The following is a 72,089-nucleotide window of genomic DNA, read 5'->3' as shown; positions in this document are numbered from 1 at the left end:
AGGAGGCAAAATATGAACCTGTCAAATATCCCAAAACACACAGCTTCCACCCTCCACAACTGGATGAATTCTTCACATCTCATTCACATTCAACTTCCTGAATCTTAGAGTCAAACAGGCCCTCGAGGTTGCTTGTCTTTAGGAAAGTGCACTATGATTATCTTCATGAATCAAATGAAGCTCAGAGACTTTCCAGAGTTCTCTAGTTAGGAAGAGGTGCAGAGATTAGAATTCAAGTCACCTGTCTCTCAGCTCAAGGAAACAAGCACAAAGACTACAAAGTAGGCAGGCATCATTTTGTACAAATGGACAAATAAAACATTTGAAGTTTATCATCCTATTAAAGAATGAAAATTCAACTGAGAAATTTGAAGATCTAATTGTCTTTATTAAACAATTCATAAATCAGGTAGCATCCCATCCAGTAGAGGGATGCTCAAAGGAATTGTACGAAGTGGAAGGTTTTTACAGGAAGGAGGGTGGAACAAGAGTTATTAGGAAAAGAAAATAGGGGCGCCTGGGTGGCTCAGTGGGTTAAAGCCTCTGCCTTCGGCTCGGGTCATGATCCCAGGGTCCTGGGATCAAGCCCCGCATTGGGCTCTCTGCTCAGCGGGGAGCTTGTTCCCTCCTCTCTCTCTGTCTTCCTCTCTGCCTACTTGTGATCTCTGTCTGTCAATAAATAAATAAAATATTTTTTAAAAAAAGGAACAGAAAATAGAGGATTGTTCCAGTCAAGGTCACCTTTCATTAGGGATGAGGGCAGAGAGTCATATCATGCAGATTATGTCGCCTTCCTATGGGGGATGGACAGCCCATGTGAGAGATTACCTCTCTGGTGCTGACCAGAAAATTCCTGACTGACACGTTGAGACTACATTTCTGGGGGAGGTTGAAACTGTACTTAGGTTAGGTATTAAACTCAGGTTTGGGGACATGGCCTAGCATAAGTGACTACATCTTGGGCCTGTGGTTTTCTTTTTGACAATTCCTTCACAATCTTTTCCTTCTATCTTCCCCTTCTTTCTCTCTTTTTTCCATGGAATATAATCATGCTGTGGATTTTCTATTCTTTTTTTTTAAACAATTTTATTCATAGCTGAACATGAGACTCGAGACTCAAAAGATCTTCTTTTCAATGCACAAAAAAATTGATGATCACGTTACCATTAATCATTATAACCAATCTTGTTTGGCAGAATTCTAAGATGACCTTGAAATGACATTTGCTCTGATATACATTCTCCCCTTTGTGAGTGGAAGGAGCCTGTGAATATGATGAGAAATTGTTCTTATGATTAGATTATGTTATATGGCATAGTTAATTTTAAGAAAGGGAGATGGGCCAGATGGGCCTCACTTAACTACATGAGTTCTTTAAAAGCAGAGAGTTTTCTCTGGCTGATGGCAAAAGAAGTCAGTGATTCAAACATCTGGAGGATCCAACATGCCACTCTTGGCTTGAAGATGAGGAAGGCTATGTGAAAAGAACCCACAAGCTGCCTCTAGTTGCTGAGAGTGAGCTCCAGCCAACAGCCAGCAAGAAAATAAGACCTTAGTCCTATAAGCACAATGAACTAGATTCTACCAATGACCTGAATAAACTTGGAGACTGATTCTTTCCTGAGAGATTCCAGGTAAGAATGTACCTTTGAGCCCTGGAGGAGAGAATCCAACCATACCTTACTGAACTTCTAACATACAGACCTGTAAGCTAATAAGTAGGTATTGCTTTAACCTTCTAGGTGTGTGGCAATCTGTTATGCAAACGATCAATACCCCAGTCTTGGATTTAAAATAACTATATTCTCACAAAGAGAATAAAATCAAGGGAAAATTTTTTAAGAACCGCTGTTTTTCCTGGTAATCCAATGACTGCACATGGATTTATATACCCTGGATGTACTAGAATTGGCTTTGAGTTGGAGTTATCTATTGAGAAAACATGATTTCTTTCAAATAGTATGTGTAATTAACAGTCATCCCTTCTGATACTTGAAGTTACAAATGTTGAACTCTTTTTTTTTTAATATTTTATTTATTTATCAGAGAGAGAGAGAGAGGGAAAGAGAGCGAGCACAGGCAGACAGAGAGGCAGGCAGAGGCAGAGGGAGAAGGAGGCTCCCTGCCGAGCAAGGAGCCCGATGTGGGACTCGATCCCAGGACGCTGGGATCATGACCTGAGCCGAAGGCAGCTGCTTAACCAACTGAGCCACCCAGGTGCCCCAAATGTTGAACTCTTGAAGGGAAAAGAAACGCTTCAAAAAGGAGTAGTAATTGTTTCTAGAGCTAAAGAGGACAGAGGAACAGGTTTTTTCTGTATCTCATATTTGTATTTGAAACACAGGGGTCACTAGAATTCATGGTGGTCATGCTTATATCCAAAATTAATATACTATCTCCTCTAAAGGTACTATTACCAAAAAAGAAAGTTAAACATGTAAAGACCAAGGAGGGGGGAAGATGCCAGATATAAATATACAGTTTGAGCAGTTGGGCAGCAAATAACAGAGGAAAGGGTGAATATCTCCGAAAAATATCTTTAACTATCATTACTGGGATAGTAAATTCAACTAACTGTAAAAACGTGCCTCTTATAGAAATGGCTTTGTGAAATTATTCTCCAGGAAATGTGAAACTTTATACATTCATTCCATCAAAAGAGAATTTAAAACCACTCATTCATTACCAGTTTACAGATAATAAGAGATGAAGTTTCTGTATCAATACTAACAGATATACTGCTAAGGTTAAGACACTTTCACAATAGCAGTACAAAAAAGGAGCCCTATAGCAGCTTCCCTGATCCTGAAACAGCCTAACAACAGTGAGGTTGCTGGCCTACCCCAGCTGTACCTGCCTAAGAGGCAGGGAAGACGAAATTTATCAGTGAGACTGTAGAATTCTCTAAAACCTTCATTCCAATCGTTATTGGTCTTCACTTCCTTACACTGGAGCTATCTAGTTACAAAATACCTGCAGAGATGTATGTCTTTATACCACAGTTGTTATGTTTATCTTTGAATTTGGTTCAAGAGCCAAAATTTATCTTGGTACATTGAATTAATAGAATCAATACATCATGTACATTGAATCAATATAATAAGTTAAACTTTTGTAAATATAACATGTCCCCTCATCAGTAAGCCAGTTCCTCTGCCTGCACCAAATCGATTATACCTGAAAAGAAAGCAGGGAAAGTATTGTATCAGCAAAGAGGATGACATGATGGAGGGTATCCCATACCCAAGAAGAGAGAAAGGAAGCCCACCCAATTAGCTCTGGAAGACCCAGGCACTTCATGGTATCTAGAAGGTGAGGAGTCTCTCGTAGGAAATCTTGAGCTATAACAAGAGAAATAAAGAAATGAGAGTTTCTTTATACATTTGAAGATGATGTAAGTAAATCTGGAACCCTTTCATACAAAGATTTGACAGTAGATTCAACAGAGGGAAGTGGGGGAAGATTGGAGTCACCAATGGCCCGCAGCTATAGAGTCAGAATGAACTCAGAAACTTGCATCTTAGGATAGGGGTTGGTGCTGGGTTCACATTACATGTTAAGGTGTTGAATGATTCAGCTTGACCAACTAGTCCTGGCTTGCCTGGCTATTTCATGGTTTTATCACGGAAGTCCCGTGTCTCAGGAACCCCTCAGTCCTGCTTGAAACCTGTCTCTGCATCTATCAGCTTGCAACTATGCATTATGAGTACATGTAGCGGAAATGTAAGACAGAGAAATTTAATTAGATTAGGTACCTAATTAACACAGATTTTAATAATGTGGCATTGCTAACCTTATCTTCAAGGGAATGCAGAAACCTAATATTCCTCAATGGATTCTCATTTAAACTGCCCTTTGAGAAGTGCTTACTGGAGAGTTTTCGCATGAGGTCTGATTTCTTAAAACGAAACAAGTCTTAAACTGACCTATATTTTCCCGACAAACCCTTAATACAATAATCATTCTTTACACTAATTGTGCCAGGATAACATACACATATGTTAATTTGTTTTTTTTAATAGCTAACTTTTATTTTATTTTATTTTATTTTATTTTTTTATTTTTTCCAATTAATTTGTTTTTGCTTTAGGTGCTGCAGGATGCCTGAAACATCCAGAATGGCGGGGACCAGCCAGCTGTAATGGCACAAAGGGAGTGGCCACAGATGCATCATTGACATGAACTATATTGGGCAGGAGAGGCATGTGGGATGGAAGAGTCAGCCCACCACCTCTGTCAATGTCCTGTCTACATGCAGGTAGGAAGAGCAGATGGAAGGTAAGAATGCAAGAAGGTTTAAAGGTCCCACCTCATCTTTACTCTCACTCCAGACAGAAGAGTCATATGTCCACAGCCTTCTGCTACTAATTTTAGCTTCTAGAAATGATCAATGAAATGCTTTTTTTTCATCATCCAAAATCAATAATAAGCTTACCAAAGGCATCCCTGCAAATTATGACCACTTTTAGGGAAATGAATCCTATTTAAATGAATCACATTAATGCAAATACCATCTAGAAAGGGTCAATATATAATAATAAAGAGCTCATTATTAACCAAGCTTATTTGAATTTTAGGCCCATTTGAGTATTACTTTCTCTCTTCATCTCCCAGTCCTCTGAGAGATATGAAAATTAAAAACAAAATATCAAACTGTATGAATAATCAAAAAACTAAGTCATTACCTTCCAGTAAAAATATATTTTGTAAATATATTTTATATATATTTTCAGTAAATACATATATATTTTTTGAAACAGGGAATATGCTCATCTGCTGTGATCTTGGGCTCTGACACAGTGAGAATGAAATGGGAAACCCCATGACCTTGTAAATAAAGGATGCAGTGGACTGATGGTCTCTCTCCAGAGGAGAAATGAAAATGGGAAGGACTGCCACAATGTTAAGTCCTACTAAAGCTGCCCCCAACTACCAAGAACTCTCAGTACATAAGACTCTAAGGGGACATTGCCTGGTAGTGCTCCACCCAGATCCCCTGGATTTTCCTACTGGTCGGGCATGCCCCTCTCCAGCTTCTGCATTCCTCACTCCTGACAGTTTACATCTGGGGATCTCCTCAGAGAACTGTCTTTGTCCTATCAGAGCTGCACTGCCACAACATAAGTAAAGAAAGCCAGAGGTTCCTGGGAGTTCATATCCTCCATTATGGCCCATGGCCAGTGACTGACAGATAGGTGGGTATAAGGTCTAGCATCCTCTTTGAGAATAGACATATTCTGCTATGTGGTTTATACCCCAGAGCCCCTCTCAGAATTAAGTTGAGGCAGACTTCACCCAAAACCACACCTTTTCTTGACTTTCCATACTCTCTCCTCCTTCTCCTGGGAGAAGGTCCTTCATAAAACATTTGTAGGTGAATCCTTGTGTTGTGATCTACTTCTGGAGACCCAAGACTTCATTCCACTCCTTCTTTTTGGAGAAAGGAATCTGAAGTTAAATGTTACAAGCTCACATAAGCCTCAGTGGCATTTCCAATGGAAAGACAAGCTGATTGAATTTTGTGTGCAAAGTTTGGGGCCTGAAGAAGAAAATCCAGATGTAACTAATGAGGCAGCTACTACTCTCCACATAGAGTTAAAGTTCTGTATCATTCATAATTATTAAGGTGAAAAAAATCTCTATCTGTGCATCAGCAATGTACTCTGGTTGATAAAGTAGTTTCCTATGGGAATAATGAGTTAACAATTCTGATACTGCATACACATATGCAACTGAACAATTAAGTAAATGGATGGCAGATGGCAGGAGCCAGGGTTCTTACTGTTGGAATGGGAAGTTACAGTCAAGATTAGAAAGAAAGCTGGAATGATCCATGTAGTAATAGAGTACAGTTGGAGACATCAGTATAAACTTACTTTAGTTCAATATAGATACAGATTGTTACATACAGAAATATGTATGGGTATGTATATGTAGATGGGTTAATATATACATACACATTTTCTTGCTCTGTCAGTTTAGAAGCCTTAACAATGACATCCCAGTAACATTTAGCATACCCAGCCCCCCAATCTTGGTTTCTAAAATCATTCTCCAATAAAAGGAACCAGGGGCCCTTGGAGATGTGGTTGATTTAAAGACTGGAGCAGGAAATATACAACATGAGCCCAAGTATCGTGTAGTGTCAGGAAGTAAGGCAGTACTTAAACAGCCTCACAATGATGGGAGTGTGTAAAGGGGACACAGGAGTCAACCAAAAGTGCTCCCAATAGCCCAATCTGGAATAATTTGAGCAAGAAAATTAAATCATATTGGATTATAACAGAAAGTGTTAAATAATTGTCCTTTGAAAAAAATGTTTTTCATCCTTTGAAGGCTAAGGAGAAGACTTTCCCTGATAAATAAAAGCTGAGGGAGTTCATCACCACCAGACCTACCTTTAATGGTAAAGGGAATCCTGCAAATTGGAATGAAAAAAATAGTAAATACCAAAACAAAAACATGTGAAAAGTAAAGCTCACTGGTAAAAATAAATATATTGGTAAATAAAGAATACTGTAATACTAAAATGGTGGTCCATAAAACACTTTCAATTCTGGCATATCTAAAGACAGAAGTATAAAAAATAACTATAACTTGGGATGCCTGGCTGGCTCAGTCTGTTAAGATTCAGCTTAACCTTTGGCTTGGGTCATGATCTTGGGGTCCTGGGATCAAGCCCTGCATCTAGTTTCCTGCTCAGCAGACAGTCTGCTTCTCTCTCTCCCTCTGCTGCTTCTTCTGCTTTTGCTCTTTCTCTCATTCTTTTCCTCTCAAATAAATAAATGCCCTTCAACGGACGAATGGATAAGGAAGATGTGGTCCATATATACTATGGAGTATTATGCCTCCATCAGAAAGGACAAATACCCAACTTTTGTAGCAACATGGACTAGACTGGAAGAGATTATGCTGAGTGAAATAAGTCAAGCAGAGAGAGTCAATTATCATATGGTTTCACTTATTTGTGGAGCATAACAAAAAGCATGGAGGACATGGGGAGTTAGAGAGAAAGGTGTTGGGGTAAATTAGAAGGGGAGGTGAATCGTGAGAGACTATGGACTCTGCAAAACAATCTGAGGGGTTTGAAGTGGCGGGAGGGTGGGAGGTCGGGGTACCAGGTGGTGGGTATTATAGAGGGCACAGATTGCATGGAGCAGTGGGTGTGGTGAAAAAATAATGATACTGTTATGCTGAAAATAAATAAATGGAAAAAAATAAAAAATAAATTAAATTTTAAAAAAACTATAACTCGAAAGCAATGTTAATGTATATACAATATATAAAGATGTAATTTGTGTTATCAATAGCATAAGGTGGAGTGGGGAAATCGAAAAGAATCGAGTTTTTGCATACACTTGGAATTAAGTTGTATCAGCTTAAAATTGTTATGTTTTATGTAAGCCCTATAGTAAACACAAAGAAAATACTATAAGAAATTACAGAAAAGGAAATGAGGGAAAAAATGTCAATACAAAAAAAATCAATGAAACATAAAGGAAGACACTAAGAGAAAAAAAGAGGAAAAAAATTGCTACAAGAATGACACAAATAAATTAACAAAATGGCAGTAATATATCCTGCCCTATAAGTCATTACTTTAAATGTAAATGGATTAAGGCACCCAATCCAAAAAAAGAAGGGAATGGCAAAATGGAAGTAAATAAACAAATAAGATGAAGCTATATGCTATCTTCAAGACAGTCACATTAGATGTAAAGACACACAGGCTAAAGTGAAAAGGTGAAAAAAGTTTTCCTATTCAAATGGTAACTAAAAAAGAGCAGAAGTGGCCATACTTACATCAAAGAAAATAGACTTTAAGTTAAAAAAAAAGTCACAAGAGACAAAAAAGGACATTATATAATGATAAAAGAATCAAGTGACCAGGAAAATAGCAATTATAAATATGTATCACCTAACATCAAAAGTCCCAAATACATGAAGGAAACCAATATTTCCTTAAGTAGATTTTAGTACTTCACCTTCAATAATGGATAGAACTACAGAGAAGATCAGTAAGGAAATAAATAACTTGAACAATACTACTTGGATCTATAGGTATAAGCAGAACACACTAGGCACCAGCAGCAGAACACATATTCCTCTCAAGCACACATAGAACAGTTTCCAGAGGGATCATATGTTGGGCCACAAAACAAGCCTTAACAAATGTTAAGACTGAAATACTGTGCACCTTTCCAACCACAATAGAATGAAATGAGAAATGAATAGCAGTAGGAAAACTGGAAATTTCACAAATATGTGGAAATTTAACAACACAACAAATGGGTTAATGAAAAAATCACAAAGGAAATTAGAAAATATCCAAGACAAATAAAAACAAAAACAAAACATACCAACACTTATGGAATACAACAAAAGCAGTTCTAGGAGGAAAATTTATAACAATAAAGGCCTACATTAAAAAGGAAGATCCCAACTCAGTAACCTAACTTCATACCTTAATGAACTAGAATTAAAAAAAAAGAAAAACTAAACCCACTCAAGCAGAATGTGTGAAATAATGAAGATTAGACCAAAAATAAACAAAACAGAGATAAGAAAAAAAATGATGAAACTAAGAGTTGGATTCTTTTAATAGATTTACAAAATTGGCAGGCCTTTAACTAGATCAACTAAGAACAAAAGGACAAGACTCAAATAACTAAAATCAGAAATGAAAGAGGAGACATTACAACTAATACCACAGAAATACAAAGGATCATGAGACTTCTGTGAACAAATATAAACCAACAAATTGCATAACCTAGAAGGAATGGATAAATTCCTAGAAAAATACAGCCTACCAAGACTGAATCATGACTAAATAGAAAATCTGAACAGATCTGTAACTGGTTAGAAAATTAAATCAGGAATCAAAATGCTCCTTTTAAAAAAAAATGTCCAGGACCAGATGGCTTCACTAGAGAATTCTACCACACATTCAAATAAAAGTTAACACCAGTACCATGCTGTCTTGGTGATCACAGCTTTGTAGTAAAGCTTAAAATCAGGTAGCGTGATGCCCCCCATTTTATTTTTGTTTTTCAACATTTCCTTAGCGATTCGGGGTCTCTTCTGATTCCATACAAATTTTTGGATTATCTGCTCCAGCTCTTTGAAAAATACCAGTGGAATTTTGATCGGAATGGCATTAAAAGTATAGATTACTCTAGGCAGTAGAGACATTTTACAATGTTTATTCTTCCGATCCAAGAGCATGGAATGGTCTTCCATCTTTTTGTGTCTTCTTCAATTTCTTTCATGAGTGTCCTGTAGTTCCTCGAATACAGATCCTTTACCTCTTTGGTTAGGTTTATTCCCAGGTATCTTATGGTTCTTGGTGCTATAGTAAATGGGATCGATTCTCTAACTTCCCTTTCTGTATTTTCATTGTTAGTGTATAAGAAAGCCACTGATTTCTGTACATTGACTTTGTATCCTGCCACGTTGCTGAATTGCTGTATGAGTTCTAGTAGTTTGGGGGTGGAGTCTTTTGGGTTTTCCATATATAGAATCATGTCATCTGCGAAGAGAGAGAGTTTTACTTCTTCATTGCCAATTTGGATACCTTTTATTTCTCTCTGTTGTCTGATTGCTGTTGCTAGGATTTCTAATACTATGTTGAACAAGAGTGGTGAGAGTGGACATCCTTGTCGTGTTCCTGATCTCAACGGGAAGGCTGCAAGCTTTTTCCCATTGAGGATGATATTTGCTGTGGGTCTTTCATAGATGGTTTTGATGAAGTTCAGGAATGTTCCCTCTACTTTGAAGTGTTTTAATCAGGAATGGATGCTGGATTTTGTCAAATGCTTTTTCTGCGTCGATTGAGAGGACTATGTGGTTCTTTTCTCTTCTCATATTAATTTGTTCTATCACATTGATTGATTTGCAAATGTCGAACCATCCTTGTAGCCCAGGAATGAATCCCACCTGGTCATGGTGGATAATCTTTTTAATGTACTGTTGGATCCTGTTTGCTAGGATCTTGTTGAGAATCTTAGCATCCATATTCATCAGTGATATTGGTCTGAAATTCTCCTTTTTGGTGGGGTCTTTGCCTGGTTTGGGAATCAGGGTAATGCTGGCTTCATAGAAAGAGTCTAGAAGTTTTCCTTCTGCTTCAATTTTTTGAAACAGCTTCAGGAGATAGGTGTTATTTCTTCCTTGAAAGTTTGGTAGAATTCCCCAGGGAATCTGTCAGGTCCTGGGCTCTTGTTCTTTGGGAGGTTTTTGACCAAGACAGCATGGTACTGGCATAAAAACAGACACATAGACCAGTGGAACAAAGTAGAGAGCCCAGATATGGACCCTCAACTCTATGGTCAAATAATCTTCAACAAAACGGGAAAAAATATACAGTGGAAAAAAGTCTCTTCAACAAATGGTGCTGGGAAAACTGGACAGCTATATGTAGAAGAATGAAACTCGACCATTCTCTTACACCATACACAAAGATAAACTCAAAATGGATAAAAAACCTCAACGTGAGACAGGAATCCATCAGAATACTAGAGGAGGCAGTAATCTCCTCGTACATAGGCAGTAATCTCTTCGATATCAGCCACAGCAACTTCTTTTAAGATATGTCTTCAAAAGCAAAGAAAACAAAAGTGAAAATAAACTTTTGGGACTTCATCAAAATCAAAAGCTTCTGCATATCAAAGGAAACAGTCAAGAAAACAAAGAGGCAACCCACGGAATGGGAGAAGATATTTGCAAATGACAGTACAGACAAAAGGTTGATATCCAGGATCTATAATGAACTCCTCAAACTCAACACACACAAAACAGACAATCATATCAAAAAATGGGCAGAAGATATGAACAGACACTTCTCCAATGAAGACACACAAATGGCTATCAGACACATGAAAAAATGTTCATCATCACTAGACATCAGGGAGATTCAAATTAAAACTACATTGAGATATGACCTTACACCAGTTAGAATGGCCAAAATTAGCAAGACAGGAAACAACATGTGTTGGAGGGGATGTGGAGAAAGGGGAACCCTCTTCCACTGTTGGTGGGAATGCAAGTTGGTGCAGCCTCTTTGGAGAACAGTGTGGAGATTCCTCAAGAAATTAAAAATAGAACTTCCCTATGACCCTGCCATTGCACTCCTGGGTATTTACCCCAAAGATACAGATGTAGTGAAAAGAAGGGCCATCTGTACCCCAATGTTTATAGCAGCAATGGCCACGGTCGCCAAACTGTGGAAAGAACCAAGATGCCCTTCAACAGACGAATGGATAAGGAAGATATGGTCCATATACCCTATGGAGTATTATGCCTCCATCAGAAAGGACGAATACCCAACTTTTGTAGCAACATGGACGGGACCGGAAGAGATTATGCTGAGTCAAATCAGTCAAGAAGAGAGAGTCAATTATCATATGGTTTCACTTATTTGTGGAGCATAACAAATAGCATGGAGGACTTGGGGAGTTAGAGAGGAGAAGGGAATTGGGGGAAATTGGAAGGGGAGGTGAACCATGAGAGACTATGGACTCTGAAAAACACCCTGAGGGTTTTGGAGGGGCAGGGGTTGGGAGGTTGGGGTACCAGGTGGTGGGTATTATAAAGGGCACAGATTGCATGGAGCACTGGGTGTGGTGCAAAAATAATGAATACTGTTATGCTGAAAACAAATAAAAAAGAAATTAAAAAAAAAAAGAAATGTTGTTACAGAGGAGCAAGAGAAGGAGCAAGGGGAGAGGAGATCTGAAAGCAAACATCTCTGCAACCAGTATAGTCCCTCAGGCATTTGTCTGCATTCACGGGGAAGCATAACATCCTCATGACACAGGCAAGTTTGCTTGCCCATCACTGTACCATTCATCAGAGAGATACATTCTTGTCTCAAAAGCTTCACAATATTTTGAGGAATAGGACTTTGTTATGGGCTGATCAGTATCCTTCCAAAGTTCAGATATTGAAGTCTTGACCCCCAGGACCTCAGAATGCAACTGCATTTGGAGATTGTATCTTTAAAGAGGTGATTATGTTACACTGAGGTGATCGGTTTGGGACCTAAGCCACTTATGGATTGGTGATTTTATAAGGAGAGAGGATGTGAACACAGGCATGCACCCAGGGGAGACTGTGAACACGCCAGGAGAAGACAGCTATCAACAACCCAAGGACAGAGGTTTCAGAAGAAACCAACCCTGCCAACATCTTGATCTTGGCCTTCTAGCCTCAAAAGTGTAGACAAATAAGTTTCTGTGGCTTAAATTAAAAAAAAAAAAGTTAACACCAATTTTTCTCAAACATTTTTTAAAAATTGAAGATGGAGGGGCACCTGGGTGGCTCAGTGGGTTAAGCCTCTGCCTTCGGTTCAGGTCATGATCTCAGGGTCCTGGGATTGAGTCCTGCATTGGGCTCTCTGCTCGGCAGGGAGCCTGCTTCCTCCTCTCTCGCTCTCTCTCTGCCTGCCTCTCTGCCTACTTGTGATCTCTCTGTCAAAAAAATAAATAAATAAAATCTTAAAAAATATTGAAGATGGAATACTTCTGGGCTCATTTTATAAGGCCAGCATTACTCTGATAACCAAAGCTAAACAAAGATACAAGGGGCAAAAAAATGATAGTCCATATCCCTGACAAATATTGGTGCAAAAGTTCTCAACAAAATGCCAACAAACTGAATTTAACAGCACTTTAAAAGTTCATACACCATGACTGACTGGGATTTATCACTGGGCTGCAAGGATAGTTCAACATACAGAAATCAATGAGTATAAATGAGTATAATACACCACATTAACAGAATGAAGGGCAAAAAATCACATGGTCATCTCAATTATGCAGAAAAAAACATTCAACAAAATTGAACACTTTATATAATAATAACACTCAACAAACTAAGAACAGAAGAAAATTACTTCAACATGATAAATGCTATATATGAAAAGCCCACAGCTAACACAATCAAAGTTGAAAAAATGAAATCTTTTCCTCTAAGGTCAGGAACAAAGTAAGATGCTGACCTTTGCCACTTTTATTCAACACAGTAACAGAAATCCTAAATACAGCAACTAGGTAAGAAAAATAAATAACATCTATCCGTACTGGAAAGAAAGAAGTAAAATTATCTCTTTCTTAGACTGTATGTGCTATAACACAGATGTGTCTTGAGGTCATTAAGATAAGGGAAATAAGCCAATCACAAAAAGGCAGAGAGCCTGTTTCCACTTACATGAAGTACCTAGAATAGTCAAATTCATAGAAAGATAAAGCAGAATGGTTGTTGTTAAGGAGCTTCAGAGAGAGAGAAATGGGAAGTTGTTGCTTAATAGTATAAAGATTCAGTCATGCTGGATGGGAAACCTCTACAGATTTGTTGTATAACAATGTGCATATAGTTTACTGTATGACACACACAAAAATTCTTAAGAGGGTAAATTTATGTTACTTGGTTTTTACTACAATGACAAAATTATTATTATCTCAGTGACCATAGGGGCAAAGGTGGTGTGAAAAGACAGGACTTCAAGAATTTTCAATTCATGAGTTATTTTTCCTGTAGATATTTTACATATGAGTTTTTCTTTATGGTTATATCCCATAGTTGCAAAATCAAACATCATTAAGCTCATGTAGGAATTTATTTCTCATGGCTGTTGGGCAACACTAATACCCATGTTTCCCTTTCACCACCAGTTCATTTAGTACCCCTGGTCACCTCACACATTCATATCACTTCTATCCTTATAATCCACCTGTGGTGGGTACTCTCCACTTGCTGTTCCCCAGCTCTTGTCCAAATTTTCCTGCCCTTCCCTGGACCCCAGCAGGCTGAACTTGATGGAATGCATCACCCAAGCTCTTTTTCCCTCTGGCTTCTGTTGGCAAATGGAGATATTACCAAGCACCTGAAGGGCAGGGGAGAGAAGTTACATGTTTATTCCCTGGCTCCTTCCCAGCTAGACAACACTTTGATAAATGTTTGCATTTTTCTACCCAAGGTTACAGCTCCTTTCAAATAGCCCCTCTCTGAGAGCTACAGATTTTGCCACACTCCCATTGCCATCCCACCTCTTACCCATCACAAAAAGCAATGGCTTCCTACTGATTTGGGTCCTTCAGTGCCTCACCATACCTTGTTGGTGCCTTTCACCATACCTACACTTTTACAAACACTCACCTTCTCATTAAGCTCTCCTAAATTATATTTGCATGTGCCATCTGCTTTCTGTGGACCCTGACCAATCCACCACTGTTAGGATAAACCAAGCACAGAACCACCCCCAAAAAAGTATGAGTTGTGAGCAACAACTTTTTCCTATATTCATGGAGCAAACACCATGTTAGAACCCATATCAATCTCCACACTGCAAAGCAAGCTTCCCCAGTAAACTATCACATCATTCCCAATCTGCATTATGAAAGTTTGTGCTAGAGAGAAGTATCTGTATTGTGAAATCCTGCCACAAAGGACTGCGTCTGCATTGAGGAAGAAGTAGTCCAATGTCAGGGAAGACTGAGGGTGAGAGGAGGTTGACGGGGTTGGGGGAGGGGGTCTTGCTGGAGGGAGCCAGCCTTCAGCAGGTGGTGTCAGGGTGGGTCAAAACCAATCCTGAGGGGTTAATTCAGGCTGTTCTGAATGGCCGGCCCCAAGAAGACAATTCAGAGCAGATGATGCTCATAAGCAATAGGGCAGCAGAGGGTTCTCATGATGATTAATGAAAGTCTTGGTCTCTGACTCCCTTCAACTCACAGAGAAAATTCAATTTCCCACCGGATCTCTCTCCAGCCAGGGCCAGAGAAGCCCTGGAATGGCCCTGGAATTCATCCCCTTGGAATGTAGGCAGAGAAAAGAGTTATCATAAGAATATACAATTACCTGGTGTCTAGAGCTGCCTCACCTTTCTCTCCAACTGCCAAGCCTCAGCGAAGCCACAATGGAGGAAGGAGACAGGGAAAATCTGTACCAAGCCTCCCACCATGTTTGGGGTACTTTGCCCATATTGTCTCCTTCAGCATGACTCTCTGCATACGCCTACAGGACGGCTATAGAAGGAGCCCGCCTAGCCTTCCTGACGAAACAGAAGTCAAGAAGCAAAACGACTCTAGTTGAATATTCCTGGGTCACAGAAGAGTGTCCTGCCTTCTTTCATCCATTTATCAAAACAGAGTGAAGGGATTTTTAAAAGGGGAGAAGGGAGGATAGGTATGAAAAGGGGAAGTATGGGAGATGTTTAGGGTGGGGAAACCATTCTGTACAAAACAGTAATGGTGGGTATATGACTTTATGTATTTTTCAAAGCCCATAGAACTGTACAGCACAAGACAGAATATGGATTATAGTTAATAGTAATGTATCAGTATTGGTTCATTGATTGTAACAAATGGACCACACTAACACAAGAATTCTGTGCTTGGGATAGGAGGTGAGAGAAGGGTTGAACAATGAGTATATGGAACTCTATGTACTATCTGCTTAATTATTTCATAAATCTAGAACTACACTTAAAAATATTGAATCTATTAATTACAACAATGTATAATAATAATAATAATAATCCCACATACTGAACAGCCTGCCCTTCCTATTGCTTTGCAGTGAATCTGGCCTTTCTCCTAGTGGAGGAATAGGCTATGTTGTGACTGAGACTAGTGGATGATGTGTACATGCAGGACATGGGGATTGGTCCAGCATTAACATCAGCAGCTATAAATGAGTATCAGAGGATGCTAAGAACTCAGTGGGGAAAAGTGGAAGGAAACCTCCAGCTGAAACGTCTCTTAATTAAGGTTGAAGGTCATAATGACAGAAAGACTTCTTCCTGACAACACTGATACCAGGTGAAAAAAATTGCGAAAAACTGTGAAATGCCCCAGTGGTTATGTTTCATTTTGTTTTCCTTTTTTTTTTTCTAACTTTCCTTCACTCATGAATGAATATTTTTGAGGAAGGAGGAGATAACAGTGTTCCTATTCCTATAATGTAATAATTACTGTAGTATTAAAAAAAAAAGCCTTAAGATTCTAGGAGCCATATCTGCCTCTAAATTTTTAAAGATATTCTCTGGACCCAAGTCCAGTTACTTAAAAGAGTCTTGTTCAGTAAAATAAGTCAAGCAGAGAGAGTTTCACTTATTTGTGGAGCATAACAAATAGCATGGAGGACAAGGAGCATTAGAGAGGAGTAGGGAATTTGGGTAAATTGGAAGGGGAGGTGAACCATGAGAGACTATGGACTCTGAAAAACAATCTGAGGGGTTTGAAGTGGCGGGGGGGTGGTGGGAGGTTGGGGTACCAGGTGGTGGGTATTATAGAGGGCACAGCTTGCATGGAGCACTGGGTGTGGTGAAAAAATAATGAATAATGTTTTCCGAAAATAAATAAATTGGAAAAAAGGAAAAAAAAAGAGTCTTGTTGTTGCTTTGGGTTCCCAGGAGGACAAAACTGAGGTGGGGGCTGCAGCCAATTTATTAAAAGAGTGATCCCAGGAAGCACAATGAGGGGTGAGGAGAAACAGAAAGGGAAGGAAAACCAGCACGGGCAGGATAAAAGGACTTAGTGCTGTCAACAGCTTGCTGACAACAAAAATCTTCTATAGACTCTCAAAAAGAACCAGATAAGCCCACTCACGATAAGTCAAGACAAAAGCAAGACCACTCCATAGTCATGACTGTACACAAAGATAAGGACATGGTGTGACCACAAAAATAATTAAATATCCCTTTGTTCTGACATAACTGAGTCCTGCTTCTTTATCAACAACAACCCAAGATCTGCTTTGTTGGCCCCGCCTCTCAGAAAAAAATCATTAAAATACACAGTCATCAAATTGCCCTAAGCTCCCAATTCAGCACTCAATTCAGGAGTGGGGAGATCAAATCACTTCTTACAATCCTTTTCAAAATCACCCAACCCAAGTCCTCCTATACTAAAATCTCATTTACCCTCTCACAGTCACCCATGGTGTTGCTGCAAACTTATCAACCTCACTTTGACTTCAGATGGAGTCGTGTGGTCTTTGGCTGATGGACAGTGACACCAATAAAAAATGAGTTACTGAATTAATTACTATTGTAGGCAGTGGGATTCAATCCCACTATGGACACTACAGAACTGCAAACAATGCATCTCAGAATTAATTGTACCATAAGATGGAAGAGACCAGGAAATTAATAGCCTGACTCCCAGTCTCCTTTACTTGAGAGTCATCCCTGGGGCATTAACTCCTCTACATTTTTGGATTGTGCCTACATGAGGTGCGGCAGCCTCCCACAACTTCAGAGGAATTCCAGGGACAATGAAACAGAGAGGCATCTTGGGTTCCACTCTCAAATGTGTTCGGGGGACTCTGACGGAGTCTGGGGAACTGTCCACCAGAGGTGTGCTGATCCCAGGTTGTCCAAGAGGATGTAATATAGTGTCCTACATTTTACATTTTGACAATAATCTACATTTGATATGTGAGAAGCCACATTGTACAGATGCAGAAACTGAGACTCAGAGAAGTTAGAAATGTGGAACTGAGGCCACCTGGCCTTTCTCTCAATGTTTAAAAAAAATTAAAAAGGCAACATTGCTAAAGTTTTTCTGCCAGAGACACATTTCTTCTCATCTCTCCTAGATGCGTTTCTCTGATACTATAAACAAAAGAGAATGCGTTAAGCCCCACTCCTCACTTTATCAAATTGCAGAATGAGATTTGGAGATTATATGTTACTACAGACCATCTTAAGGAATGTGCAAGACTGTTTGGAGCAGTCATTTGGAAACTCCTGCTCTCATCAGAGGAAATCTTATGGGGAACATAAAGCAGAGATGAGGCCTAGAGCTTCCCCTACTTCATGACCTCAGTCAGCCTGTGAGACTCCTCTAAGAATGCCCAAACTCCATAGAGCACAGAAGTAAATCAAAAACAAAAGATTCAGATGCCTGCACCAGTCTGACCTCTATAAGCTTGTTATCCTGAATGAATTATATTATTTTACCTCTGAGACAGGGCCCTGGGAATCCAGTTTCTTTCTTACATTATATTGTAGAGCTATCTCTGTTACCAATGAACAATTGAGGGCTACGTGAACTGATTAAACAGCCCAACCCTGCTGACATAATTTGTTCATTATCCAAGTGCAGATTCAACCATTTGATCCTCACCACGCATCAGTGGCACCTGCTGTGGTGCCCACCCTCATTTATTATGTGTTCAAATACAGTGTCTTGTGCTCCATGATTATTGTTACAATGGATATGTAGCTGAACACAGAGGCAAAGCAAAACAAAATCCTTTATCTCTTATTTGCAATTTCCTTTGGGAAACAAATGAAAAGGCATGGCAAAATCAGGTGATTAGCTATGAAATAGACTCAGCAGAAACCAGAGGGCTTTGGGAGCCCAAAGATTCATGGAGGATGGAAAAGATAAAGGACTGGGGAACACTTAACAGGCTACTACATGTATTTAGGGGTGAAATGATGTGACTTTGGGATTTGTTATAAAATTCTCCAGTATGATAAAAAGTGGGAGGACAGATGAAAGAAGATTGGCAAAATCCAGCCAATTATTAAGGCTGCATCCTGGGTACATGGAAGTGTGTTTCTTTCTGTGAAATTTTCCAGATCTAAAATCTTCTTAATAAAAGGATGTGGTTGTGGAGTTTTCTTTCCCAAGTACAGTGCATGTGATGCCCATCTTAAACACTTTGCACTGTATCTCATTATATCTTTAAAAAATCTGATTCACTTTACAGATGATGAATCTTAGAGTCTAAGCAATGAGGTAATTTCCTGGGAGTGCTGGAGCCAGCATTCCCCTTGAGCTCTCCAACTAGAATTAAGTGTTCATGAAGAGGCTGAGTTAGACTTGGACCTTGACTTCTCAGCATATATAGGCATCCCAGGAGAGGGAACCACATGAACAAACCTCCTCAGATAAGACCTACAGGGGTAGGGAGGAGAAAGAGGGCAGAGGAGTAGGAGACCTAAATATCATGGCATCCCAGGAGTTACCTAGAGAGTTATCAAACCATTCTGAACACCTACAAACTCAACAGGAGATCAAAGAGAAGAGAAGCTATTCTAGGAACAGAAAAGTAACCACTTACTGGAAGGTAGGGTGTGTGGAGAAGTGAATCCGAGGCGATATACGAAGATAGACCACGGGGGAGGAGCCAGCTCTTGGCAAGTGATAGAGCAGCAGAGAACAAAATTGGAAATTTTAAAAGTCTGCTCCACTGAGGGACATCATTCCAGAGGCTAAGCAGGGGGTAGAGCCCTCACTGGGACAATGTGGTCTCACGATCCTCAGGGTCACAGAAAGACCAGGGGTGTCTGAGTGTGTCAGGGCTCCCAGGTATCACAGGGGGAAGCCAACTGCAGAGACAGAGCCGAGGATTTGTTCTCAGCTCAGGGTTACCTTAAACAGTGATCTAAGGCACAGTCAGACCACTGCTCTTCGAGTAGGGACCTCACAAGTTACAGATCCGGGGAGACTCACCTTCCTCCCCAGGAGAAGTGGCACAGGAGCATGCTGCAGGAACCGGCTGAGTTTAGAGACTCCAAATGGGGCATACACCAGAGATAGAACTGCTCAGTCACAGGCTGGAAGAGCACAGAGTGCAGACAGAGACCAGGGAGAAGGGAATGACTGACTGCTTTTCTCTGAGGACACACTGAGGGGTGGGGCCCTGAGCTCTCAGCTGCTCTGGCGCTGGAGATTGTGAGGCTGCCATTTTCATTCTCTTCCTCTGAATCTCTATGGAAGCATTCAGGGAACAAAATCTCCCAAGAGCGAACCCAAGCAGATTACTTGGCCTGGCCACTGGCAAGGGCAGTGCAATTCCACCTCAGGCAAAGACACTTGAGAATCCCTGCAACAGGCCCCTCCCCCAGAAGATCAACAAGAACATCCAGCCAATATCAAGTTCATGGATCAATGAGAACTGCAGAACTCCAAAGCTGGGGGAAGGCAACACATAGAATTCATGGCTTTTTTCTCATGATCCTTTACTCTTCCAAAGTTAAATTTTTTTTAATTTTATTTTCTGTATGGTGCATAAACACTGAATCTTGGAACACTTAAAAAATAAAATTGAATTTTTTTAAAAAATCTAAAATTTGAAAAAAAAATTTATTTTCTTCTTATCCTATTTTTTATTTCCTCTTTCTCATTTTAACCTTTTTTTAACTATTTTATCTTAACAATACTTTTTTAAAAAATCTTTTTTAATTTTCATTGTTATAGTCATATTCTATCCTTACATTGTATTTAATTTTATTTTTTTATTTATTTTATTTCTTTTCAGTGTTCCAGAATCTACATATTGTTTATGCACCCCACCCAGTGCTCCATGCAATACATGTCCTCCATAATACCCACTACCAGGCTCACCCAACCCCTCACCCCCCTCTCCTCCAAAACCCTCAATTTGTTTCTTAGAGTCCACAGTCTCTCAAGGTTCATCTCTCCCTCCAATTTCTCCCAAATCACTTCTCTCCATCTCCCAATGTCCTCTGTGTTATTCCTTATGCTCCACAAGTAAGCAAAACCATATGATAATTGACTCTCTCTGCTTGACTTATTTCACTCAGCATAATCTCTTCCAGTCCCTTCCATGTTGATACAAAAATTGGGTATTCAACCTTTCTGTTGGAGGCATAATACTCTATGGTACATGGACCATACCTTCTTTATCCATTCGTCCATTGAAGGGCATCTTGGTTCTTTCCACAGTCTTTCCACAATAACCTTGTTTTTTTGTATACATATAGGTTTTTCTTTCTTTCTTTTTTTTACGATTTTATTATTTATTTGACAGAGAGGCAGAAAGAGAGTGAACACAAGTGGGGGTGGAGGGGTGGGAGAGGGAGAAGCAGGCTTCCCGCTGAGCAGGGAGCCCAATGTGGGGCTCAATCCCAGGACCTGTGATCATGACCTGAGCTGAAGGCAGACACTTAACCAAATGAGCCACCCACGTACCCTTAGGTTATATATATATATATATATATATATATATATCCTCCTTTCTTAATCTCCCTGGTTGTAGGTCTCTTCTGATTTGGTTATTGTATATATTTTCTGGGGTCTTTGTAACCCTTTTAGTATTTTGTTCTCTCATTCATCCATTCTTATCTGGATAAAATGATAAGGTAGAAAAACTCACCTCAAAAAGAAAGAACAAGAGGGAGCTCTGATGGCTAGGGACCTAATCAATACGGACATTAGTAAGATGTCAGAACTCAAGTTCAGAATGATGATTATCAAGGTGCTAACAAGGCTTGAAAAAAGTGTGGAAAATACTAGAAAATCCCTTACTGGAGAATTAAAATCCCTTTCTAGAGAAATAAAAGAACTAAAATCTAAGCAAGTAAATCAAAAAAGTTTTTAATGAGGTGCAATCAAAAATGAAGGCTCTTACTGCTAGGATAAATGAGGCAAAAAAAGAATTAGTGATACAGAAGACCAAATGATGGACAATAAAGAATCTGAGAGGGAAAAAAGAGAGATAAACAACTACAGGACCATGAGAGGAGAATTTAAGAGATTAAGTGATACCATAAGATGAAACAATATTAGAATAATTGGGATCCCAGAAGAAGAAAGAGAGAGGGGGAAGAAGTTATATTGGAGCAAATTATAGCAGAGAATTTCCCTAATTTGGCAAAGGAAATAAGCATCAAACTCCAGGAGGCACAGAGAATGCCCCTCAAAATCAATAAAAGTAGGTTCACACCCCATCATCTAATAATAAAACTTACAACTCTCTGTAACAAAGACAAAATCCTGAAAATAGCTCAGGACAAGATGTCTGTAACATACAATGGTAGAAATATTAGATTGGCAGAAGACCTATCCACAGAGACCTGGCAGGCCAGAAAGGACTGGAATGATATATTCAGGACACTAAATGGGAAAAATATGCAGCCATGAATACTATATCCAGCTATGCTGTCATTGAAAATAGGAAAGATAAAAAGCTTCCAGGACAAACAAAAACTAAAAGAATTTGCAAACACCAAACCAGCCCTATAGGAGATATTGAAAGGGGTCCTCTAAGCAAAGAGAGAGCCTGAAAGTGAAAGAACAGAAAGGAACAGAGACAATATACAGTAACAGTCACCTTACAGACATACAATGGCACGAAGTTCATCTATTTCAATAGTTATCCTGAATGTAAATGGGCTAATGCCCCAATCTAAAGACATAGGATATCAGAATGGATTAAAAAAAAATAAGATCCATCAATATGCTGTCTGCAAGAAAATCATTTTAGACCCAAAGATACCTCCAGATTGAAAGTGAAAAGCAATTTACTGTGCTAATGGACATCAAAAGAAAACTGGGCTGGCAATCCTTATATAAGATAAATTAGATTTTAAGCCAAAGACTATAATAAGAGATGAGAAAGAACACTATATCATGCTTAAAGGGTCTGTCCAACAAGAAGATCTAACAATTTTAAGTGTCAATGCCCCTAACATGGGAGCGACCAATTATGTAAACCAATTAATAACAAAATCAAAGAAACACATCAACAATAATATAATAATAGTAGGGGACTTTAACACCTCCCCTACTGAAGTGTACATATCATTTAAGCAAAAGATCAACAACGAAATAAAGGCTTTAATGACACACCAGACCAGATGGACATCACAGATATATTCAGAACATTCCATCCCAGAGCAACAGAACACACATTCTTCTCTAGTGCGCATGGAACATTCTCCAGGATAGATCACATCTGGGTCACAAATCAGGTCTCAACCAGTACCAAAAGATTGGGATCATTCCTTGCATTTTTTCAGACCGCAGTGGTTTGAAACTAGAACTCAGCTACAAGAGGAAAGTTAGAAAAAACTTAAATACATGGAGGCTGAAAAGCATCCTATTAAAGAATGAATGAGTCAACCAGGAAATTGAAGAATTTTAAAAAGTCATGGAAACAAATGAAAATGAAAACACAACTGTTCAAAATCTTTGGGACACAGCAAAGGCAGTCCTGAGAGGAAAGAATATAGCAGTACAAGCCTTTCTCAAGAAACAAGAAAGGTCTCAAGTATACAACCTAACCCTACACCTAAAGGAGCTGGAGAAAAAAACAGCAAAGAAAGCCTAAACCCACCAGGAGAAGAGAAATAATAAAGATCAGAGAAGAAATCAATGAAATAGAAACCCAAAGAATGGTAGAAGAAATTAATGAAACTGGGAGCTTGTTCTTTGAAAGAAATAATAGGATTGATAAACCTCTAGCCAGACTTAACAAAAAGAAAAGAGAAAGGACTCAAATTAATAAAATCATGAATAAAAGGGAGCAATCACAACCAACACTAATGAAATGTAAACAATTATAGGAACATATTATGAGCAAATTTGACAATCTGGAAGAAATGGATGCATTCCTAGAGACATATAAACTACCACAACTGAACCAGGAAGAAATAGAAAACCTGAACAGACCCATAACCAGTAAAGAGATTGAAGCAGTCATCAAAAAATCTCCCAACAAACAAGAGCCCAGGGCCAGATGACTTCCCAGGGGGAATTCTACCAAACGTTTAAAGAAGAATTAATACCTATTCTCCTGCAACTGTTCCAAAAAACAAATGGAAGGAAAACTTCCAAAATCACTTTATGAGACAAGCATTAATCCCAAAACCAGATAAAGACCCTATCAAAAAGGAGAATTACAGACCAAATATCTTTGATGAACATGGATGCAAAAATGCTCACCAACTACTAGCCACTATGATCCAACGGTACATTGAAAGGATTATTCACCACAACCAAGTGGGATTTATTCCTGGGCTGCAAGGTTGCTTCAACATCTGCAAATCAATCAATGTGATACAGTACATTAATAAAAGAAGGAACAAGAACTATATGATACTCTCAATAAATGCTGAAAAAGCATTTGACAAAATACAGTATCCTTTCTTGATCAAAACTCTTCCCAGTTTAGGGATAGAGGGAACATTCCTCAATATCATCAAAGCCATTTTTGAAAAATGCACAGTGAATATCATTCTCAATGGGAAAAAAATGAGAGCTTTACCCTAAGGTCAGGAACACAGCAGGGCTATCCACTCTCACCACTACTATTCAACATAGTACTTGAAGTCCTAGCCTCAGCAATCAGACAATAAAAAGAAATAAAAGGCAACCAAATCAGCAAAGAAGTCAAACGCTAACTCTTTGCAGATGATATGGTACTTTATGTGGAAAACCCAAAAGACTCCACTCCAAAACTGCTAGAACTCATACAGGAATTCAGTAAAGTGTCAGGATATAAAATCAATGCACAGAAATAGGTTGCATTTCTGTACACCAACAGCAAGACAAAAGAAAGAGAAATTAAGGAGTCGATCCCATTTACAATTGCACCCAAAATCATAAGATACCTAGGAATAAACCTAACCAAGGAGGCAAAGATCTGTACTCAGAAAACTAGAAAGTCCTCACTAAAGAATTGAGCAAAACACAAAGAAATGGAAAAACTTTCCATGTTCATGGATTGGAAGAACAAATATTGTGAAAATGTTTATGCTACCTAAAGCAATCTATAATTTAATGCAATCCCTATCAAAATACCATCAATTTTATTCAAAGAAATGGAAAAAATGAAACAAGATGGGACCAGGGAGGGAGTCAAACCATAAGAGACTCTTAATCTCACAAAACAAACTGAGGAGTGCTGGGGTGTATGGGGGGAGGGATAGGGAGGCTGTTATATGAACATTGGGGAGGGTGTGTGCTATGGTGAGTGCTGTGAAAAGTGTAAGTCTGATGATTCACAGACCTGTACCCCAAGGCAAATAATACATTATATGTTAATAATATAAAAGTAAAAAAAATTTTTGAAAAAGACAGGGTGGGAACCCTACTATGAGAAGATAGTTTCGCATAAGCGCATATTTTATTACCCAGCTGATACAAGCTGATTGTTTCATCACCTGATCAACACTGAATGAACTAAAAGAGGAAGAACAATGAGAATCAGGTGTTGAAGCAGAAGTCTGAGAGATCTGAGGGAGTCTGGGACTTGAGCTGATACAATCACTTGTTCTGTCCCAACTTGAGCTGATACTATCACTTGTTCTGTCCCAACTCCAATATGAGAATGAAGGAGAACAGGGAGCCCTGACAGCTGAGTGAGGCAGAAGCTCTGTCTCCTCCCAGCTCTTGGAACTAAATTCTCTTTCTCCTTCCTTTCCCCTCCTAGCTCCTGGCCAAAAAAAATATTGACTGAGATACTTACTGCATGCTGGGCAGCGTGCAGGCAGGATGTTGGGGATTTAGAGGTGCAGTAGATCTGTGCATCTCTCCAAGTGCTCTGAGCCCAGACCAGCAGCCACAAAGGGGAATGACAATGAGAGGTTGGGTTTTTTTTTTTCCAATTTATTTATTTTCAGAAAAACAGTATTCATTATTTTTTCACCACACCCAGTGCTCCATGCAAGCCGTGCCCTCTATAATACCCACCAATAGAGCTTCCCTATGACCCTGCAATTGCATTCCTGGGTATTTACCCCAAAGATACAGATGTCGTGAAAAGAAGGGCCATATGTACCCCAATGTTTATAGCAGCAATGGCCACAGTCGCCAAACTATGGAAAGAACCAAGATGCCCTTCAACGGATGAATGGATAAGGAAGATGTGGTCCATATACACTATGGAGTATTATGCCTCCATCAGAAAGGATGAATACCCAACTTTTGTAGCAACATGGACGGGACTGGAAGAGATTATGCTGAGTGAAATAAGTCAAGCAGAGAAAGTCAATTATCATATGGTTTCACTTATTTGTGGAGCATAACAAATAGCATGGAGGACAAGGGGCGTTAGAGAGGAGTAGGGAATTTGGGTGAATTGGAAGGGGAGGTGAACCATGAGAGACTATGGACTCTGAAAAACAGTCTGAGGGGTTTGAAGTGGCGGGGGGGGTGGGAGGACAATGAGAGTTCTGAAGGGGAAGTCTGTCTTGGGGTGGGGATGCCTAAAGGCTAAGGAACCTACATTCCACACAAAGCAAGGGTAGGGCTTAAACAAACAAAAACTAGAGAGGGCTACCTAGGTAAATGTGGACATGTTTAAGATGTATTTGTCTGGGGAATGGGCAGAGGAGGGCTATAAAAAAAGTTACAGAGGAAGGGGAAGCAAAGAAGCCCTTTAAATTTGAGGGTTAGGCTTAAGGTAATGCAGAGCCAGTGAAGTTGTCCATGCAGTGCAGAGAAGTGTCTTATACATGATGTGGTAGAGTACATTTTGGGGAGCCAATTTTTTTATACCTCCCTACATCCACACCCTTCCCATACAACTTTGCAATTTCCTCATGTGAGCATGAGTGAGTGTATTTCCCTATCCCGTGACTTTGAGATCAGCTATAAAACTTGCTTTGCCAATAAAATCTTAGGAGATGAGACAAAGTCACCTTTTGCAGAAGGCCCTCCCTCTTGAACTTCTGCCCTTGCAAGAAAAAGATATGCACTGGATGGTTTGGTCCAGAGAAGATGAGGCACACTCTCTGAGACCCACAGACTTGAGTGAGAGAGGGAATTTCTCCAGCTGTCACAGTCAAAGCCGAATGGCTCAGCCATGCCCCACTTTGATCAGACAACCTCCAGCCAACGGATGATGCATAAGCAAGTCAGGCTGAGATCAAGAGAGGCATAGAGCTGACCCACAGATACCGTATAAATGCTTTTTGTTCTATGCCACTGGGATGTGTTTGTGATTGCTTGTTACACAGTAATAGATGACTGATGCTCTCACCATGATTCCCTCCCCCCCAAAATTCAGGGAATTTTGTCAAAACTAGTCAATTCATGGACAATCATAGGCACCTGAGAAGCTAAAGGTAGGGATTATGTCTCTCCTCATCTCATGGAAAGAAGGGCAGGACAGTGCTGGCAATAGCTATGAAAACGGCATGGCTCTAGGTAAGATAATAGTCACACATATGTATTTGACCTGTATTTGACCCAGCCTAACTCCCTAAACTAGAGGAAGGAAGCAATGCTTTTTCCAAGAGATTAGGAGCATTCTAGAAGATTCTGAGAAACTTTCAACCAATCCTGGGAGTTGGTAAAAAAAAAAAAAATGCTCTAGAAAAGTAAACATTCTAAGTCCCAAAACTTTAGACTCTCTTACACACACACACACACACACAAACCCCTTTCAAACCTAAATATGTGTAAGGTTTTGCAGTATACAGGGATCAAAACACATTCTCATCATATGAAGAGAGTTCCCTTTATAACAGATCTATCTTCTTCAACATATGAAAACTCATGTTTTGGAACCTATATCCAGGAGTAAGTCTTGGGCACATTTAACACTATGATTTTAAAGTGTTGGCTGACCCTTAACTATTTTAGAAGGTTAAAATGTTAGAGGCCTCACAACTGTCAACAACTCTGTTATTAGGAGGGGAAAAAATTGTACAATTTAAACATTTCAGCCTGAGATCTTATCTCCTTTTCAGGACAGCTGGTTCTAAGCAAGCTTGGACAAGGTAGTCATAAGCATTCATTGCCTTCCCTAAGCCAGGAATCAGGGCTGTTAGCTGTTGAAAGAGAGAGACAGTTGTCCCCAGAACTGACATTCAAACCCTAACATACCTGTTCTCTCTCACAGATGGAGATTTGGGCAGAAATGAACCCAGACTGCTTTGTACCTTCAAGTGTGGCCACAGCCCCCAGCTGGCTCCACACGCATGAGAGACTGTTACCCCAGCCCACCACGTGTGAGAGACTGCTTCCCAGCTGACACTGCTCAGCGTGCATGCCGTTGATCCAAGAAGAGATGATTTCCCCAAGAGCCTCCCATAGAATGAATCAGGACCTTTCAAAGTAGCAATTCGACAAGGCTCTTCTCACCCTTAGGAGGTTTTTATTCTTTTAAGGCATATATAGAAACATGGACCTTATCCGAGTATGAAAGGGTTCTTTTTGAATGTTTGTACAGAGTGTGTGAGCAAGCTCCTCCCACAGCTGCCCCCCAGCCTTTGGTGCACCGGAATCTGAACCTTTCCCCATTAACAGCCCTGCCCTCTGACCACCGCCCCCAAACAAGCCTTGACTCATTCTTCCCCTGGCCCTTGCTCAAGCTCCAGCCCCTGTCTGGGTCTGTCCATCCACACTCCCTCTCACCCTGACATCCGGGATGGGGCAAACCTAAGTCAGGGAGTCCTAGGTAAGGACTGGGGCAGGGCTGCACACTTTAGAGCTTATCCATGAAGCTTTTCATTGCCAGGAGCAAGAACAGCTTGTTACAGTGACACAATCCTTATCTTGTCTGACAGAAATATCCCATTTTGAGAGACTAAACCTAGCAGGGCAGAAAATGAGAAAGATACCAAACCCAGATTGTCAAGGAAAGCATTCATCAGAAGCCAGTACAACACAGATCCCTCAGGTACCAGGTCAGGAAGCAGGAGCCAGATCCAGGCATGGTTGCACTTTGTTAAACTGAGGTCATTCCCTGATCAGAGCCAGGCTGACTCCTCAAGCCCAATACAGTGCCCTGGGGACAAGGACAGATTCCAAGATAATCTGCCTCACCTGGGAGTGACGCTGCTCACAGCGCCATCTGGTGGCTTCTTGGTGACATGCCAGCCTGCAGAGCCTAAAGACCCCAGCAAAATCTCAACCAGAAGGGTTCAGAAAAGTCAAAACTTCACCCTGCCTGTAGCTCTTTCTCCCACCTCCTCATTCTTGTTTAATCATCAAGATTTACTCGGTTCTTAAAATGAACACGGTGAGAAAAAGAACTCTGCCAAACCTCAGTTCCATTTGAAACAAAGCAATTTTATTTCAAATAAAATTTGAAATTTTATTTGCTTCGCTGGGATGTATTAGACATCCGGTCACCAAGACCGGTGCTGGAATGTTCCAGCCCACTTGGAGTGAAGTGTTTTTTCCCACTTGTCCTCCCTTTCCATGCCTTTGCAAAGGCAGGAGATGAGGACGAAAGAGTCTTCCATGGCTGTCCCCCTGGGATTGCACGGTCTGCTTCCTCTTTGAATGTGATCTTCTTCAAGTGCTGTCCTCAAGCCAGAAGGAAGATCTATAGCCACCAAATGATTTAGTGGCCAGTGGCACAACATAGAGGCCTCTTTTTACCTTTTCCAGTCTTCTTTCAAGTACATCAGAGCAAACCTCCCCTTATAATTAATACTCATCCCAATGTGAAAACACCATGAGGAGACAATATCCAGCTCTCCCCAAAAACCTTGCTGCAAACACGAGAAGATGGTGGGATTACCGAGCAGTAATGCCACCAAAGACAGATGCCTCAGCTAGCATTATAGTGTTGTCAGGGTGTGTTCTTCCAGCTGAACCGGCCACAGGAAGTGAGTGCTTTCAGGTAAAAACACGCACTTAATCCCTGCCATGATGATCCTGATCATCCCAGATGTATCACAGCAATGAAGGGGATACAGAACTCTCTGGAGAGTGAGCCAGAGAGCATGATGCTTGAGCATCATAAGCAAAACAGGCCATTGGAATAAAGTAAACATTGGCAAGATACTTTTTTGAGATATGAGCCTATGGTTTTCTCATGCAATTTTAATCTCCTTGGATTTCATGCAAGTAGCCTTTGTAATTCTTCCCTTCAGGGTATTTTTTACAGAGCAAGATACAGATGGGACTTGAGGTCAGAAGCTTGTCTTTCTCCTGCCCTCTATAATGGCTCCCTGATAAATACTAGGTGTCCCAGGTATAGGGTGGAGAGAGAGAAGCCTATGCTGGCAAGGAGAGAGTCCAGGACAGGGCTGGGAATATCTATGAGTCCCACATCTATGATGCTGGGAATGTCTGAGTCATGAGGACAGCACTTTGAGGCAGGTGGGGAATGAGGGGGTCACAAGACCTCAAAAGGATACTAGTGTGGGGAATGCTAGGCCCAAGGACCCAAAGCTCAAAGCTTCACCAAAGATTCTCCACATTCTGAGCTGAACCTATGCAGCCCCAACAGACTGAGACAATGGGTATGTCTCAGCATTAATCAGTGCAGACCTGTGACTTATGACTGGAAAGGTCTCCCCTTGGCTTTACCATTGTGAGTGGCCCCAGGACCCTGGCACAACCTCAAGCTGGAGAGGAGCCTATAGTAACACTAGAAGTGAAATTTCCAGGTGATCCTCCCTGCACACCTGAGTTCAAGACTCAGAGTCACACCACTCCAAACGTATTGGCAGGAAGAGACGCTGCAGGAACCTGACACTAGAGTTACAGAGACCCAGAAGGAAACATAAAATGGAGACTGACGGTAAAGACTCAGCAGTATGGAAGTAAAATCCAAGCCTTTACAGCCCAAAGCCACACACAGTGCCCACAGTGGACCTAGACAGGCCTGGTGTTTGACCACATTGGTGAGGGTGACTTCCAGATTGTCAGCAAGGACACACAAATCAGAGCCTGTGATTGGTAGCAATCACTCTTTGTGTGGTCCCCTTGTCTTTTGAGACCTCACTAACACTGGCCAGAGCATCCTTTCCCACAGGCTGCTGGAAGCACAGTGAACTTCTGGGGTGGCACAGCCAGGGCTTCGCCCTCTTAAGAAACTCAGGAGAATGGACAGGATCCCTGGAGAAGTCAGTCTTCCTCCCTTTCCAGACAAGCCTTGAGCCAGCAATTCACTTTCCCTCAGATACAAATTCTATTACTCCATCCTCCATAAGACTTAGCTCTATAGTCAGGTTTGTCCTCAAAAAGCAATTACATGGTTGTCAAAAACCATTAGGCTGAATACTTAACATTGGTGCATTTTATTGTGTGTTAAATAACACTCACCTTAAACCACACACAAATACACACACACACACACAACACACACACACACTCACTTGTTATGGGCATCTGTAAAATCTGGAAACAGACAAATACATATGTCATCAAAGACATCTTCAATCTGTAAAAAGGGATACTTCCATAATTTAGGACCCTCGAGACTTAGATTAGGTTAATGAAGACAGAATATATATAATATTCTCATTCTAGGGGGTGGGTCAGTCATTCTCAACCCTAGGAATTACCTGGGTAGGAGAGAGCAGGTGGGCAGCCCGGGACCTGGTGCTGGCATGGTGGTGTGCACAGAGTTGGGGCTGTGGTGGAGGAAAATACCCTTACGGCTTTTTTAAAAACTCGATTGGGAAGGGAGAGATCTAAGCTCATTACGCACCCACCGTCTTCCCTGGAAGCAAGTTTGTTTCCCCTCCCTAGGCATTAGACATTCAACCGTAAAAGGAGTAAGATGGGTAAGATGATCTCTACATCTTAAATTTTATGATTGATTCTTTATTTAATCTATCTTGCAGCACCCGGGTGACTTGCATTATCAATCATAAAAGATGGAAGTGAGCTACCGTCCCTAAGAAGATGCCGCTATTCCAAGTCTCCGAATGGAAAACCTCGGCCACACAGCAACTTGAAAATGTAGGGCCTTCTGATGGCCACGCCTCTTAAGACAAATGAAGACATTGGATTTCCGTGCTCCTAAAGGTAAGATCACCACAACTTCATTTTTATCGGCTCCTTAGACTGGTTGAGGACCAGAGCAGACCCACGCCGTTGCCTTAGCACTACGACGAAGCCACCAGCCTACAGGCGTCGGGCTGTGGAGTAGACCAGAGCTGAGTCGCTGACTGCCTGTGTCTAAAGAGGGTCCGAATGTATCCTAGCAAACCCTCCGCCGCTAGCGCTAGAGCCCCGGCTGCCTTTATAGCCTAGAAAAAAATAGAATGCAGCCCAGCGACCAAACCACAGCCCCGTCAGCAGCCTGTGCTGCATTAGGGGTAACCTTGGCCCAGATAAGTTCATTGCAGACACGGTGTTTTTAAAAGATGAAGAAACAACAAGCCTACTGCAATGCAACCGCGGCAAATTCTATCCAAAGCAGACCCAGGAACGCAGCGCTGCAGACCCCAGCGTGATTCCAAAAGTCAAGAGCACCACCTGCTGCCCAGACTGCGGAAAGGCTGGTTTGTCCGTCAACCTTTCTCTTCAGCAACCTCAAACGGAAGGTGCCTTCAGCTCAAACTGGGGGAGCCTGCTCAGTCTCCGAAGTTCTCTCCAAGATCTGTGAGCTGTTTGTATGCCTTTGTGTTTATGCTGGCCTAAAAAACGCCACACAAACTCAGTCACATGCTGGATCGTTCGACTGATAAAGGAAAGGAAAATCACGCTGGCCTCTATTTTGCATTTGTTAGGATTTCACTGGGAAGTTGTGTCCGGTGCTACTGTTTCTTCTATCTGTGGCATGTTCATGGATCAGAGGAGCGGCGATGGCATTCTCAAGGAGGTACTTCTACTAAGTAAAAGTCAAAGGACTCAGCTTCGAGCTCTATAGCGACTGTAGAAAAATGGGGTGAAAACTGAGTCATCACAGGGGACTTTGGAGGGTAGAAGCCCACCTAACTCCAAACAATCTAAACAGAACAGTAAGGACCATATTGGAACTGCAAAAGGCAACTTAGTGGAAATAAAACATCAACTATCCGATCTAACTGATATAAATTACGAGGCAGTTTTACCTGAAGCTAATTTGTAATTTTGTTTTGCTTGTATGATGGAGTATGAATTATAAGGATAAGAAATGTATACCTGGTATTGTTTGAAATATTTGTTAAATTAGGGACACCTGGGTGGCTCAGTGGGTTAAGCCTCTGCGTTCAGCTCAGGTCATGATCTCAGGGTCTTAGGATCAAGCCCCACATCAGGCTCCCTGCTCAGTGAGGAGCCTGCTTCTCCCTCTTCCTCTGTGCTCTCTCCCTCTTTCTGGCTCTCTCTCACTCTCGTTCTCTCAAGTAAATAAAATCTTCTTAAAAATGTTCGTTAAATTATATAGAATTATTTACTTCTGACTCCTTCTAACTGCTCTCCTTATTTCTATCCCTCCCCCTCCAATACACACATACACTCATATTCAGTGTTAATTGTTGAATGCATGGAAAAATTATGTCAACACACAGCATTCGCTAGAAATTTCTCCCTCTAAAAGGGACCCCATATATGACTCAGCATTAATCAGGTTTTGCCTGCAGTGGTGGTGTGCTTCATAACAACCCACCCCCAGGTCTCGATGGCTTACAGGGACAGCTATCTGTCTTCCTCACCCACATGTGCTGTGGGTCAGTTAGAGCCCCTCTGGCTCTGCAGGCCAAGTTCAGGTCGGCTCCACATGTCTCTCATCTTTGAATCTGGCATGCTTTTTTTGTGGCCAATGGCAGGGGCACAGAGGCCACACAGAGGCACATTTAAAGCCTCTGTGCCCATCACATCTGCTCCAGTTCTTTCGGTCAAAACAACAGGGTAAGGAAGTGTATTTCTCCCACAGAAGCATAAAGAAGCCAGGATGGGGAGAGGAGGGAAGGTAGGGTTGTGAACAGACCATGCAACCTATTACAGACCCACATTTTAGAAATACTGCCTTTAAGGAAAGGGAGCATTTACATTCCCATTTCTCCCTTTAAAAAAAGAAAATGTGTAGAAACTCCGATCCAAGTGGTAATTGAGTCTCTGCATTGTATTCTCTTTTCTCATTTCTGAAATCTCCACCAGAATAACTTAAACAAACTGAGAACTAAATCACAACCAGTGGCCAGACCTAAAACTTAAAAGCTGAGATTGTGGACCAAGGGCCCTCAGAGAGCTCTGGCCTCACAAGTCACAGACTTGTGAAAGATGAATTCCAGGACCCAAGTTCTCACCCCAGCTCTGAACCAAAGTGGCCGAAGATGGGGGTGAGTGATGTTGTAGTCAGCCAAAAGCAAATCCAACAGGAGTAGCCCTTAGCCTGCTGCCAAGGCCTGAGTGATTGGGGACACAGAGTGACCTCACTTCTCCTCAGAGCTCCCCAACCTGCACTGAGGGTGTGGGTAGCGAGCTGCATGGGACACGGTTCCTGATGAGAATGGCTTTGCCATGGCACTGGGCAGGCTGGCGAGGGGACCCCATATATGATCTAGCAGCTTCCGTCTGCTGATGTGGACATGGAGGAGGAGCACCCCACAGAAAGGAGGGGTTCCCATGGCGAGGTGGCTCCCTCCGTGGAAAGAAAGATCTGCACTGGCTGTCCCCCAGTGTCTGACACCATACAAACAAGACCAGTCTAATCTATGAGAAAGAGCACTTAGAAAAAGACATGAAGGAGGGGAGGTCGGGGAGGGGCGAAACAGGTGAAGGGGACGGGGAGGAACAGGCTTCCTGTTGTGGAATGAATAAGTCACAGGGATGAAAGGCACAAGATAGAGAACCTAGTCAATGGTACTGCAATGGCATTGTATGGGGACAGGTGGGAGCTACCCTAGCAGCGAACACAGGGTAACATACAGACTTGTCAAATCACCACGCCGTATCCCTGAAACTAATGTAGCGTTGTGTGTCAGCTGTACTGCAATTAAAAAAACAAGAAGAGCGGTGCCTGGGTGGCTCAGTTGGTTAAGCGAGTGCCTTCGGCTCGGGTCATGATCCTGGAGTGCCGGGATCAAGCCCAGCATCTGACTCCCTGCTCGGCGGAGAGTCTGCTTCCCTGCGGACAGCCTCCCCCATGCGCTCTCTCTCTCTCTCTTTCTCTCTCTTTCAAATAAATAAATTAAATTTTTAAAAAAGAAGAATCACCCGATGTACAAAATTACAAAATGACTTCACAATGTAGAAGCAGCAGCCCATCGTCATTAAAACATGGTGCTTCTGGCACATGGGTTAACAGGTTAATGAAACTGAATATAGTCTAGACATAGGGATGCAGATACTAATTGAACGCATGAGAAAATTTACTATATAATAAATAAGATATTCATTAATTTTTTTAATGGATAAGTTAAAAAATTGTCTCAGGAAAGCTGGCTAGCCACAGGGGGAGGAAATAAAACTGAACTCCCTACCTAACTTCTTGCACCAAAACAAATTCTGGATGGACGAAATATTTATAGTTTAAATGTTTATGGTGACTAACATAACACAATAAAAATAAAATAAAACAGTCCCTTGGAATGGGATGTCATTTCTAAGAAAATAAATAAATAAGTGTTTAAGAAAAACAGGAAACAGTGTTAATATTTCATCTCGGTGTTGGGAGTGGGGCATGCTCTGTAGGCAACAGCTCAACATCAGAACCCAAAACAGGCAAGACCAGGGAGTGAGACCTTGAGAAGGGCATCACGTTTCCTTGCAAGGGAAGCTTACCAGGGGTGTGCCCCAGAGCACTGGGCAGCAAGCAGGAAATGACGTGGAGGGATAGCACTAGGAATACTGGCTCTCTCCTGCCTCAATTCATGCTTCCCCAGAAGAGGCAGCCCACGTTCCCATGCCACTTGCCACCACCATCACACACACCTGATGGGGCTAGCTAGGGCAACTGACCCAAGCTAGCCAATCAGAATTCCTTTCCCAGGAATTTGGAAACAGATCCCTATGGGTGAGCCAGTTAGCTCCAAGGACACACACTATAAGGTCACGAAGAATCCAAAGCCAGAGCAGGCACAGGATGGCTGTAACTGTGAACGAGCAAGACCCAGACACTGGTGTGAAGCAGGCTGGTGTGCAGGGGAAGGAGAAAGAATGCCCAGCCCCAGGCCCAGCTCAAAGCCCCTGGGCTACCTCTCCATGATGCTGGACAGTCAGTGCAGGTGACCTCCGGTTCTCGTGAGACCTTTTCTGTGGGGTCCCCATGACCGACCTTGCAGTAAGCCCTCTCTCCACCTGACTCACTCGCCCTGCTCGTCGCCCTTGCAGCATCATGATTCCTGATGTAGACGCAGCTTTTATGGATACACAGGCTAGGAAAAGCGCCCTAAGAAGAAAGGAACAAATCAGAGCTAAGGGAGGTGGGGGGAGGAGGGGTCACAGCTGGCTCCATTCTGTTTGAGAGAGATCAGAAGGGACAATGAAGCAGACCTAAGAAAACCAGACGAGTGGAAACAGCGTGCAGTCACTCAGTCCTCAGAAGGTGGCCTGTGTCCCAGAGCTTGGCAACAGAATATACTCAGAAGCTGCAAATGTGGGACAAAACATCCCATGGTGCTTCTGTTATTTTCAAGGGAGTAGGCAAAGCAGAAAAAACAGCAATGTGCAGCCCTTGGATGATTTTTAGGAGGCTGAAAAGCCAGCCAGGCGGCTTGAAAGGAGCTGCCTCCCCGTTACAAAGGCTGGGCTTTGCGATTCCAGGTTTGGGGAGCAGCCCTGCTGACTTTTCATAACCTTCCATTTTTTCCCTGGGATTGGTTTCCACCCCTGAGGGTGAGTGTAAAGAAAGAAGCACAATAAAAGGAATTACCCTCCGGTATTAAGACTCGGTCCCCTCCTCAATCAGAGTGCTTGTGTGGGGGCCTTTGGGCCTTTTGTAAAAACAGAATCAAACGTCACAGATCACATTTTGGAGAATAGAGACTCTTTTTGAAAAGGTGTTTTTTGCTTTTCTTTTTGCTTTTTAATGAGTGCAAAGGTGAAGAGCCACCACAGCTGGGAGAAAACTGTTGAGCTTCAAAAAAATGAAGGAAAGGGAAGGAAGAACCTTTCAGCAGGTGAGGGGCCGCTCTTCTTCCTGTCATGATTTTTCTAGCCAGGGAGGCTTTGTCAAGTGGCCACATCTCCACAGCCAAGAATCTGAGCTGAAAATGGGTTGAATGGCAGCTGCTGCCTGAGGTGGGTGAGGAAGCAGGGGCCTTCCTGGGGGCACACCTGTCCAGGAGCCTCTCCTGGTGATCTGCAGGGCAGGCAGGTGGGCTGGAAGGCGTTCAAGAGCCCCACCCCCACCACTGTGTGGCTGGGCGTGTCCTGGGATATGAATGGATGGTTTGTCCTCTCTGCATTTCCCTCCCTCTTTTCTTCAATTCTAGCTGGCTTTCAAAAGATAGAAAAGATAGAAAAGACAAGTAAACACCAGGATGTACTGGTTTTGTTTCCCAAATCCCATGGCAATCATTAAAGTGAGGCAGGTGAGGCACTGTCCTGCGGGCAAAATTTAAAGACACCCCCCCACACAAGAAACTCAGAAGTCCGGATAGATAATATTTTAATGTAATAGTTAAAAAATAAAATGACTAAGTCAATTTCACCCCAGGCTTAAGTTAAGTAATATTAAGTAGTTAAGTAATATTCAATAAATATCCTTGGTGTTGCTTAAAAAAATTTTTAATACAAAAAAACTCTGATTTGTAAGGTGTACCCTTAGATTTAGGGGCTGAGAGAGATCTTCATTCACCTCGTCCCAATCCCAGCCCTGCCCAGGAGAGTATCTGGAAGACCTATGAAGAGCGTAAGGAGGGAGAAAGGAGCTTACAGAGAGAAAAGGAGAAAGAGTGCCTCCCTCTCCCAAACCATACAAAGAGATCCTTCCCAGCTTGAGGAAAGAGAATCCTACAGGCTCCAGATACCCCAGGGATCCAAGTGGATGCCTTCTCAGGGGTCAGGACCCCAAAGGAGAATAATCAGTGCCACCAGACTATGGACTGTTGTACAAAGGATTCCCAAGCCCTAGAGTGGCAAGGGAGCAGCAGAGAGGTAGGCTGGGACAGAGCATGTGACAGCAGGAACCCATGGGGACTGATCGCTGAAGGCTGCCCCCTCCATGTGGCACTTCCCAAGATCCCAGAACTGGGATCCCATGTGGAACGAATGGCTGAAGTCACTGTCCAGCAGCCAGCAGGATAGGAGTACAGCCAAAATCACTCAAATGACAGAAAATGAAATTGTGCCATAACTGTTGCATACCCGTAGTTTAAAACTAATATTAACAACTGCCATATCCAGACAAGGAAACTGAAGCCAAAAGGTTAATTAAGCAACTTGCATTAAGCTTGGATTTTTTAAAAAAAAGAGAGAGAGAGAGACTGTATGCATCTACATTTGATGGAGAAACATATCAGTTTCAATATATCCATTTAAAAGGACAGCCTTAGGAGCGCCTGGGTGGCTCAGTGGGTTAAAGCCTCTGCCTTCGGCTCAGGTCATGATCCCAGCGTCCTGGGATTGAGCCCCACATCCGGCTCTCTGCTCTGCAGGGAGCCTGCTTCCTCCTCTCTCTCTGCCTGCCTCTCTGCCTACTTGTGGTCACTGTCTGTCAAATAAATAAATAAAATCTTTAAAAAAAAAAAAAAAGATCAGCCTTAGTTTTAGAAAGAATCCTTCTCAAAATATTTCCTGTTTCCAGGGTTACCTCCATGATGCTCCTGCATAAAACTCAATATCAAAGGCCTGGGAAACTTGGTAAAGGCTGGTGAGACAGGAGAGCGATCTAAGTGCAACCTGCCTTCCCCCACCTCCCTCCCGAAATTCTTTTGGGAAGTTGGAGCCGAGAATTTATGTGCGCACTTCCTATCAGATCAGGGGAGGGCCCAAGATCTCTCCAGTGAGATATACTTTCAGATCATGATGAAGCTATTGGCTTTCTGTTGACATAAATTACACGGGTACCACAATAGATGAAGCATCATTTTCTCCGTGCTGCGTTGTTTTTATAACAGCAGCTGGATTTCTCAATGCAATTTTTCTTAAGGTCAAATATTCTTCTCCAAGTATATTCGGCGATACGAAACTTGTCAGAACAAATCTAGATATATCTTTATGTTCTTGTATTATTCACTTCCCAGATCCTATCAGGGAGATAGACAAGGAGGAAAAAATATATACCATTAACAACAAAGGAAATATCTGATGCTACTCAGTATGGTATCTGTGTGAAACAGAAAGAATATAACCTACGGGGAAAAAGAAAAATCTCCACTATTTATTCCAGTAGCGCTGCTTTCTTGAAAACAATTAGAGTTTCACTGCTCTGGGTTTCCAGCTTCTAGGACACCATCACTGTAGGATACACGCTAGGTTTAAGAAGAGCTTTCAAGGGGAAAAGGAAATGATATTCAGTACGCATCAGTTGTAAAATGCACTTGAGCTGAAGAAATGCTACGATATGGGAAAGTGTCTATCTCTGAATGAGGGAAAACAGTTGTGGAGATTCTGTCTCACAGCAACTTAGCTGTTAGTATTTGCCATGAGAGGGATGGCCACAGCGATCCCACACAGACACCAACAGCAAGGTCATACAACGTGGGATTGAGATCCAGCAAAGGGGAAAGGTATGGTTTTCCAGGTTCTCTAGGCAAGATGACATGGAGAGAAGAGCCATGGCTTTCCACAGTTATGGGTTTGGATCCCAACTCTGCCACCTTCCACCTGTGAGACATGGGTCCTCAGTTTCTTCATCAGTAAATCCGAGATTTCTTTTTTCATGCAACAGATATGTATTATGAGCCTAAAATTTTCCAGGCACTGTTCTAGATGATACCCAGGGGAACAAAATGGAGAAGGTCCCCTCCTTCCTGAAGAGTAGGTTCTGGACTCTGGGGTCACTGAAGGAAATGAAACTGAGGGATGGGACAGCATCTCAGGGAGGCAGCTTCTCGAGGAGACAGCCTTTGAGTTGAAACCTCAGAGGGCTGAAGGAAAATCATTCCAGAGAAAGGAAAGAGCCAGGAAGGCTCCACAGGACGCTGACTGGGCTTGAGAAAATGCCACGGGGTTTGTGTGAGGACAGCAGTGCTAGGGATGGGAGAGGAGGGAGAGATGCGATCAGTGAGGGAGGGAGGTCCGCTCAGCTTCTACAGGCCACAGTGAAGATTTGGGGTGCATTCCAAATGGAACTGGAAGTCATTTTAAATGGCGGTGACAAGATTTTTTAAAAATTCCACTCTGGCTCTGATCATTCATGCAAGAGGTGTGGGGTGGGACACTAAAGCCTCTACCATGGGATTATCTGGGATTTGCTGAGAAAATATCAAGGTCCGGGCAGAGTTCCTGGCTCCACATCTGTGCTCCTAAATGACCACTATTAATTATAATATCTATGGAGCCCTTTGAATATCCCCTTCATTCCATTTAATACATTGCATGAAATGACCAGTTTTGGGGCCAGTCTCCCCGACAAGCCAGAGCTCCTTGACAGCGGATCCCAGGCTATATCCATCACGTATGCTCGGGATCTGGTATAGGGACTGATTCATGACAAGCACTCTATCATACTTGCTGAGTTCAGAACTGAATCCACGAATGACTTCTTGATGGAAGGAACCCAAATAGTTTCTGTTCTTCCACCGTGAGTGTTAAGAGATGGAAATTCAGGTTTGCAAAAATGAGTGGCTTAGTAAGGATGGCTGATTCTCCTTAGCAGGCACCTTAGAGGTGCTAGGATGCCAAAATGGCTACAGATTCTTGTCTCCTCAAGATCCTTCCATCAAGTGGTGAAGCCTGTTTCTTTGCCCCTTAAATCTGAGCCAGCTGTGTGAATTGCATCAGCCAATAACTGGAAGCCAGTGGCAGAAGCGACTTCATGCAAGCTCCAAGGCTAAGCCAGAGAGACCTCACAGCTACCAACCCCATGCCTGGATCCCTTCCTCCAACATGTCATCAAGCCCAGGCCGGCCTGCTGGATCGATGGCCATACGGAAGCCGTCTGTCCCAGCCATCCCATCTCCTCTAACCAAGAACAACAAAGCACTGCCTAGATCCGGGCTGCCCCACTGAGCCCAATCCCAAGGAAGGATGGGCATTGGTGGTTAAAACCCCAGCTCCTCTGGCCAGGAGTGGGAGGATTCTAAGGTGTATCCTACACATGGTGTCTCAGAGCCCCCCCACGCCCTCCGCTGCCCTTATTGGGAGCAAGCCTCAATTGTCCACAGCAGTCCTCAGGCATGAACTCCTGCTTGATTGGCTTTTCTCTCCTTCCCAGACTCCCTGTCTTAGTCTCACCACATTTCTCAGGAGAGAGCTCCCTGTCTCGGCCTCTGCTTTGGAGAACGCCATGACCCCAGAACTTTTCCCAGGTGGGTTTAGCTTCCTCATCTCCTGGCCAGAAACCTCCAGTGCCACCTGCTGGAACTTTCCTCCACCCCACAGCCCAGCTACAGGGATGGAGCCCTGATGTTCACACAGGCCCTAAGAGCCTTGCCCATATGCTGGTACTAGTTCTAATCTCCTCCTTAGAAGAAAGGAAACCACAGTTGAGTCTATAAGCCCTCTCTGAGTTACTGATCCCACCAAAGTCACCAGGGTCCACCCACTGAGGAAGCCCTGGACCCAAAGCCATTCTGTGCCCTGGTCCCCTGGAGTTCGCCTCAGTCTGGGCAGCCAGGAATTAGGGGGTCCATTCCAGGTATGCAGGGACGCCATCAAGAGAGTCTGGAAAGACTGGGGAAGGTCTCTGGAAGCAGTGGCCTCCTGCTCATACTAACTGTATAGGAGAAACTCACAATTTCCCAGGAAAGCAGATTGAAAAAGGGTGCTTGTGTTTTGAACTTGCTCAACAGACACATTCCGTGCCATAGGGAGCAAAGGAGAAGGACCAGATGGGAGGTGATGATCTGGTCTGGAGGAATGTATGCCCACATGTGGATGCGTCATGTAGCCAGCTGGATGGACGGTCTGAGCCAAGAGGAGGAGCCTTGGCTAGAGACATACTGGGAGGAGGGAAGGTGAGGATCATCTGCAAATCAATAGCAGGTACAGGTAAAGGGAGAGTGTGGGAGGAAGGAAGAAGGTTTAGGACTGGTCTTGAAGGAACTACAACTATATTTTTTAACAGCTTTATTGAAGTATAAGTGACACACAATAAACAGCACATATTGCAAGTGTATAATTTGATAAGTTTTGACATTTATACACCCACAGATCCATTACTACATTGAAGATAATGAGCATACCCCTCGCCTCCAAAGTTACCTGGTGTTCCTTCGTAACCCCTCCCTCCCTCCTGTCCCCAGGCAACCCCTGATCTGCTCTGTTGCTAGGATTAGTTCTCACTTTCTAGAATTGCAGGTAGATGACATCACACAGAATGTAATCTGCTTTGGTCTGACTTCTTTCCTTCACTCTAATTACTTTTCTTTTCTTTTTTTTTTTTTCTCCTTTCATATTGTCCATGTTGTCGCTTGTATCAAGAGTTTATTCCTTGTTATTGCTGAATTGTATTCATTGTACGGATGCACCACAATTTGTTTGTACATCATCAATGTAAGGACATTCAGACTGCTTCCACTTTTGAGCTACTACAAACATAGCACCTATGAATATCTGTGTATAAGTCTTGGTGTGGACATACACTATAATTTCTCTTGTAAATGCCTAGGGGTGGAATGGCTAGATCATACACTCAGCATTCGGTTAACTTTTAAAGGAACTTCCAAATTGTTCTCCAGAGGGAGGAGATTACTGAACATCCCCACCGGCAATAATCAAGAGTTCCAGTTGCTCCAGCTCCTCACCAACAGTTGGTATGGTCAGTCTTTTCCTTGTAACCATTCTAATAAGTGTCTGGTATCATTTCACCATGGTTTTAATTTGCATTTCCCTAGTGACTAATGATGAAACAACCTTTAGCAACTGGAAGAAGACTGAACCTATCTATACAAGAGACCCGAAGGAGAAGACAGAGATGCAGGAAGAAAGCCAGAAAAACGTGGCATCACAGAGGCCAACAGGAGAAATGGCTCAGAGAGAGTGGTCAAGAGAATCAAATGATGCTAACGTGGACTGGAAATTCTCATTTGGATTTAGTGCCTTTGGTGACATTCTAGTAGTAACTGGTTCCAGCTTCCAGCCTTTCTCCACATTTGCAGAATAGGAGTCCACTGGGCAAGCACCCTCTCCTCTGGTGTGTGGGCTCCAGCTCCCTCCTCAGAGCCCCTGAGGCAAAAACACCAGCTGTTGCCACTTTGCAGCAGTCCCACATTTCCAGAGGGGGTCACAGGATCTGTCTCCTGGGAGGTCCACTGTGACATGGAGATTAGCATGCAGAAGTTTTCTTAGGAACTGGTCTCTGGCTGGTCATCTCTGACAACAGAAAGAAGCAAGACTGGGCGAGGCAGATACTGGGATGTTGAGGCTGGGTTGGCTCTTCGGTGTTGTCCCCCACCGGGGACAAGGAGGTCGAGCCTTCCTTCCCTGCACAGACCAGTCACTGGACACAGCCTGCCGCAGGAAGGAGGTGTGACCCCGGGGGAGGTGACTCTTTTTCAGCTGAAAGTGATGCTTGTAGATAGTTACTGCTGAGGGCTGCTACCCCAGGATCCTCTTCCTTTCATGTTCAAAAGCGATCAGGGTGGCATCCTCAGCATCCACTACAATTGGTTTCTCCTCCAAGTTTCTAGGTTCTAATCACCCAGCCTCTTCCTTTGGCTCCCCAGCTCAGATTGGAAGCCATTTCCTGCCGTTAGAGTTAGCAGATTACTTCGGAGCCCCTGGTGCACTTTTGCAATGTTCCAATGCCCGCTTAAAGAATTCCTTACGCTAAACACTCTCCTCTCACTGTTCCCAGTTTCCTGATGTGCTCCTCTGCCCAGATGACTCCCAAACCATTAGAGAGGAGGGGGTGGAGTGAGAAGCCCACGCTGGTGGGCTGGTTCTGTGTCCCACTGACTGGGTTACATATATAACCCAGAAAGGTCAATTTGGGAAATAGCGGGATTATGTTTTGCTTTCAGTTCATGCATACCCCCGAGTCATCTGAAAAGAGCAACATTTCCATACAGAAATCTGGAATGAATCAGAGAACATGCATCCTCCGTGTGTCTGCCCTGCAGGTAGGAATGTGCCTGAACTCTCTGAGCAACGTGGAGCCTGAGTGTAATCCATTTACGGCACTGCTGACATATTAATGCGCTAAATGACTCCCTGGTGATCGGAAAACGTTAACACAGCCACAGCCTGAGTGCCTAACTTCAGGTGGAAGTGACTCGGGCTCGGGGATAATCGGCTGAAAAACAGTATAAAGGAGTGTTGTAGGGCAAGGATAAATCAATGAATTCTCCTTTCCATTTTTCTGTGAGCACCAGAGGAGATTTTCAGTAAATGCTGGACAGCAAGATCAGCACATCCCAAATAAACAGGTCCTACCTCTTAACCAAGTGTCCGTCACAACATTTAGATGTAGTCGTATTGGTTTTAGGAAGCATGTCGAAACTCGCCTTCCCTGGTTCCCCTCACCAGCAGTAAGAAGTCATCAGAATACAACCCGCTTCTGTCAGTTAGAGCACATTTTATTAATACAGAGAGACCATGATTCACCTTGTTCATCCTCCCAGGGGGAGTTTAGATCCTGGTAAGCACCACTCATATTGTTTGCCATGAACTTGATTACAAGGAGAAAGCAAAACACAGCATCGTTACCAAAAAGTCCTTGCTGACGTCTTATCGCCCCCCACCCCCGGAAAAATGTATTAAAGTCTTCAAATATACAAATCTAAAAATACGGTATAACATTTAACATAAAGACTCAAGTTTATTTTTTTAAAATATGCTTTAAAATATACTAAGCATCTCTCCTTCCCCTGATTCTCCAACGACGGGCAGAAGCCCTCCCGGCGTCTGCATCCTGGATTTCTGTCTCGGTCTCTGTCCCTGGAGGAGGGGAACTGCATAGCACCCAAGGCGGAGACTAGGAGACTTGCTCAGCTGACCGCTTGTGCTGGCTCCTGATGTGGCCCTCGCTGCTGAGGGGCACCTCCTTCTGGAGGCTCCCTGTGCTAGTCTTTCCCACCGTTTCAATCCAGGGGTGCTGAAGGACCTGGTGGGCGGTGTAGCGTTTTTTGGGGTCTACCACCAGCAACCGGCTCACCAGATCTTTGGCAGCTGTGGGAGGAAGAGAAGGAGGGGAAAATGAAACAAATGCACGGGGCTCTGATTTTGCCTGTCCCGTCCCCAAACGAAATCACAAAGACCCATATGGGCGCCCCGCACTAGAGGGCGCTGTCCCACAGAACTTTCTGTGATGCTGGGAACCTTCCATGTCTGCACCACCCACTGAGCATCTGAAATATGGCTGCCCAGGCTGAGGAACGGAATTTTTATTGTATTGACCTTATTTAAATCACAATAGCCATAAGTGGCGGGGGGGGTGCTGGGGGGGCGCTACTGTGCTGGGACAGCACAGCTCTAGAGGGTGTCCGTTCATTTCTAGAGTCAGGGGGCCAGGCCCACCCCAGACATCCATGGCGCCCCTCACAAGAGAACAAATGGAGGCCACATACCATATGTCTACATATCTTACATTCTGAAATCAATCATCGGGCTGTTAAATAAAATCTGTTCAATCTCCTTCCTAAGTTGGTAAATATGCCTTCACACTAACAAAATTGAGAAACATGTGAAGGAAACCTAAGTAAAAAATAGCGCAAATTCAAAGTGGATTCCATTTTCTGCCCAAGATCATGACTGATTCTGGCAACTGCTGGGCCAGGTGGCAGGCAAGGGGGAGGAACGACGTCTCTGTGGCTTGCTGACTCTCCCTGGCCAGCTCCCTGAGCATCCTTTTTAATCAGGTGAAAACGAAAACACACACCTCTCTTGGGGGATGACTCCTGCTCAAGATCGGCAGCTTACCCAGCCATCAGCCCCTCCCTCTACAGCACCGCCCAGTCGTCTCTTAAGCACGGAAACCCCTGGATCTCTCCTACATCGCCCACTTCCAGTTGGGTGAGTTCTGCAAACAAAGCACCCCGGCACCCACCCCGACCAGCACCACTCCGTCCAGATCCTCAAAGGACTCAGTGGGGAGCGGGTCAGGTTTAAACGGGGAATTCTCAGACTCATGTGTACTGGTGTGGACAACTGGACAGCCCACCAACAGGTCCAAGCTCTCTCTACCCCTCTGAACAGAGGCTCCTTGGCTCCCCGGAGGCACTACGGGAAGTGTCTGGGTAAAGAGGTCTCCTCAGTCTCAAAAGTGGGCCTGCATCATTCAAGCAGGGAATTCTGGGGTTCTAATGAAGTGACCTAGAAGGGGGGCCCTGGGTTCTTGGCTCCAGAGTCCCCTCCCTCTGTGTGGTGGGTGTGAGAGAAGCAGGGTCCTCTAAGCCATAGGGCACAAGGCACGGGCCACCATAACTTTCTAAAATGATTTTTAGACCTTCAATTCCCAAGTCACCATTGGCTTGCTCAGCTCAAGACCCTCTCTCTCCCTGCAGCACACCAGCCCTCTCCCTACCTTATTTAAGGCGGCGGGGGAGGTTAAGCTTTTTCCTTGCCTCATTCCCCCAGCCCCAAATAAGGAGACTGAGGCTGGGAAGCACAGTTCAATAACTAATCTTAGATTACATGGTTGGAGAAATTGAGGGAAAATAAAGTTACCACTCCTATTCACCTTTTAAGCCCCAAACTCCAAGACTCAAAACCCCTGAATATTTAGTTCCTGATTTCACAAGGGTAGCAAAGTGGTACCAAAAAATAAGTAGCAAAAAAGGGGAAAGACTGCATCTGGAAGGGCCAAAAAGGAGGAAGATCCCGCAAGCCTCTACTCCACTGAAGATAACCAAGACCTTTACCCCCCCTTTCCAGAGCCTCTGAGCTCCAACTACACCATGCCACAACCCCCAGCTGCTCACGGAGGAAGATATGCATTCCCAGTCTGCTCAATTCCCAGCACTTCTATATACAAGATGCCTGCAATCTCTCCAAATGAGGGTTTCCATTTCTGATATTCTTCAGTTCTGAGCTCCCTTCACTGCCTTAAAGAAAAGTATTCAGTGACTGCAACCAGGGGTCAGACTTCACTGAATCCAAAGCAAGTCCTGTTTCCCAGAGTGCTACACAAATAAATCTACACGAAGCTCACGGTTAACAAAGGATGAAGTACAGGTCGACAGCCCCCGCCATGCCCAGTTCAGAGATGGGCCCTCTGCCCATCTGCCCCTAAAACCAGCTCTGCAGTCAGAACCCAGGACAGGCTCCAGCTCTAACGTCGCCTCGTCTCCTGCTTGGGGAAGCCAGTCTCACCGTCAGAAATATTGTCCCAGTAAGGGGCCAGGAACTCAAAGTGGCCCAGCTGGATGATGTTAAAGAGCTCGTCCTGGTCCCTCTCCGGGCTGCGGAACGGGGGGAAGCCACACAATAGGATATACAGGATCACGCCTGCGGCCCACATATCCACTTCCAGTCCATAACCTGTGAGACAGGCAGAGACACAAGGGAAACTGAGACCAGGCTGGATCAGACAGGAGGAGAGAAACATGGGGAACTGTAGTTCTACATAACAGAGGACCACAGCTTTGAGTAAGCGCGAGCCACTTGTAAACACATTGGGGGGGCATCTCGGCTCTTTCCACTGCTTGGCAATTGTGGACATTGCCACTATGAACATTGGGGTACAGGTGACCCTTCTTTTCACTACATCTGTACCTTTGGGGTAAATACCCAATAGTGCAATTGCTGGGTCATTTGGTAGCTCTATTTTTCATTTCTTTTTTTTTTTTTTTTTTGAAGGAATCGCCATACTGTTTTCCAAAGTGGCTGCACCAGCTTGCCTCCCCACCAACAGTGTAAGAGGGTTCCCCTTTCTCCACATCCCCTCCAGCATTTGTTGTTTCCTGCCTTGTCAATTTTGACCATTCTAACTGGTGTAAGGTGATATCTCAATGTGGTTTTGATTTGAATTTCCCTGATGGTTAATGATGATGAACATTTTTTCATGTGTCTGTTAGCCATTTGTATGTCTTCATTGGAGAAGTGTCTGTTCATGTCTTCTGCCAATTTTTTGACTTGATTATCTGGAGCCGAGATGCCCTTCAACAGATGAATGGATAAAGGAGGTGTGGTCCATATATACAAAGGAATATTACTCAGCAATCAGAAAGGATGATTACCCAACTTTTGCATCAACATGGATGGGACTGGAGGAGATTATGCTGAGTGAAGTAAGTCAAGCGGAGTCAATGATCATACGGTTTCACTTACTTGTGGAGCATAAGGAATAACACGGAGGACGTTGGGAGAAGCAAAAAAAAAGTGAAGGGGGGAAATCAGAGGGGGAGACGAACCATGAGACACTGTAGACTCTGGGAAATAAACTGAGGGGTCTGGGGGGATGGGTGGCCCGTGATGGGTATTAAGTAGGGCACATATTACAATGAGCACTGGATTTTATACACAAACAATGTATCATGGAACACTGCATCAAAAACTAATGATATACTGTATGATGACTAATGTAACACCATAAAAAAAATAATAAACACATGGGGGCATTTGGCTGCCAACACCTACAAGTGGGGGATCGACACCAGTGTTACCCAAAGCTTGGTCCTCAGACAACTGCCAGTTTGTAATCCTTTATTTCTGGTCTGGGATAAAAAAAGCATAAGTAAACATTTGGAAACTCATAGCAACTGGGCATGGCCATGACATCCAGCTGCATGGTCAAGGACAGGTCTCACTGAACAGAGTACGGGGCAGAGTTCAGGGGTTGTCAAATACACATGATGAGTCACACGTGGCATGAGCGGTGACCTCGTCCGTGTGGCAGAACTTCATGTGGGTCCACACTATATTAGAAATTTTAAAACCTTCACCAGAGATAGTTCGAGAAGCCCTGGTCTATCCCAGCAGCTTCTCTGTCCTAGTCATTCATTGTCTTCTCGCACTGAAAAAATATTTTTACTGGCTCTCTCCTATGATTATAAAAAGCCTGACATTACTAGCTATATCCCCATGAGTGCACACACACAAACACAAACACACACGCACACACACTGATACTTCCTGTAACAAAATTAGGATCACATTGGACATATTTTATACTCTATTTCATCCACTTAATACATCATGGCATTTCCTATACAGGAATTTGCTATAAAGAATATTTTAAAAATTCTTCAAAATTATGATTTCTAGGGGCGCCTGGGTGGCTCAGTGGGTTAAAGCCTCTGCCTTCAGCTCCGGTCGTGGTCCCAGGGTCCTGGGATCGAGCCCCGCATCGGGCTCTCTGCTCAGCAGGGAGCCTGCTTCCTCCTCTCTCTCTGCCTCTCTGCCTACTTGTGAGCTCTCTCTCTGTCAAATAAATAAATAAAATCTTTAAAAAAAAAATTATGATTTCTAATAACTGTCAGTATCCCCTTTATATAATGAATCCTTTATGTTGTAGTCTAAGTGTTTACTAACTTTCTTACACCATAGTTCTGTGATGAACATCCTAATCTATTAAATATTTGAGCACATCTCTGACTGTATTCTCGAAAGAGCTTTCCAGAAATAGAATGCGGAACATAATACACTGTCAAGGTTTTTGATACGTACACCCCAATCATCCTCACAAAACCCAGCAACAGCCACGTGGACATTTTCAAACACGCTCTAACTTTTTACCTTTGGGAAAGGAAGCCACTCAGCAGCTATAATTGGGAAGTTGGGTATTCATTATTAAGCCCCAGAGCAATGGTGACAAGATAAATTGGCAAAAAAAAAAATAGAAATAAATCACTGTTGACCTCTTTATGGCCAACTTCACTGACCTTTCCTCAGCTCTGTCCTGCCTTTCACACTCAAGAGCATTCTCGGCTTGGCTCGCCCTCCCATCTTGAAATTCGCCCCTCGACCTCTGTGGCACCATACTTTCCTCGTCCTCTTCCTGCCTCTCCGCTGCCTTGTCCCCTGCTAAACTGTCCTTCCATCTCCATCCCCAGCTCTGGGCCTCCCTTCAGAGTCTGTCTCTGGCGGCCCTTCAAGAGGCGCCCCCTCTCTCACCCACATGGGTTGCCATTTCCGAGTCGAGCAATCTCAAAAGCACCCGCTCAGCCCAGGGCCTGACCTCCCTGCCAAGTGGACAACTCCCTGTGTCCATCGTCACACCTCTACCAAATCAATGTGTTCAACGTTTCAACCCACCCACCCCATCCCCCAAAAGAGCTTTCCAGCAGCCTATCTTAGTCAGTATCAGCCCCAAGGCTGTGGTTTCCCTCAGCATTCAGGGAGACTATTGCTTTCCTTCTTCTCCTATCCAGGGCATCGATGCCCCCGCTAAAATATCTATGATGGCTCAGTATGCTCCTGTCTGCCATGGTCACTCTGCTGGCCACATTGAGTCCAAATTCTTCTGTTCAGCCTCCCCAGTAGCAGAGAATCCAGACCCAACCTAGTCAGCCAACTGAATTTCCCTCTACCACACTGAGATCAGTCTTCTCAACAGCTCTACCAGCCAACCTCCATGAATAGTCCAGTCTCCCTGTCTTCCCTTCCCTGATGCTTCTCCTGCTGGGAAACTCTCTCCCTTCTCTCCACCAACACTACAACCCATCCCGAGCTTTCCCATCTCACATATGGCACCTATACTGATTTCTCCCAAAGTGCCACAGTGGCTAAACAGTCATTCAGGCCCTGGGCTGAACAGTATTTAGAGCCATACAATAATAATAACAGTTTCCTTTTTATGTACTTTATAGAATGTGTCACTAAAACAGTTCATCTTCATATAATGAAGTTCATCTTCATATAATATATAAACTGGTAATAAATAGTAATCATTTATTACCCCGTTCCTTTAAATGCAAAGTTGGTGGAGGGGTTTTCAAGCCAATTACTATAAGATCTGCTACAAATTTTTCCCATTAGAGGTAGCCATGGGTCAGTGGCACAAATGGCCTTGCTTTCTTGAGTTCCCTGGGTAATTCTCCACCATCTTTTATCTCAATCTTCTGCCAACACACACACACACACACACACACACAATCCCTCCTCTGTAAGGGCAGCCCAGATGAGGAAAATGTCCACATGCTTTGGTCAAGATCTTCTTCAAATATTCCTATTAAAATTCAAGTGGAAGGCTGGTGCCAACTCTGAGATTTTTGACTGCTCCATATTGAAAAATACAAAATATCAAATTGTAAAAATAAGACATTTGCTAGTAAGTGAGCCAGATCCGATGGAGCAAGGTATAACGCCTACCTTTCTCAGAAAGAATTTCAGGAGCTACGTAAGTCGGAGTCCCACACACAGTAAATATAGGTCTCACCACATGCTTTGCGAGGCCAAAATCAGCCAGTTTCAAGGTGGTAGATTTGTCCTCGTTTCGCTGAACCTGTAAAAAAACAAAATCTCCAAATCATCCAAATTGTAATGAGAACAAAAAAGAAAAACTAATGAGACAACAAGCATGCAAGTTCAGGATAAGCAAAGAGATAAACCTCCTCGAGCTTGTAGTTGATAAACCCAACCTGATTTCAGTGATGGATTCTCACATTTTCAAGTAAAACACCAATGAGTTAGACTCGCTGTGTTGTCCACTGCAGAAGTGCCCTATGGCCACAGATGGGTATTAAAATTTGTATCAAATTAAACATTTAGGTTCTCAGAGGCACTAGTCACATTTCAGGTGCTCAAGAGTCATTGATGGTTAATGGGTACCTTATTGAGTAGTGGAAATAAAGAACATTTCCATCATTGCAGAAACTTCTATCGGGCACCGCTGAATTAGAACAAGGATCGATGATATTTTGAGAACTGACTAACATTAGTGAGGTCTCAAGAATCCCTCTGGGGGATACGAAATTGGGCAGAAGAAAAAAAAAGAAGGGGAAAAAACTAGGAATTAAAAGGACAAAGTAAACAATCAGTGGAGAAACACTAGGTATAGACCCTAATTTGGGGGCTGGGGGAGGCATTAAGGACCAAACAGACCAGGGGTCTTTATTTCCAAATCTAAGAGTTGCCTCTGGATGGTCTTGGACAGATGTCTTTATTCATCTAAGCCTCCTTTTAAAAAGGAGGGAGGTGATAATATTCAGCAATAAAGCTTCTGTCAGGAGTTCCAATCAAGGTCCATAATCTACCCTGCAAAGTCCTCATCTAAGGTAACCAACAGTCCCAGGCCACCAGGGACTGGAGGGCTCCCAGGAAGTGAGATTATCATTTTTAAAACTAGGACAATCTCTGGGGGCCTGGGTTGCTCAGTCCATTAAGCATCTCCCTCTTGATTTCAGCTCAGGTCATGATCTCAGGGTCGTGGGATCAAGTCCAGTGTCAGGCTCTGAGCTCATCGGGGAGTCTGCTTGACATTCTCTTCTCCCTCTGCCTCTCCCCCACTCTCAAATAAATAAATAAAACCTTAAAAGAGGCAAAAAAAAAAAACACAAAAATAAAAACAAACAACTAGGATAGCCTCAGGCAAACCAGGATGAGGTAGTTGTCCTTGTTTGCACCTACAATGGAACCAGTGCTACCAAACCAGGATTGACTGCTGTACATGAGAACTAACAGACTGGGTTCTGTCGATGTTTTTGCATGAAGGTGAAAGACGTTAGCTCTGATTCTTTAGACCCCACTTCCCCCAAGTTTTAGAGAAAGGGAAAATCAGCCATTTTTAGAGCACCAAAAAGACAGCTACCCTCACTCTGAAATGAAGACGGAGAACCCCTGTCTTCCTTGGTCATCGTCAAAATGGATCCCATCAGGGGCGCCTGGGTGGCTCAGTGGGTTAAAGCCTCTGCCTTCGGCTCAGGTCATGATCTCAGGGTCCTGGGATCGAGCCCCGCTCTGGGCTCTCTGCTCAGCAGGGGGCCTGCTTCCTAACCATCCCTCTCTGCCTGCGTCTCTGCCTACTTGTGATCTCTGTCAAATAAATAAATAAATAATCTTAAAATAAAAAAAAAAAAGAATGGATCCCACCCAAATCTCATTCTTTCAAACAAATCCCAGTGACTGGCTTTCTGCTTGTTGGTAAACCAGTTCCCAAGGCCCAGTTAGTGTGCCCTGTCCCCATCACCCTCAAGGTATCTACCTGCTGAATGATGTGTTAGGAAGTGGTGGGTCTTCCCTAAAGGAAACAAATCTCAAGAGGTGAGCCTAGCAGGTACTTACACCACCATGCAAGACATGATAAAAGTAAAGATACGTTATATTTCACATAAAAACGAACAGCAAGGGAGCAAACCTAGCATATTTTGCAGTTAGTGAAGGATACATTGTTTCTTCCATGCTACGCAGGCGGTTTTCCACTCCAGGGAAAGGTTAAATCATTGGCCACAAAAAATTCCAACCTTCTTCAGCGCTAGTTGGTACCCAAACAAGTAAGGTAGAAGGGTGACCCACGGGCGGTCTGACCTCCCAACCTCAGAGAGAGTTAAGACTCAGAGCAGCAGCCATCCCCCTACGAGTCTCACCTTGGCCCAGTCTCAGGACAGCAAGAAATAAAGGCACAAGCCAAAGCATTCCAATGCCCCTCATTCCTGGGAGGCAGGAAGCAAAGCACAGCCCAGCGATACCTGCCTGCTTCCAGCTCTCTGGCTGAAGCAGCTCTGGGCCCCAGTGGCGGACCCCTGCTCTCCACCACTGCCAGACAGCCGCTCCTGGTACCTGGTCTGTGCAAGCCAGGAAGATGCTGGTTCCCTACGGGGAAGACGTTGCAAGCCCCTTTAGCAGTCTTGCCACCCATCATTCTGATCTCATGTTCACAGAAAGCAGCCCACGCGATCTTTAGCACAGAGCTTTGAGTGGTGGATTCTGCAAGTGTGGCATCTTTTCCTCCCCCCTGTCATCTGCCTCTTGGGAAAGGTGCAGCCCACACGACACCTGTTGTCACATCCTGCCTGGCACCTTTCCTCCCAACAGAAAGGACAAAGCTGGGGGCTGTCAAGGTCTCAGGCCCAGAGCGGAATTTATCCATAGAGGGCAGAGAGAAGAGTGGAATCTTAAAAAAAAACAGAGAAAAGTCCAAATCCAAGAAACAGAGAGTAGAACGGTGGTCACCAGGGACTGGGGAAAGGTGGTGGTCCAAGGGTATCAACATTTAGATCTACGACGAATACGTTCTGGGAATCCAAGGTACAACATGGTGACTGCAGTTAATCATTCTTCATTGTGTACTTGAAATCTGCCAAGAGAGATCTTAAACATCCTTATGAGAAAAAAGTCACAAAAACAAGGCAGCTCTATGAGGTGAAGGACGTGGAAATTGACCAGAGTGTGGAAATCCTTCCACAATGGACACACGTATTGGATCATCTTGGTGTACATTTGAAATATATCACAACTTTATTTGTCAATCACAGCCCAGGAAAGCTGGGAGGGGGGAGAAATTAATGCAAGGTTTTAATTAAAATATAAATTTTGTTAAATATGAGATTAAGTAAATCTACACTTGGGGTTCTCAAGGCACGTTCTCAACAAAACTTTTATTTTCCCCTTAAAAAAAAATAATTACAGCCCCTATGACTGTCTTGAAACCCAGACAGCCAGCCAGTGCCCTGGGCATGCTGGCCATGCAGCAGAATTGCCCCCAGAAACAGAGAGCCAAGCTCCCCCCTGGAGGGACCCCTCCCGAACCCAGCACCACCTGCAGGATTGATGGCAAGAGCCCTTTGGGTAACAAATCGGTAAAATCAAGTTTGAGGTGACTGGCTCTGCCCCTTCCCGGCACGGGCCTGCCCCAGACCCACCTGTCACTGGCTCTGCTGGAGGGGGACTCTGGGCGGCTTCCTCATGTCCCGCACTGAAATAATCCTTTGCGGGAAGACTCAGTATCACATACCAGTTACAAGCACAGACTTTAAAGACCCACCACCAGCAGACTCCAGCTCACCATTTACTGGTGTAACTGGCTAAGTAGTTACATTTACTGGTGTAACTAACTGGCTAAGAAACCCTCTCTATGCCTCTACTTCCTCATCTGTAAAGTGAGATGCAGAGGAGATGCATGGTGAGAATTTAATGAATTAACATTTGTAAGGTGAGATAAACAGCACCCAGCTCCTAAGAAGCAAGACAGAAATGTTAAGTAAACCCTATTATTTTAGCCTCTGTAAAGGAGGATCGGAAAGATCAGAACTGACTTCCGACAAAATGAGAAGTATGGCAGGTTGCTCTTGATAATCTTCCTTACCCAAACTGAAGGCCCCCATATGGGCAGGGCACTGGTCCATCCTCTGCTGTGAAAGTTCCACTCCCCTCCCAACTCTTGCCTGCCCTGCATCTCATCACAGAAGCTGAATGCTCCCGGCAAAAGTGAGTAGAGCCATTAATTACTGAGCTACAATTAAACAGGGACAACACTATCTGACAGCACCCAGGAGAGAGGCTCCTTGGGACCACCTATAGGAGAAATTATCAACTTGTCTGCAGGTAGATGCTCTCACATCTCTAGTGGAACGAAAAAGGTTCCCAATGTTCCTAGCAGTGCCTTTAAGGGGGCCGAAGGCAATAGGAAGACTCCGGCTCTCCCTGTACCCCAATAGAGCCATGGGCACAGCAACACCCAAAATTGCAGTGCACGTACTTCCTGGTCTCCCCATATAAGAGAAAGTTCTCTGCACTTGCTTTGGATTCTGCCAGTGAGCTTACATCTCTGGAAGCAGAATGTGTCTTAATTACAGAGTCTGAGTTACCGCAGGGCAACCCAATCGATGTCTCCCTAATTAACCTAACTGGAGGGAAAGTCACAGATGCAGACAAAAGTGCGATCGGCTGTGGTCTGCACAGCAAGACAGACAGAGCCCAGAACGAGACAGAGAGGTAATGATGAGAATAACTTAGACTAGAAAATTGGGTTTGGAAGGGAAGTACAGAAAATAGTGGTGTGGTGCCTCGAGTTTCCAGCTGGACCATGTATGTTAACCACATTTGCTAGGTAATTGCTGAAAAAATGTGTCCCCCACCAATATTTGCATTCTCCCAACCAAATGATCAGCGGGAAAAGCATCTGGCAGCCTTGATACACCAAAATAAAATGTGCTCCCATGAGAAGAAACAAGCTAGTCCTTTCCTCAGAGAAACCCCCCAACTCCAAACCCTGGCTCCACTGAAAGACCAGCAGATTCAACCTGGGGGATACTAAGTCTCTTGTTTTGCACTTTTTTTAGGTTTACTGTCCAGATGCTAATGCATGCATTTCCAAACACCAAAGCCGTGTTTACACTATTCCCTATTATCCTGCCTTTTGTTCTCTTCAGGGTTTCATCTTGCTCCTCTGTCTCAGGATAATCCCCAGGTCACCCCACACAGCAGACACTCAGCCCCGGGGCTGGCTGAGCTCTGGGGAGTTGTTTTTCCCTTCCAGAAAGTGGCTGGAGACCACCGGTGTTTTCATCTCTGCTGTCTTCAGCTTCTGCTCACAGTAGGGACGTCACATCCTTCGGGGCCATCAGCACGACTCAAGGTCTCTCATCTACATGAGCAGCTTAGTTGCATTTAAGGTCCTGCACTGACTGTGTGAGTTTTGTTTCGTTTTGTTTCAACATACACTTTCCATTCATGGCAACAGAGCAATTTCTCTCTTAATCGTGAAATCAAATCAGTGACATCCTCCCAGGATAACTCTTCCTCCTAGTCCTTGTGGGACTTCTGAAACCATCAGCTTTTCCTCCCAGACAGGAATTTGTGTAAAACACCCTCCCACCAAAGACTGTTCACCTCTGATTGAAATCCCAACATGGAAGAGATCCCACAACTTCATCCAGCAGCTCATCCCGTTTGTGGCCAGTTTAACGTGTGAGGAGTTTCACCCCTATGTTGATTCCAAATCCCACCCCCTACACGGTTGTCCAAGTCCGCCCTCTGGGAGGGTACTGAAGAAAGACACACTCATGATCCCCAGGTCATCTCTGGTGTCTCTAACTTCACATCCGAGGATCCATCAATTGATCCTGATAAGACCTAATCTTCTGATCATCGCTCCTTCTCGCTCCTTCCTACACTAAGTTCACTGCCTGATCCAAAAGCACCAACATTGCTTGGGAGCCGGTTAGAGATCTAGGCTGCCCAGACCCACTAAACCAGAACCTACATGTCAACAAGACCCCAGGTTGATGCATGGCCAGGTTCTGGATGATCTCCATTTCATCGATGCCTCTTTTTTTTTTTTTTCAATTTATTTATTTTCAGAAAAACAGTATTCATTATTTTTTCACCACACCCAGTGCTCCATGCAAGCCGTGCCCTCTATAATACCCACCAACTGGTACCCCAACCTCCCACCCCCCCGCCACTTCAAACCCCTCAGACTGTTATTCAGAGTCCATAGTCTCTCATGGTTCACCTCCCCTTCCAATTCACCCAAATTCCCTACTCCTCTCTAACGCCCCTTGTCCTCCATGCTATTTGTTATGCTCGATGCCTCTTTTAACAAAGAATGCCCAGAAATGAACACTACATGCCACATGTGATTTGATCAGGACAGTGGACCTCAGGCTTTTCGGTGGATGGAACACTGGGTTGCCATAAAGACAGCCAGTAGGACTACACCCAGAGTCCCATTCTGATGCCCCTTCCTCAAAAATTCTTTGTAGGGGATCAGAACATGCCACCCCAAATTAGGCCACTTTGAAATACTGATTATTAAACAACTCCTATTTTCTACTCGTTTTCCCATTATTTTACTTGCCACAGTTTGCTGCCCCTAAAAGCCTAGAAACCCTTTTCCCTTTATCTTGTCACTTCTCTAAAAATTTATTGTTTTTTTAAGAAACTCTATAAAGCCCCAAATTCAAACTACTGTTTGAGTTTCCATCCCAGAGTTCCTCCCATGTGTGTGTGCTGCGTTCATGACCTCCGTCTGTTTTTCTCTTATTAGTCTGTCTTTTGTCGACCTAATTTCCAGGGTCCTGCCCAAGAATCCAGGATGGTGGAGACAAAAGGGTTGTTTTCTCCCCAACACCTTCATGGGCCAGGTTTGGCTAGGGCCCGCCCACAGCCCCCGTGCGCACATCTGAACTTTCTCACCCACATGTCTATTTCTCTATTTTCTGGCCCATTGTCACCCACTGCTCAGGGTCATGTTCCTTCCGGGGCTCTGTTTTCAGCTGCCCTCCAACTGCAAGGGTGTTAGAGATGCATTCACACGGCACTGTTAAGACTGCTGAGCCGTCTGCATCCATCACCTCCTTTTCCAGGCACACCAGTTCCCTATTTGAATCCGGTGGTCTCTGTTATTCACATAAGCACCCATACAACATCTGGAGGGCCCCAAAGCTTCAAGAGGAATCTTTATTTTTCTGAACAATTAACAACCTCCTGTCCTTCAACGGTACCTCAATTTAAATCTGATCTTGCAATGTTCATCTCTGAACAGAAGATGGCAGCAGAGTATACACCAAACAGGAGGCAACCCCCCCCCTTGACCCCCCCCCCACTCCCAAATTCAGATGTGGTTAAGCCTACACCTTACTTGATCTATCATGGTCCTTCCAGCCTTTTCCCTCCACGGTTCCATTTGCAACTGGCTATGAGGGCTTTACAATCTTAGAAACCAACTCACACTGAAATACCAATGCCTAGAATCAACTTATGTTTCGACAGCAAAAGACATCCTAAGCATGGAGGACAAGGGGCATTAGAGAGGAGTAGGAAATTTGGGTAAATTGGAAGGGGAGGTGAACCATGAGAGACTATGGACTCTGAAAAACAATCTGAGGGGTTTGAAGTGGCGGGGGGGGTGGGAGGTTGGGGTACCAGTTGGTGGGTATTATAGAGGGCACGGCTTGCATGGAGCACTGGGTGTGGTGAAAAAATAATGAATAATGTTTTTCTGAAAATAAATAAATTGGAAAAAAAATCTTAAAAAAAAAAAAAAGACATCCTAAGACAAAACAATGATTGAAAACACCAGCTGAAATGAAGTCTTCCCTGGGACCTGTCATAACAGGCCAATGACAAGCCTTCATCCCAGTACTTTTCTAGCTAATTAACATCTGATATTTACCCAACAAATACTTAGATGCCTATGGTTTGGCAGGTATCATTCTAAGTACTAGGAATAGTGGATAAAACAGGCAGGTAAAGTCCTTGCTCTTATAAAACCTTCTTTCTATTAATAAATAATATTCAAACGAATATGCAGTGATAAGTGTGGTAAGAAAAGAAAAAGTGAAATAAAGGCTGTGTTGTCTGGTATAGTTTCCCATAACCACATGTGGTTATTTTAAACAAAATTTAAAGTTCAGTTCCTCAGACACCCAAGGTACATTTTAGGTGTCCGCATAGTAGTGGCCATTGTACTGGGCAGTGCAGAGACAGGATATTTCCATGATCACAGAAAGTTCGACCGGACAGTGCTAAAACTGACAGCAGCAGGAGTTGCTATTTTATTTATTTTTTTATTATTATTTATTTGACAGAGAGAGATCACAAGTAGGCAGAGAGGCAGGCAGAGAGAGAGAGAGGAGGAAGCAGGCTCCCTGCTGAGCAGAGAGCCCGATGCGGAACTCTATCCCAGGACCCTGAGATCATGACCTGAGCCGAAGGCAGCAGCTTAACCCACTGAGCCACCCAGGCACCCGGAGTTGCTATTTTAAATGGAGTGGTAAGGCAGGACTCACTGAGAAAATAATATCTGAAAAAAATCAAGGGTGAGGGTGGGGTTATGGACATTGGGGAGGGTATGTGCTATGGTGAGTGCTGTGAAGTGTATAAACCTGGTGATTCACAGACCTGTATTCCTGGGGTTAATAATACATTATAAGTTTATTAAAAAAATAAAATTTTAAAAAAATCAAGGGTGAGCCATATTCAAATCCTAGGGAAAAGCTTTTCAGGTAGAGGAAATCGCAAGTGCAAAGGTCCAGAGGCATGCAAGTAGGGGCAAGAATGGAGTGGGTAAAGGGGTAAGCACACAAAGTAGAGCTCTGAGAAGAAGCCAGAGGCCACATCATGCAGGACCTTGGAGAAATGTACCTGGCTATTATCCTGAGTGTGACAGAAAGCCAGTGATGACTCTGAACACAGGAGTTATAGGGTCTGATTTATATTTGGGAATCACTTAGGCTCCTGGGAGGAAGATGGCCTTTAGAGGAAGAGGGAGGACCAGTGAGGAGGCCACTGCCATAGTCCCAGCAGGAGATGGTGGTGGCTTGGTCTCGAGTAGAGGAATGGAGGTGAGAAGTGTCATCCTAAGGCAAAGAGAAGTTGTGAATGGGGAAAGTTAAGAAAGGGGCTCCGGAGCAACTGAGATTCCTGCCACCAGCAGCTGGGCCAGCGGCGGCCCCATCTTTGTGACAGGGAAGGGGTGTGGGGTGGCACCGTATGGGGATGAGAACTCACCTGGAGTTCAGGATGGAATCTAACGTGGAAAACTACAAACAGGGCGAACAGACACCTTGGGGAGGGTATGTGTGTAGTTCATAAAAGTGGGGTAGTAGCTGAAGGGGGATGTGGAGAAAACAAGGTTTGTTTTCTTTTTTTTTAAGATTTTATTTATTTACTTGACAGAGAGATAGATAGATAAGACAGCACAGGGGGAGGAGTAGGACAGTAGGGGGAGTGGCAGGCACTTCTTATCTATGGATTCCTGAAAGCTGTAGTCTCCCACATTTGTCCTACATCCAGCAGTCCCCCCAGATCTCTTGAAAGAGGACTCGTAAGCAACCCGTGACCCCACAGTGGACACGGGGAGAAGAGTGAGGAGGACGTGGCAGCAATGACCCACCCCCGAAATGACTCTGAGCCAGCCCCACGCTGAGGGACCCACCCTGACCAATGAGATAGAGAAGGTGCGTGTGAGGAGCCCCAGAGCCAGCGTTCCTGCCATGATGGGAAGGGAGGACACCCACAGCAGTCCACCCCCCACTTTCCCTGCCATTTATTTGAGTGCGACAATGTGATCCTTGGAGTGGGCATCTGGTGTAGACGTTTGGGGTCCCTGAGGGAGACGGCAGCAACTGCCTTGAGATCTTTGACCTGCTCCGTTAACCACCCCTGTAACCACCTGTCTCCAGCTTCTGGTCACTGAGACAATGAGATGTCTTCATTGTTGCTCCGCAAGGTGTGCTCGGCAGACCATCAACATCCCCCTGGAGCTTATTATAAATGCAGCATCTCAGGCCCTTCCCAAACCCACTAAATCAGCACCTACACCTTATCAAGATTCTCATGCACGTGGCAGTTTAAGAAGTGCTGATTTACCCCACTGTCAGTCACGTGGTGCCCCCGCAGCTGGGAGGTAGCTCAGCTACCGGGAGAGCCCGTAAGGGTGTCTTCTCCCTGCCCTTGTCCTCTCCTCAGCCCTTACAACTCCTTGCCCCTCTGGGTGCCAACATGCAGACAGTATCTCCACGGGCACACGGCTTTATACCTCTGCTTCCAGCTCCTTCCCAGAAAGGTAAGGTCCTGACATAAGTCACCAAGTCCACCCCAGTATGGCCGTGCACATAATTTATCCAAATTCCCAAGGTCAAGGTCCTACCCAGTGAAGCCAAAGTTATGACCAACAGAATTACTATTGTCACGGTCACCATCACTTATTCACGAGCCTTTAGGGGTGTCCTGGGATCTGACAAGGTCAAAACGTCAGAGGTGGTTCCCACACGGAAAATTTACCATCTTGAAAAGGCTCCTGGGGTCAAATGTCTGAGCGCGCTGCCCACATGAGATTCTTCAACAAATAGTCTTTCAACCTGATTCTATATATTCTAGCCGACTAACTGTAAGTGATTTTAAGAGTTTTGTCTTGATACGGAAAAGTGGAGTCTCCTTGCCCAAAATGGCAGTTAAAAATTAAAGGCGGGGAAGGGATCAACAGTGTATCCGCATCCACACAGAATGCCCAGTTCTATAGAGTCCTTAGCCAGAAGGCTCGGTAGGAACATTACAGTCACATTGGCAGGGTTTAATGCAGGAGGCAGTGGGAGAAGTAAGACCCACAGCTGAGTTTTCCCCTCCCCATCTCTACCTCTGTGCTTTATCTGTTTTCATCTCTCCCTCTCCTTCCTTCCTCCCTTCCCTCTTTCTTCCCTTCCCTTCCCTCTCTCCCTCCCTTTCTTCCTCCCTTTCTTCTTCCCTCTCTCCCTCCCTCCCTCTCTCCCTTCCTTTCCTCCTTCCTCTCCATATCCTCACATGACCCCTAACATGTAGGACATCCAGAAGAAGCTGAAACAGAACCAGGGTTTCAGATTACTACAATTAGACAACCAGATCTTAGACCCTGGACACTCGTTGAAGGGATTTACCAATTTGCTTCCTCAGATTAAGGGCATTTTGAAAATACAGGGTTTTTTTTTTTAATTTTTAAGAAACTGAATCCTAGATCTTCAAATGGATCACAAGAAATCACTCTCAGAGCAGCAACAACACACATGAACACAGGCATGAGGAGGACATTAGCAGCTCACTCTTCTTTACCTTTACTGAAGGACCCGAATGCAGTCACAATTTTAGAAGTGATTTAACAACATTTTCCATCGTGCTTAAAAGTTGTCTCTGTTGCTGGTAATTCCTGATGGACAGTAAATTACCAGACACCCACCTTTGCGGAGGTGGCTCTTTCAAAAGGAACAAACAGAAGAAAACCTCAGTTTTCAAAATGACCTAGTATCTAGAATTTTGAAGACTTTAAGAAATTTCCTGAAACTTCTGGCTGTGTGGTCAAGCCTTAGACAATATGTGGGTTCAATGACCATATGGATACTTTTTATTTTCCTGGAAACTGTTAAAACGCAGACAGCGAGCCACTCTCACGGACATAAACCTAAAGTCTTAACTCTGGTGGGTCCTGCTGGAATTCACCTGGGATTCTTTTTTTTTTTTTAAAGATTTTATTTGTTTATTTGACAGAGATCACAAGCAGGCAGAGAGGCAGGCAGAGAGAGAGAGAGAGAGAGGGAAGCAGGCTCCCCGCTGAGCAGAGAGCCCGACGCGGGACTCGATCCCAGGACCCTGAGATCATGACCTGAGCCGAAGGCAGCGGCTTAACCCACTGAGCCACCCAGGCGCCCCACCTGGGATTCTTGAGATGATCTCTCATAAACCTGTCTTCCCACAAACTTGATCGATACCGGCCAATGACCAAAAGGCTTGCCTCACTGCACTTTTTCTTTAGTGATTTCATGTTATGGGTAAAATGCCCATTTCTTGATTTTGTTAAGAATACCTTAACAAGATGTGCTTCATAGGCGCCAAATGTTTAGTGAATGCAATTGGCACTTAAGGGCATTCATGAGTACTTGGACCGCTAAGGAGAGGCCCCGGATGCCTCTGTCTTAGATGCTAAGGGGAAAGGAAATTGAAACTGGAGCTGGAAAAAGATAAGTCATGCAGGCCAGGGAGAACTGTGTACCACAGCACTGCTCACGGCACTAAGCAATGAGTCTTTCTTGTGCATCCAAGTAGACATGGAGAAAAGAACCTAGAGAATTAAAATTAACAAAATGACTGAATAGGCTTCTTTTTGAGGGAGAATGGCCAGGAGTGTGTTGGGCCATTTATTATCCTTCCAGATTTTCCTTACCAGCCTTGGGGACGTCAGTCACTGCCCTGTCCTAGCTGCATTCAGCAGTTAAAAACCTAGAATAGTCTGTTCCTTCCCAGAGCCCACGAGAGGCCAGAAAGAGTACCACCTTTATCCTTGATGAGCTGTGACCTGTCCCCCCAGCTGCCCACCACCGTTTGCCCTGGATTCCAAGGGTCTCTGCTCCAAGAACTTGGCAGTCACAGTTCCCTGTCCATCCCCTTCCTTTCAGCCTGTTTCTAGAGTGGGCACCTGTCCCTTCTTTTGCACTTCCTCTGCGACAGATGGTCTCAAATGACCTTGCTCCTGTCTGACCTCTCTTCAGGGTCTTCCCCCACTCACTTGCTCAGCCTTCTTTGCCATACACAGCATCTCAGCGGCTGGCCATCGGGAGCTTGGCCTGCTTACCTCCCACCCTGTGTGGGCTGCTGTCATCATCCTCTCCTCTCGGGCTCCTGTCCGCCCCCTCCTCTCCTCCCAGGGCCCCGTCAACACCACACGGCGCCTTCCAGCCCCACCAAGGGAGCACACACTGGCAGAAGAAGCAATTAACATTTCTGCAAGCTGGAAATTCTCGTAATTAAAACTTCTTTTGCAAGATCTCAGGAGTCGAAGTAATCCAAAGGGAAGAGGAGTGCTAGCATCTTATCAGGAAATGTGATCAGTAGAAATAGATAAACTCAGCAATATAGACCTAAAATTGTACCCCGGGGCCCAATTATTAGACACAGATATTTCTGTTGATTAAAATAACGTGATAAGCTTGCTGTATTCGTAAGGACCTCTTTGCACATTCAGAAAGTCTCTAAAAGCAGCAACAGTTAGAGTCACTCATGTAGTCAGATATTAGCTCTAACGTGAAATCACCTTCCTAAGTTTAGCAAAGTCAGGTCTTAATACGGACAGTGACCAAACAATCACTTTGATAATACAAAGCTCAGCACAAGAAGAAAACACTAAATTAAAGGCAACTGAAGGAAAATCATTCATTCATTCATTCACTGAGGGACAGTGGTCATCACAGTGGTATTCGCTAATAATAAGTCTTAGCAGATCAAGCAAGTTGGTGAAGTGTTTATCAGACCAGCAAGCTGAGAGATGACACCCTTCTAAGCCCAGACAATGAACCCACTGCCAAATCCAGTGCTATCAGAACTCTGTCTGAAAAGCCGTAAACACTGACATTAAAGAGAATTTAGACTTGACACAACATTATGTTGGACTTTACTTACCCAGAAAAAGGACTAACGTGACTTATAAATGTGACAGGCCTTTTCATTTTGATCAATGCAAGCAGACAAACGATCCACGGCACAGAAAAGAGATTCGCTTATTTCACCGAAGATGACTCAGATGTGGAGCTTTTTTGCAATTTCTGAAGGAGCCATACCACCACAAGGTGGGGGGGTTGAAGAAAAAGGTAAAAAAGAAAAAAGTGGGCTTCCTTTGAAATCAGAGAAAAGGGTCTAAATATAAGTTACAATCAACACCAATAAATAACTCATGTATTAAGATTGAAAAATTATACTTCCTCCGCTGTTGCGCCCCTCTCTCAGAAAACACACACACACACACACGAGCCCGCGCGCAGGTACAGGCACATACCCACTTCACTGCCCTTAAGGACACTAAAGACACACACGTCCTGACATTTAAATCCACGCAGAGTTGTCAAATGACCTCTCAAAGGCAGTCAGCTTGTCCATACTAAACATAGTCCCTGCAGTTTCTCTAATTCCTCAAGTAAACTTTGCCATGAGATCCAAACCCATGCCTTCATTTTAAAAACCGCTGACAAGTGAATCCCATTACATAAGTGAGAGCCTCCATGGCCCAGCAGATAAGCTGGCTCCACACACTGGTCCAGGGACCTGGCTGAGAAAATGCCAGCTGAGATGCCTGTCCCAAAAGAAGACAATCCTAGAGGATACCTTATCTCACTGCACACACCCAAAGCTTGTAGGACTCTTATAATGCTTGACGAGGCACACGCCCAAACTGTGCAGCTCAGGGAGAACACCCAGGCCTCTAACCAGAACCTCTTCTGCTGAGACAATTCGCTGAAAATATCCAAGGCTCATTCCAGCATGTGCGTTATCAACTGCGCACAGTGCACCACACGTGGAGAATGCCCGGGCTCAGACCCAGAACACAGGAACAATCAAAAGAAATTGAAGAAAGGATGAAGAACACTCAGCTAATGCAGAAATGAATTTTTTTCAAAGGGAGACATGCAGTCATCTTTCAGACCTCTCAGGAAACCGGTCAAACGGCTTCTTCAGGTCTACCAATTTGGGCAAAAACAAGGTTGCTGGACTGAGGGGTCAACACAGACTTCATTTCACTAGATAATTCGTTTCATTCACTTGGTATTTCTGTTTGCCTGTGGGAGCAGGTTACAGACGGATGAATATACCGTGGAATGATGTTCCTAGGCTGGGTCTATAGGCATGAAATTTAGGAAAACAGGCTAAAGCCCTGCCAAAAAGAAGAAAAAAATGTGGCTCATGAGATCATTTTCCCCATTCACTGGTGCTCTATCTACGGCCATCTAGCTCTGGATTCCTGCTTGCGATAGTGACCTTAATATCAGAGGCATTTCTAAAGTGGTAACAATGATGGTCGGTGCCACGGGTGGAATGCTGGCTGTTTGGCAGGCAGCATACTCTGGTCTGAATTCATTCCTTCATCTAACTACTATTTAAAGATGGTCTGCCATGTGACAGAACTGTTTGGGTTTTGGGGTAAAGTCTGAACAAAACCAAGTGCCTGCTGTCATGGAACTGTCTTTCCTGTAAGAGGACAAAAGAAAAGGAAGAATAAATAGGGAATGTATCGGGAGGTGATCAGGGCTAAGAAGAAAGTGGGATGGGGCGCCTGGGTGGCTCAGTCGGTGAAGCTTCTGCCTTTACCTTGGGTCATGATCCAGGGTCCTGGGATCAAGCCCCGCATTGGGCTCCCCGCTCATTGGAGAGTCTGCTTCTCCCTTTCTCTGCCCTTCCCTCCACTCGTACTCTCCCTCTCTGTCTCTGTCTCTTTCTCTCTCAAATAAATAAATAAGATCTTGAAAAAAAATTGTGCGATAAAGGTGCCAGAGAGTGACCACGTGAACAGAGACCACCAAGAACACACCTGCAGCTCAGGAGCGCTGGGTTTACTCACTCACTGCAACAAAAGAGAAGGCACACCACTGGGATCCAGGAATTCAAATAAGATTTTGTCAAAGGACTTTAAGATTGGGGTTGTTAGGTGATTTGGGGGAGGGCTCAAGAAAGCAGGGTTTTGCTCCAAATTGGCTACTGTCAGAAATGAGGGTAATTCTACAATGGGGTGTTTCAATAATTCTTACCAAGAAGGTAGGAGGAATAAAGTGAGGCAGTCACTCACAGTAGCCAAAAGGGGATGTGTGGTCTTACGTGTGATTTGGAAAATCTTGGTTTTATCTGCATTTGGACATGATTATAAAGGGGTCTTGTTTTTGCCTTGACCATCAAGGTCACAGAGTGTCCTCATCTGATGTTGGCACTCCGTGAGACCATCTATTTTCAACAGGAAAACCCCGCAGCTGAAGTGTGAATGCCAGGCCAGCTCCCAGACGTCCTCCTTCAACCGAGTCAGACAAGAACTGTTAATATTTCTGTTTTATAAATAAGGACACCAAGGCCCAGAGATGTGAAAAACTTATCCTACAGCAAGTAACTAAGAAAGCCAGATTATCTGACTCCAGAGGCAGCCTCTCACCCCCTGACAAGAGGTTCTCTTCAAAAGGCCAGAGGGTGCTTCCATGGGAGGGTGATTCAATGCCCACAGGGACAGCTCCTGCTGGTACCTGCTGGTCCTGCTGGTCCCGCAATTGCCAGAGGTAAATGCACAAGAAATTAAGTGCACCCGGGCACGGTCAAGGCAGAAGCATCATTCCCCCAAGAATGAGGAGGCATTTCCCATTTTATTTAAATTGAAAGTTTGCCCAAAAATTAATTAATTAGTTAATTAATTAAAAGGTTGTTTTTTCAATAATTTCATCGACACCCACAGGTCTCAACAACTTATGACCTAAAACCAGAGTTTTAAATCCTGGCACAAGACTGTTAAAATGACATGAAGGCCGTGTTTCAGAATGTGGGGTTAACAGCGCAGGAGGCACGCTTCCCCACCACCCGGCAGCCGGGGCTTACCAGCAGGTTTTCCGGCTTGAGGTCCCGGTGCACGATGCTCTTGTCGTGCAGGTGCACCAGCGCCCGGCACAGGTCCATGAGCATGAGGGCGGCGTCGCGCTCGGCGAACTTGACGCTTTCGATGATGGCGTCAAAGAGGTCCCCGCCCTGCACGTACTCCATGATCAGGTAGATTTCCGCCTCCGTCTCGTACACCTCGTGCAGCTTCACGATGTTGGGGTGCGAGAGGCTCTGGATGATCAGGATCTCGCTGTCCACCATGTCCTCCTTGCCCTTGAGCTTGGACTTGTCGATGATCTTCATGGCGTAGGCCTGCCGGGTTTCGCGGTGCCGGCACTCCTTGACCACCGCGAAGTTGCCGTCCCCAAGCACGCGGCCCGCCTCGTAGTGCTTGTGCACGTCTGTGGCCAGCAGGCCCGCCGGTCGCCGCTTCCGGCCGCCCCTGGGCTCCCTCTCCCCGCGAGTGGCCGGCTTCCTGGCCCCTGACGCCTGCATACAGGGCTGCTTCTCCCGGTCTGCGTCCTGCTCGGCCCCACGCGGCCCGGGGAGCGCCTCGGGCTCTGCCTGCTGCTCCCTGGGCTGCCAGCCACCCGGCCTGTTCCTGCAGGCGCTCCTGGCCTCCCTCTTCACGTCCCGCAACCCCTCCTCTCTGACCGGCTGGGCTTCCCCAAGCTCCCGCTTGGCTTTGGTGGCTGCCTGAGCATGACCTTCCTGACATTCGAGGTCTCTGTCCTCCTTCTTGTCCGGGTTTTTCCCGGGCCTCCTCAGCTCCTGAGTGGGGTTCCTGGGGCTGCTCCTGTGGCTCTCGCCCTTCCACCCTTCCTCCCCGGCTGCAGGGTGGGCCTCTGGGGACCTCCTGCAACTCCTGGTCCTCACCAGCTTCTCCGAGGCATCATACCTGTGGCACTTCCCCAGGTCCAGCTCGCTGGTCCCCAGGGACAGCCGCTCCCTCTGCAGGCCCTGCTGGAGTTCCCGCTCCCTCTTGCACTTCTCACATCGGATGATCTCACCAGAGGTCCTTTCGATCTCCACGCCCTGGTGCTTCTCTCCACTCGCAGGTCTCTCCAGAGTAGCTTCCCTGGGCGGTCTGCTGCCGGGCTCGGGGTCCCACTTTCCCCCGACCCACTTCTTCTGCGGCCTGGCCCTGTCCCCCAGCGCTGGCTCCGCAGGGTCCTTTCCCTGATGTCTGCTGGCTGCCTTGGACCGGGCAGCCTCCCCACAGCTCTTGGCAGTCTCCGTCTCCCCACAGTGGTGCCCCCCTCGCAGGACCCTGCTGTAAAGCCTGCTTCTTAGCCTGGGAGAAGGGGCTCGGCTGTGCTGGGTCAGTGTCAGCGCCCGGGCTTTGCTGGGGTACAGTTCTTCTATAGCTACCTGAATGTTCTTCAGCGTCAACGGCTCTTTGCCCATGGCTATGAAAGCATCCCCTTCCCGGAAGAAATCCGAGACACTCCTGATCTCCCTGCCCTTGAGGTTAAAGAGTTTTCTCACGCGATCGTTCTTCCATCTGGGGAAGCCCAGGGCCTCTGAGATGTCGGCCAAGAGCTGCTCAAAGCCCTGCACGGACCGTCTGTTGAGGAGCAGAGTGATTTTCCGGAGGGGGTGCCCACCCAGCTTCACCACGGTCACCACCCTGGGCTTCAGAGTACTACTCTCAGCGTGGACGGAGTGGAGGCCACTCTGAGGGCTGAACACAGGCACTACGGAGCCGCGTGGCCCCAGCAGTGGTTTCTCCAGATTCCCTCGGCCAGCAGGCAGCCATGTGCCCTGCAGCTTCCGCTCCGTGATTCTTGAGCTTAAAGATTTCAGAGAATGGTCACACAGGCCTCGATGTCCTGCAAGAGGAAAATACAACACAGCGTCAGTCATGATGGGTTCAAAGAGCCCTTTGGCCTTCGCCAAAGCTTTACTGAAGGTCACTGATCCTATCATGGTTTTATATTAAGTGTGGTCTTTGAGGATCTGCTTGAAATCTTGGAGCCTGTGCACTTTGGGTCTCATCCCCAGTCTCCCCTATAAGAGATAAGGAATGCAGAACAAGGCTTCGTTGGGCCCGATGGCTCCTCTGAGCCTCCCAGGGGCCCCCAGTATGCGCCACACCATGGGAGTCCTCACTAGGTGAGGCCTGACCCTGGAAACATGACTTCTGTTACCCTGAAGTAAGCGTTCAGGGATATACAACTGGGATAAAAAGGTCTAAGCTTCAATGCCCAGGAAATACCAACAAGAGGTCAAACCCTTCTGGAACCTTAAAGAACCCAAATCTCACCCACTTCTCTGCCAAGAAGAGTTTTCTCAGCTTGACTTTGAACTCACTCGAGGTGAGGTGAGGCTGTGAAGAGGTGATGACCCACAGACTTTAAGGCAGATCTGGATTTGAATCCCGGCATGGCCATTGGCTGCTGATGTGAATGTGGGCAAATTACTCAAGTTTCTGTTTTTTCATCTAGGAAGTAGGAATGAGAACACCTTCCTTGCAGCATTTTTGTGAAGAGCAAATGGGAAACTAATTACAGTTCACTTAAAGGAGTGTTTGGCACACAGTAAGGACACAGTAATGACCAATTATTAATACTGTCTTTACAGTCTCAATATCTTTTGTATGATAATTATCATTTTGGTAGTAATATATTGGTAAGGCAGAATTTACTTGACCTCACAAGAATTCATGGACCAGCATTACATAGTAGGTATTTCTTAGGGTCCCAAAAAAAGAAAGAAGGAAGGAAGAGAAAGAAGGAGAGAGAGAGAGAGAGGGAGGGAGGGAGAGAAGGAAGGAGGGAGGAAGGAGAGGAGAAGAAAGAGTAAAAGACAGAAAGAAAGAGAAAAAGGGAGGGAAGGAAAGGGAAAGAGAAATGAAGTTGAAAGGAGTTTCAGTGTAGGTACAGAAACTTTCTTCTCTGAATGGTTTTTCTTCCCAATATTAAGGGAGAAAAAAAGGAAAGAAAGAAACCGAAGTCATATTAATGTTCAGAACTTTAATAGTGAATGAAAATGTACTCATTCTCAATGTATTTCCTGATAAATTGTATAACTGAATAAAACAAGACATATCCTGATCAGCTGTGCCCAGCCAGAATGAAACAGTGGAGGTAAAAGTGATTCAATTTCCATTTTGGTTCAGGAAAGAGGAAAAGGACAGAATGTGTCACTGAGTTACCCCGTGAGGATGGGCTGCGGATTACTTACGTTACCCCACAGGACCCATCTGTCCTACCCTACATGTAGGAATCTGCCGTTTATGCTTCCTTTAAAAAGAGATTAAAGATAATTATTTTTACGTGCATTTGAATCGTAGCAAGAACCCCGGTTGTGCCAGGATGCGCAATGTGGCCCAGCATATTTACATAGAATGGTTTTTGTTTTTTAATTATCACGTACAATCTGTTCTGAGATGACTTCCATCTAGACGCAGGTGTCAGATTACATGACAAGTAGTGGCTAGGACTGATCTCACGTGCCATGAATGTATGAGCCTAACATCACATTTCCAGTTCCGCTATTTACGGACATCTGTTCTTCCTTTTCTTCTCATAATCTCTGAGACCTGCCTCCATTTCTGCTGGAGAGAGAGTTGAGAGAAAGAAAGATCTACAGCAGTAATACATGTCTGTGTTTATGCACAGGAGAATTAAGGAAGGATACCAAGGAAGACGACCTTCACACGTGTGTGCACAAGGGGACTAGTGTTGTCATTTGTTTTCCTTGTGGTGCTTCTCACAGAGTCGGACCTGCTACACACATTTGTCAGGCTAAGTCAAGGGAAAAGAATACTCTGTTCCAAGGAGTGGGAAGGAGAAGGATTTTTAGGGAAGAACCCAAAAGACAATGGAGCATTTGACAAATACATTAGGGATGCAGGAGGAGTTTAGCATGGAAGGGCGTTCAAGAGGGTCCCAGAGAAGGGTCCAGCAGTGGGAGGTCAGGGAACCATATAAGAGTCCTCATGGAACAAAACAGACACTGGTAGTGTTCTCACAGTGAATGATGACTGAGGATGACAGTAAGGTGAATCATGATGGGACCCATGGCCTCAAGATCCCAGTGAAACTAGGGAGTTTGGATATGGTGATCGATGACTTGGTCCTGTGGTACCCAGAGCTGGGGTGGAGGAGGGGGCATGCTCTCTGGGGGCGATGGTACCAAGCCAAATTACTTCAGATCTGGCCCTGATTCCTGGTGATGAGGGAAGTAAACTGGGAACACCCTATCCCTGAACCCAAGAAAAGCTCCATAAGAGTGGCCCCCATCCCAGGGCACAGACACGAAGAACATGAAGACAGAGCAGCTCTGCTCCACCACCATCAGGCACACTTAGTCCACTGCCCAGGCAATCACTGACTCACTCAAAACCTCCGGTGTCTGGGGGCAAGAGTGAAAACTCAGTCCCTCACCTCTCCAACATAACTGGGTTCTGGCTGCATCAAGCTACTGGGGAGTGCTAGGAAAACATAACCTCAAGGTGCAAGTCTTCCTCCCCCTTTAAAAATCCTTAGTCCAGAGCAAAGTTTTCTTCTTTAAAGGTGAGAGAATCCAATCAGGAGTCTCTGAATGCCTGGTCTGTACGCAGGGAGATCAAAGCATTAGGGAGAGGAAGGATATAGCACAACTTTGGGTCTCAGTCTCCAGCAATAGCCTCACCTCCCAAGAACAGCAGCACGGTGGAACACTCAGACTAACTAGAAGCAGCAGTGTCCTGGTACCTACCCCCATCAAGCCAACCAGAAAGACAAAGACCAGCCTGTGTCTGCTTATCACCAGCAATTTATAAAACTGATTAAATGGAACCACATGAAACTGCCAGTACTTCCATTTTGATGGGCAAAAGAATGGAAATTCCATGTGGCTCAATCTAAAGTTATCTAGAAAAATAACCATTACTGTGTCCCCACATCAACCACAAATAGTTAAAGAAGGTATAGATAGTGAAAATTAAACACCCTAATTCCCAGTCCTCAGTCACCTGCCGCTTCCCAGAAAGTG

The 72,089-nt window shown here is 44.3% G+C and overlaps 1 protein-coding gene across 1 annotated transcript; it reads right to left on the bottom strand.

Annotated features, from left to right (window-relative positions):
- Positions 1 to 43,978: 43,978 nt before the first annotated feature.
- DCLK3 (doublecortin like kinase 3) lies at positions 43,979 to 68,726 on the bottom strand. The gene is made up of 4 exons (XM_044255201.1): positions 67,110 to 68,726; positions 50,673 to 50,805; positions 46,734 to 46,901; positions 43,979 to 44,591 (listed from the first exon to the last, which is right to left on the bottom strand). Exons 1-4 carry the CDS (start codon positions 68,514 to 68,516, stop codon positions 44,398 to 44,400), a joined length of 1,902 nt encoding a protein of 633 aa, XP_044111136.1. The 5' UTR covers positions 68,517 to 68,726; the 3' UTR covers positions 43,979 to 44,397.
- Between the last annotated feature and the right edge of the window lie 3,363 nt (positions 68,727 to 72,089).

This window comes from Neovison vison, chromosome 6 (assembly GCF_020171115.1).
Source record: "Neovison vison isolate M4711 chromosome 6, ASM_NN_V1, whole genome shotgun sequence".
Classification (NCBI taxonomy): domain Eukaryota; kingdom Metazoa; phylum Chordata; class Mammalia; order Carnivora; family Mustelidae; genus Neogale; species Neogale vison.
The sequence above is the reverse complement of the archived record's forward strand: the minus strand, read 5'-3'. Positions and strand labels throughout refer to the sequence as shown.

Excerpts from the sequence above, each read along its gene's own strand:
- DCLK3 (XM_044255201.1), bottom strand. The coding sequence starts at position 68,516 with ATGGGCAAAGAGCCGTTGACGCTGAAGAACATTCAGGTAGCTATAGAA. Across the intron at positions 46,902-50,672 it reads TGAAATTCTTTCTGAGAAAG|GTTATGGACTGGAAGTGGAT; the intron begins GTAGGCGTTATA and ends CCTGTCTCACAG. Across the intron at positions 44,592-46,733 it reads CTGGGACAATATTTCTGACG|CTGCCAAAGATCTGGTGAGC; the intron begins GTGAGACTGGCT and ends TTCCTCCCACAG.